We start from the raw sequence: 72,089 nt of genomic DNA on the forward strand, positions 1-72,089 counted from the left end.
GAATTTTGTCAGGAGCTATAATTAAACCAGCATGAGAAATCGAGTTTTGGAAGTGATCATAACATTAGAGTAATATTACTCAGGAGGAGGCAGAACAAAGTATATCATCCATATAATGAATAATGTAACACTGTGAAAATTTTTTACAAGTAGGTTCAATTGCTTGCCCTACATACACCTGGCAAATTGTCGGACAGTTTAATATGCTTTATGGCAACTCTTTCCAATGAAAATGCTTAGCAGGATGCAGGTTGTTTACTTCAGGAATTATAAATGCAAACCGTTGACAGTCTTGCTCAGCTAAGGGGATAGTAAAGAAAGAGTCTTTTAAATCTATGACTATTAAAGGCAAGTTTTTGGAACTTGAGCAGGAGGAGTCAATCCTGTCTGTAATGTACACATGGGTTGTATAATTGAATTAATGACTCTAAGGTCTGTCAACATTCTCCATTTACCTGATATTTTCTTAATTACAAAAACTGGAGAATTCCAGGGGGAAAATGTTGGAGCTATGTGTCCTTTTCCTAATTGTTCAGTAACGAAGTCCTCTAAAGGCTCCAGTTTCTCTTTACTTAGCGGTCATTGTTCTACCCAAATTAGCTTATCTGTTAACCATTTTATTTTATTTTATTTTATTTTATTTTATTTTATTATTATACTTTAAGTTCTAGGGTACATATGCACAACGTGCAGATTTGTTACATATGTACAATGTGCCATGTTGGTGTGCTGTACCCATTAACTCGTCATTTACATTAGGTATATCTCCTAATGCTATCCCTCCCACCAACCCCCTTGCCACAATAGGCCCCGGTGTGTAATGTTCCCCTTCCTGTGTCCAAGTGATCACATTGTTCAATTCCCACCTATGAGTAACAGCAGGTGGTGTTAGGTTTTCTGTTCCTGTGAAAGTTTGCTGAGAAGGATGGTTTCCAGCTGCGTCCACGTCCCTACAAAGGACACGAACGCATCCATTTTATGGTTGCATAGTATTCCATGGTGTACATGTGACACATTTTCTTTTTTTTTTTTTTTTAATTATTATACTTCAAGTTCTAGGGTACATGTGCATAACATGCAGGTTTGTTACATATGTATACTTGTCCCATGTTGTTGTATGCTGCACCTATCAACTCGTCAGCACCTATCAACTCGTCATTTACATAAGGTAACTCCCAATGCAATCCTCCCTCCTCCCCATGATAGGTCTCCCGGTGTGATGTTCCCCTTCCTGAGTCCAAGTGATTCTCATTGTTCAGTTCCCACCTATGAGTAAGAACATGTGGTGTCGGTTTTCTGTTCTGGTGATAGTTTGCTAAGAATGATGGTTTCCAGCTGCATCCATGTCCCTACAAAGGACACAAACTCATCCTTTTATGGCTGCATAGTATTCCATGGTGTATATGTGCTACATTTAATCCAGTCTGCTACCGATGGACATTTGGGTTGATCCCAAGTCTCTTTGCTATTAGAATAGTGCCTAACAAACATACGTGTGCATGTGTTTTATAGCAGCATGATTTATATAATCCTTGGGTATATACCCAGTAATGGGATGGCTGGGTCATATGGTACATCTAGTTCTAGATCCTGAGGAATCGCCATACTGTTTCATAATGGTTGAACTAGGTTTACAATCCCACCAACAGTGTAAAACTGTTCCTATTTCTCCACATCCTCCAGCACCTGTTGTCTCCTCTGACTTTAATGATCACCATTCTAACTGGTGTGTGAGATGGTATCTCATTGTGGTTTTGATTTGCATTTCTCTGATGGCCAGTGATGCATGAGCATTTTTCATGTGTCTGTTGGCTGTATGAATGTTCTCTTTTGAGAATGTCTACCATATGCTTTGGCCCAGACTTTTTGATGGGTTGTTTGTTTTTTCTCTTTGTAAATTTGTTTGAGTTCCTTGTAGGTTCTGGATATTAGCTGCCCTTTGTCAGATAAGTAGACTGCAAAATTTTGTCCCATTCTGTAGGTTGCCTGTTCACTCTGATGGTAGTTTCTTTTGCTGTGCAGAAGCTCTTAGTTTACTGAGATCCCATTTGTCAATTTTGGCTTTGCTGCCGTTGCTTTTTGGTAGTTTTAGACATGAAGTCTCTACCCATGCCTATGTCCTGAATGCTACTACCTAGGTTTTCCTCTAGGTTTCTATGGCATTAGGTCTAACATTTAAGTCTCTAATTCATCTTGAATTAATTTTTGGTATAAGGAGTAAGGAAAAGGATCCAGTTTCAGCTTTCTACTTATGCATAACCAATTTTCCCAGCACCATTTATTAAATAGGAATCCTTTCCCATTTCTTGTTTCTCTCAGGTTTGTCAAAGATCAGATGGCTGTAGATGTGTGGTATTACTTCTGGAGGACTCTGTCTCCTATTCCATTGGTCTATATCTCTGTTTCTTTGGTACCAGTACCATGCTGTTTTGCCATTGTAGCCTTGTAGTATAGTTTGAAGCTTTCAGGTATGTGATGCCTCCAGCTTTGTTCTTTTGACTTAGGATTGTCTTGAGATGCTGGGCTCTTTTTTGGTTCCATATGAACTTTAAAGCAGTTTTTACAATTCTGTGAAGAAACTCATATTGGTAGCTTGATGGGGATGGCATTGAACCTATAAATAACCTGGGGCAGTATGGCTATTTTCACGTGATATTGATTCTTCCTATCCATGGGCATGGTATGTTCTTTCCATTTGTTTGTAGGTCCTCCTCTTTTCTTTCACTAAGCAGTAGGTTTGTAGTTCTTGAAGAGGTCCTTTACATCCTTTTGTAAGTTGGGATTCCTAGGTATTTTATTCTCTTTTAGCCAAATTCAGAATGGAAGTTCATTCCTGATTTGGCTCTCTGTTTGTCTGTTACTGGTGTATAAGAATGCTTGTGATTTTTGCACATTAATTTTGTATCCTGAGACTTTGTTGAAGTTGCTTATCAGCGTAAGGAGATTTTGGGTTGAGACAATGGATTTCTAAATATACAATCATGTCATCTGCAAACAGGGACAATTTGACTTCTTTCCTGTAACTGAATACCCTTGGATTTCTTTCTCTTGCCTGATTGCCCTGAAGCAGAACTTCCAACACTATGTTGAATAGGAGGGTGAGAGAGGGCATCCCTGTCTTGTGCCAGTTTTCAAAGGGAATTTTTTCCAGTTTTGCCCATTCAGTATGATATTGGCTGTGGGTTTGTCATAAATAGCTCTTATGATTTTGAGGTACGTTCCATCAATACCGAATTTATTGAGTTGCTTCTTAGCAATGAAGGGCTGTTGAATTTTGTCAAAAGCCTTTCTGCATCTATTGAGATAATCATGTGGTTCTTTGTCTTTGGTCTCTGTTTAGATGCTGGATTATGCTTATTGATTTGCGAATGTTGAACCAGCCTTGCATCCCAGGGATGAAGCCCACTTGATCATGGTGGATAAGCTTTTTTAATGTGCTGCTGAATCCGGTTTGCCAGTATTTTATTGAGGATTTTTGCATCATGTTCATCAGGATATTGGTCTAAAAATTCTCTTTTTGTTGTGTCTCTGCCAGGCTTTGGTATCAGGGATGTGATGTTGGTCTCATAAATGAGTTAGGAGGATTCTTTTCTATTGATTGGAATAGTTTCAGAAGGAATGGTACCAGCTCCTCCTTGTACCTCTTGGTAGAATTCAGCTGTGAATCCATCTGGTCCTGTACTTTTTTTTAGTTCGTGTGGCTAATTATTGCCAATTTCAGAGCCTGCTATTGGTCTGTCTAGGATTCAACTTCTTCCTGGTTTAGTCTTGGAAGAGTGTAAGTGTCCAGGAAATCATCCATTTCTTCTCTAGATTTTCTAGGCTTCTATTTGCATAGAGGTGTTTATAGTATTCTCTGATGGTAGTTTCATTTCTGTATGTCGGTGGTGATATCCCCTTTATCATTTTTATTAAGGGCCTTCCATTTGATTTCTTTCTATTTTCTTTCTTTTATTATTAGTCTTGCTAGCAGTCTGTCATCAATTTTGTTGATCTTTTTCCAAAACCAACTCCCTGGATCTACTGGATTTTTGGAGGGTTTTTGTTGTCTCTCTATCTCCCTTCAATTCTGCTCTGATCTTAGTTATTTCTTTGCCTTCTGCTAGCTTTGAATGTGTTTGCTCTTGCTTCTAGTTCTTTTAATTGTGATGTTAGAGGTGACACATTTTCTTAATCCAGTTCCGTCACTGATGGACATTTGGTTGATTCCAAGTCTTTGTTATTAGAACAGTACCGCAATAAACAAACATGTACATGTGTCTTTATAGCAGCATGATTTATAATCCTTTGCTAATATACCCAGTAATGGGATGGCTGGGTCAAATGGTATTTCTAGTTCTAGATCCTTGAGAAATCGCCACACTGTCTCCACAAATGGTTGAACTAATTTACAGTACCACCAACAGTGTGTGCAGTTCTTATTTCTCCACATCCTCCAGCACCTGTTGTTTCCGACTTTTAATGATTGTCATTCTTAACTGGAGTGAGATGGTATCGCGATTCTGGTTTTGGATTTGTACTTCTCTGATGGCCAGTGGTGATGAGCATTTTTCATGTGTCTGTTGGCTGTATGAATGTCTTCTTTTGAGAAGTGTCTGTTCATATCCATTGCCCACATTTTGATGGGGTTGTTGGGTTTTTTTCTTGTGAATTTGTTTGAATTCTTTGTACGTTCTGGATATTAGTCCTTTGTCAGATGAGTGGATTGCATAAATTTTGTCCCATTCTGTAGGTTGCCTGTTCACTGATGGTAGTTTCTTTTGCTGTGCAGAAGCTCTTTTTAGTTTAATTCAGATCCCATTAGTCAATTTTGACTTTTGTTGGCTATTGCATTTAGTGTTTTATTACGAAGTCCTTGCCCATGCTTCATGACCTGAATGGTATTACTTTTAGATTTTCTTTCTAGGATTTTTTATGGTTTTAACTCTAACATTTAAGTCTCTAATCCATTGTGAATTAATTTTCATATAAGGAGTAAGGAAAGGATCCAGTTTCAGCTTTCTACTTATGGCTAGCCAACTTTCCCAGCACCATTTATTAAATAGGGAATCCATTCCCATTTCTTGTTTTGGTTTGTGGTTTTTCAAAGATCAGATGGCTGTAGAAGTATGGTATTATTTCTGAGGACTTGTTCTGTTCCATTGGTCTATATCTCTTGTTTTGGTAGTAGTACCATGCTTTTTTGGTTACTGTAGCCTTGTACATAGCTCTTCTGAAATCAGGTAGTGTGATGCCTCCAGCTTTGTTCTTTGACTTAGATTTTCTTGGCAATGCAGGGTGGGGCCTTTTTGTCCATATGAACTTCTTTAAAGCAGTTTTCCCCCGATTTTGTGAAGAAAGCCACTGGTAGATTAATGGGGATGGTATTGAATCTATAAATTACCCTTGGGCAGTATGGCCATTTTCACAATATTGATTCTTCCTATCCATGAGCATCGGTATGTTCTTCTATTTGCTTGGATCCTCTTTATTTCACTGAGCAATAGTTTGTAGTTCTCCTTGAAGAGGTCCTTTACATCCCTTTGCAAGTTGGATTCCTAGGTATTTCTTTATTCTCTTTAAAGCTATTGTGAATGCAGTTAATCCATGATTTGGCTCTCTGTTTGTTTGTTACTGGTGTAGAAGAATGTTTGTGATTTTTGCACATTAATTTTGTATCCTGAGACTTTGCTGAAGTTAAGTATCAGCTTTTAAGGAGATTTTAGCTGAGACCATGGGGTTTTCTAAAACATACAATCAAGCGTCATCTGCAAACTTGGGACAATTTGACTTCTTTCTTTTTCCTAACTAAATGCCCTTTTACTTTTCTTTCTCTTGCCTGATTGCCTCTAGCCAGAACTTCCAACACTATGTTGAATAGAAGTGGTGAGAGAGGGCATCCCCTGTCTTGTGCCAGTTTTCAAAGGAATGTTCTGCATTTTTGCCCACTCAATATGATATTATTGACTGTGGGTTTGTCATAACTAGCTCTTCTTATTTGGAGATACGATTCATTAATAACGAATTTACTGAGAGCTTTTAGCATGAAGGGCTCTTGAATTTTCACAGCTAGCCTTTTGGCACTCCATTGAGATAATCATGTGGTTTTTTGTCTTTTGTTTCTGCTTCTATATGCTGAATTATGTTTGCTGATTTGCATATGTTGAACCAGCCTTTGCATCCCAGGGATGAAGCTTCTCCACTTTGATCGTGTGGATAAGCTTTGGATATGCTGCCATCTGGCTTGCCAGTATTTTATTGGAGGATTTTTGCATCGATGTTCACCAGGGATATTGGTCTATACCTTTTTGTTGTGTCTCTGCCAGGCCATCAGGATGATGTTGGTCTCATAAATGAGTTAGGAGCATTCCTCTTTTTCATTGATTGGAATAGTTTCAGAAGGAATGGTACCAGCTCCTCCTTGTACCTCTCTGGTAGAATTCGGCTGTGAATCTGTCTGGCCCTGACTTTTTGTTTGGTAGGCCATTAATTATTACCTCACTCTCAGATCCCATTGCTGGTCTATTCAGGGATTCAATTTCTTCCTGGTTTAGTCTTGGGAGAGGGTAAGGGTCCAGGAAATATCCATTCTCTAGGTTATCCAGTTTATTTGCATAGAGGTGTTTATAGTATTCTCTGATGGTAGCTCTGTATTTCTGTGGGCTAGTGGTGATATCTCCTTTATCATTTTTTATTGCATCTGTTTAATTTTTTCTTCTTTTATTAGTCTTGGTAGCAGTCTATCAATTTTGTTGATCTTTTCAAAACCAGCTCCTGATTCACGAATTTTTTTGGAGGATTTTTGTGTCTCCTATCTCCCTCTCAGTCTCTGCCTGGATCTTAATTATTTCTTGTCTCTGCTAGCTTTTGAATGTGTTTTTCCTTGCTTCTAGTTCTTTTAATTGTGATGTTAGGGTGTCAATTTTGATCTTTCCAGCTTTCTTGTGGGTATTTAGCGTTATAAATTTCTACACACTGCTTTTAAATGTGTCCTAGAGATTCTGTATGTTGTATCTTTTGTTCTCATTATTTTCAAAACATCTTTTATTTTACCTTCATTTCAAGTTATAAAATTCAGTAGTCATTCAGGGCGGTTGTCAGTTTCCATGTACTTTTAGCAGTTTTGATTGAGTTTCATGTCCTGAGTTCTAGTTTGATTGCACTGTAGTCTGAAAAACAGTTTGATATAATTTCTGTTCTTTTACATTTGCTGAGGAGTTCTTTGCATTTCCAACTATGTGGTCAATTTTGGAATAAGTGTGATGTGGCACTGAGAAGAATGTATATCTGTTGGATTTGGGTGGAGAGTTCTGTAGATGTCTACTAGGCTGGCTTTCTGGTGCAGAGTCGAGTCTACAATTCCTGATATCCTTGTTAACTTTCTGTCTCCCTCTTGATCTGTCTAATGCTGACAATGTGGTGTTAAAATCTCCCATTATTATTGTATTGGAGTCTAAGTCTCTTTGTAAGTCTCTAAGGACTTGCTTTATGAATCTGGGTGCTCCTGTATTGGGTCCATATATATTTAGATAAGCATCTCTTCCTGATGTATTGATCCCTTTTACCATTATAATGGCTTTGTCTTCTTTTAATCTTTTATTGTTTAAACTGTTTTACCATAGACTAGCATTCCAAACCCTGCTTTTTTGTTTTCTATTTTCTTGATAGATCTTCCTCCATCCCTTTATTTTCAGTCTATGTGTGTCTGTGCATGTGAGATGGGTCTCCTGAATACAGCAAACTGATGCCTTTGACTGTTCATCCAATTTGGCAGTTTCTAGTCTTTAATTGACAATTTATTCCATTTACATCTAAGGTTAATACTGTTATGTGTGAAAATGATCCTGTCATTATTATATTAGCTGGTTATTTTGCTCATTAGTTGATGCAGTTTCTTCCTAACATCGATGGTCTCTTTTACATTTTGGCATGGTTTTGCAATGGCTGGTACTGTTTGTTCCTTTCCCGTGTTTAGTGCTTCCTTTCCAGGATCTCTGTAGGGGAGGCCTGGTGATGACAAAATCTCTGAGCATTTACTTCTTTGTAAAGAATTTTATTTCTCCTTCAATTTCTATGAACTTAGTTTGGCTAGATATGAAATTCTGCTTAAAAATTCTTTTCAAGAATGCTGGAATATTGGCCCCCACTCTCTCTGGCTTGTAGAGTTTCTGCTGAGAGATCTGCTGTTAGTTTGATGGCTTCCTTGTGGGTAACCCTGACCTTCTGGCTGCTCCTTGGGTTTTTCCTTCATTTCAACTTTGGTGAATCTGACAATTATGTGTCTTGGAGTTGCTCTTCTTGAGGAGTATCTTTGTGGAATTCTCTGTATATCCTCAATTTGAATGTTTTCCTGCCTTACTAGGTTGGGGAAGTTCTCCTGGATGATATCCTGCAGAGTGTTTTCTAACGTGGTTCCTTTTTCCCCGTCACTTTCAGGCACACCAATCAGATACAGATTTGGTCTTTTCACATAATCCCATATTTCTTGTAGGCTTTGTTCATTTCTTATTACTCTTTTTTTCTCTACACTTCTCTTCTCACTTCGTTTCATTCTTTTGATCTTCAATCACTGATGCTCTTTCTTCTAATTGATCAAGTCGGTTACTGAAGCTTGTGCATCTGTCACGTAGTTCTCGTGTCATTGTTTTCATCTCTATCAGTTCTTTTAAAGTCTTCTCTGCATTGATTATTCTAGTTATCCGTTCATCCATTCTTTCTTCATGGTTTTTAGTTTCTTTGCGCTGCTTACGTAATTCCTCCTTTAGCTCTGAGAAGTTTGATCGACTGAAGCCTTCTTCTCTCAACTCATTAAAGTCATTCTCCATCCAGATTTGTTCCGTTGCTGGCAATGAGCTGCATTCCTTTGGAGGGGGAGATGCGCTCTTATTTTTTGAATTTCCAGCTTTTCAGCACTGCTTTTTCCCCATCTTTGTGGTTTTGTCTTCCTTTGGTCTTTGATGATGGTGACATACAGATGGGGTTTTGGTGTGGGGTTTTGGTCCTTTCTGTTTGTTAGTTTTCCTTCTAAGAGTCAGGACCCTCAGCTGCAGGTCTGTTGGAGTTTGCTTGAGGTCCTCTCCAGACCCTGTTTGCCTGGGTATCAGCAGTGGAGGCTGCAGAAGATAGAATATTGATGACCAGTAAGTGTTGCTGTCTGATTCTTGCTCTGGAAGCTTCACCTCAGTGGTATACCTAGCCATGTGAGGTGTGAGGTGTCCGTCTGTATCTAGTGAGGGATGTCTGCCAGTTAGGCTACTCAGGGGTCACAGACCTACTTGAGCAGGCAATCTGTCTGTTCTCAGATCTCAATCTCCGTGCTTGGAGAACCACTGCTCTCTTCAAAGCTGTCAGAGACTTTTACATCTGCAGAGGTTTCTGCTGCTTTTTCTTTAGCTATGTCCTGTCCTCAGAGGTGGAGTCTACAGAGGCAGGCAGGCCTCCTTGAGCTGTGTTGGGCTCCACCCAATTCGAGCTTCCTGTTGGCTTTGTTTACCTACTTAAGCCTCAGCAATGGTGGGCGCCCCTCCCTCAGCCTCACTGCCGCCTTGCAGTTAGATCTCAGACTGCTGTGCTAGCAATGAGGGAGGCTCCGTGGGCATGGGACCCTCCCAGCCAGGTGTGGGATATAATCTCCTGGTGTGCGATTTGCTAAGACCCTTGGTAAAGCACAGTATTAGGGTGACAGTTACCGGATTTTCCAGGTGTTGTGTGTCTCAATTTCCCTTGACTAGGGAAAGGAATTACCTTCCCCCTTGCCCTTCCCAGGTGAGGTGATGCCTCGCCCTGCTTCAGCTCTTGCTGGTCGGGCTGTACCTGCAGACCAGCATCGACTGTCCAACATGCTCCAGTGAGATGAACTTGGTACATCAGTTGAAAATGCAGAAATCACCCGTCTTCTTTGTCACTCATGCTGGGAGCTGAAGGCTGGAGCTCTTCCTTTTCAGCCATCTTGGGTGCCCCCCAACCATTAAATGTATAGGTTCTGAAGGCTTAACAATGGCCGCCATTGGGAGCAGATCCAAGATGGCTGAATAGGAGCAATTTCAGTCTACAGCTCCCAGGATGAGTGATGCAGAAGGTGGATGATTTCTGCATTTCCAACTGAGGTGCTGGGTTCATCTCACTGGGGTGTTTCGGACAGTGGGTGCAGAACAGTAGGTGTAGCCCAACGAGCGTGAGCCAAACCAAGGCAAGGCATGACCTCACCTGGGAAGTGCAAGGGGTCAGGGAATTCCCTTTCCTAGCCAAGGAAAGCTGTGACAGATGGCATCTGGAAAATCAGGGCACTCCCACCCTAATACTGCACTTTTCCAATGGCCTTAGCAAACTGCACACCAGGAGATTATACCCTGCTCATGGCTCAGAGGGTCCCATGCCCACAGAGTCTCACTCATTGCTAGCACAGCAGTCTGAGATCTAACTGCAAGGTGACAGTGAGGCTGGGGGAGGGGCGCCCACCGTTGCTGAGGCTTGAGTAGGTAAACAAAGCAGCCAGGAAGCTCAAACTGGGTGGAGCCCAACACAGCTCAAGGAGGCCTGCCTGCCTCTGTAGACTCCACCTCTGGGGTCAGGGAAGAGCCAAAAAAAAAAGCAGCAGAAATCTCTGCAGACTTAAATGTCTCTGTCTGACAGCTTTGAAGAGAGTAGTGGTTCTCACAGCACGTAGTTTGAGATCTGAGATCAGAGAGGCTGCCGCCTCAAGTGGGTCCCTGACCCCCACGTAGCCTAACTGGGAGGCACCCCAAGGAGGGGCACACTGACACCTCACACAGCCAGGTACCCCTCTGAGATGAAGCTTCCAGAGAAACAATCAGGCAGCAGCACTTGCTGTTCAGCAATATTCTATCTTCTGCAGCCTCCGCTGCTGATACCCAGGCAAACAAGGTCTGAAGTGGACCTCCAGCAAACTCCAACAGACCTGCAGCTGAGGGTCCTGGCTGTTAGAAGGAAAACTAACAAACAGAAAGGACATCCACACCAAAACCCCATCTGTATGTCACCATCATCAAAGACCAAAGGTGGATAAAACCACAAAGAAGGGGAAAAAACAGAGCAGAAAAGCTGGAAATTCAAAAAAATCAGAGCACCCCTCCCCCTCCAAAGGAATGCGGATCCTTGCCAGCAATGGAACAAAACTAGATGGAGAATGACTTTGATGAGTTGAGAGAAGAAGACTTCAGTTGATCAAACTTCTCAGAGCTAAAGGAGGAAGTTCGAACCCATTGGAAAGAAGCTGAAAACCTAGAAAAGAGATTAGAAGAATGGCTGACTAGAATAACCAGTGTAGAGAAGTCCTTAAATGACCTGAAGGAGCTGAAACCATGGCACAAGAACTACATGACGAATGCACAAGATTTAGTAGCTGATTTGATCAAGTGAAAGAAAGGACATCAGTGATTGAAGATCAAATGAATGAAATGAAGCAAGAAAAATAGTTCAGAAAAAAAAGAGTTAAGAGAAACAAACAAAGCTTCCAAGAAATGTGGGACTATGTGAGAAGACCAAATCTATATCTGTTTGGTGTACCTGAAAGTGACAGGGAAAATGGAACAAAGTTGGAAAACGCTCTTCAGGATATGATCCAGGAGAGCTTCCCCAACCTAGGGAGGCAGGACAACATTCAAAATCAGGAAATACAGAGAACGCCAGAGATACTCCTCGAGAAGAGCAACTCCAAGACATATAATTGTCAGATTCACCAAAGCTGAAATGAAGGAAAAAATGTTAAGGGCAGCCAGAGAGAAAGGTCGGGTTACCAACAAAGAGAAGCTCATTAGACTAACAGCAGATCTCTCAGCAGCATCTCTGCAAGCCAGAAGAGAGTAGGGACCAATATTCAACATTCTTAAAGAAAAGAATTTTAAACCCAGAATTTCATATCCAATCAAACTAAGATTCATAAGTGAAGGAGAAATAAAATCCTTTACAGACAAGCAAATGCTTAGAGATTTTATCAACACCGGGCCTGCCCTACAAGAGATCCTGGTGGAGGACTAAACATGGAAAGGAACAACCGGTACCAGCCACTACAAAAGTATGCCAAATTGTAAAGACCATTGATGCTAGAAAGAAGCTGCATCAACTAATGAGCAAAATAACCAACTAACATCATAATGACAGCATCAAATTCACACATAAAAATATTAACCTTAAATGTAAATGGATTAAATTCTCCAATTAAAAGACACAGACTGGCAAATTGAATAGAGTCAAGACCCACGAGTGTGCTGTATTCAGGAGACACAACTCACATGCAGAGACACACATAGACTCAAAATAAAGGGATGGAGGAAGATCTACCAAGAAAATGGAGAACAAAAAAAGCAGGGAGTGCAATCATAGTCTCTGATAAAACAGACTTTAAACTATCAAAGATCATAGGAGACAAAGAAGGTCATTACATAATGGTAAAGGGATCAATTCATCAGGAAGAGATAACTATCCTAAATATATATGGACCCAATACGGGAGCACCCAGATTCATAAAGCAAGTCCTTAGAGACCTACAAAGAGACTTAGACTCCCACACAATAATAAGGGGAAACTTTAACACCACATTGTCAGTATTAGACAGATCAAGGAGACAGAAGTTTAACAAGGATATCCAGGAATTGAACTCAGCTCTGCACCAAGTGGACATAATAGACATCTACAGAACTCTCCACCCCAAATCAACAGAATATACATTCTTCTCAGCACCACATCGCACTTATTCCAAAATTGACCACATAGTTGGAAGTAAAGCACTCCTCAGCAAATGTACAAGAACAGAAATTATAACAAACTGTCTCTCAGACCACAATGCAATCAAACTAGAACTCAGGATCAAGAAACTCAGTCAAAACCACTCAACTATATGGAAACTGAACAACCTACTCCTGAATGACTACTGGGTACATAACGAAATGAAGGTAGGAATAAAGATGTTCTTTGAAACCAATGAGAACAAAGATACAACATACCAGAATCTCTGGGACACATTTAAAGCAGTGTGTAGAGGGAAATTTATAGCACTGAATGCCCACAAGAGAAGGCAGGAAAGATCTAAAATTGACACCCTAACATCACAATTAAAGGAACTAGAGAAGCAAGAGCAAACACATTCAAAAGCTAGCAGAAGACAAGAAATAATTAAGATCAGAGCAGAACTGAAGGTGATAGAGACACAAAAAAAACCTTCAAAAAATCAATGAATCCAGGAGCTGGTTTTTCTAAAAGATCAACAAAATTGATAGACTGCTAGCAAGATGAATAAAGAAGAAAAGAGAGAAGAATAAAATAGATGCAATAAAAAATGATAAATGGGTTGTCACCACTGATACTACAGAAATACAAACTACCATTAGAGAATACTATAAACATCCCTTTGCAAGTAAACCAGAAAATCTAGAAAAAATGAATACATTCCTAGACACATACACCCTCCCAAGACTAAACCAGGAAGAAATTGAATCCCTGAATAGACCAGTAACAGGCTCTGAAATTGAGGCAATAATTAACGGCCTACCAACCAAAAAAAGTCCAGGACCAGACGGATTCACAGCCGAATTCTACCAGAGGTACAAGGAGGAGCTGGTACCATTCCTTCTGAAACTATTCCAATCAATAGAAAAAGAGGGAATCCTCCCTAACTCATTTTATGAGACCAACATCATCCTGATACCAAAGCCTGGCAGAGACACAACAAAAAAAAGCGAATTTTAGACCAATATCCCTGATGAACATCGACGCAAAAATCCTCAATAAAATACTGGCAAACTGAATCCAGCAGCACATCAAAAAGCTTATCCGCCATGATCAAGTGGACTTCATCCCTGGGATGCAAGACTGGTTCAACATATGCAAATCCATAAATGTAATCCAGCATATAAACAGAACTAAAGACAAAAACCACATGATTATCTCAATAGATGCAGAAAAGGCCTTGGACAAAATTCAACAGCCTTCATGCCAAAATCTCTCAATAAATTAGATATTGATGAGATGTATCTCAAAATAATAAGAGCTATTTATGACAAACCCACAGCCAATATCATACTGAATGGGCAAAAACTGGAAGCGTTCCCTTTGAAAACCGGCACAAGACAGGGATGCCATTTATTCAGTTAGGAAAAGAGGAAGTCAAATTGTCCCTGTTTGCAGATGACATGATTGTACATTTAAAAAACCCCATCATCTCAGCCCAAAATCTCCTTAAGCTCATAAGCTGTTTCAGCAATGTCTCAGGATACAAAATCAATGTGCAAAAATCACAAGCATTCTTCTACACCAATAACAGACAAAAAGACAGCCAAATCATGAGTGAACTCCCATTCACAGTTGCTTTAAAGAGGATAAAATACCTAGAAATCCAACTTACAAGCTATGTGAAGGACCTCTTCAAGGAGAACTACAAAGCACTGCTCAATGAAATAAAAGAGGACACAAGCAAATGGAGAACATTCCATGCTTATGGATAGAAAGAATCAATATCATGAAAATGGCCATATTGCCCAAGGTAATTTATAGATTCAATGCCATCCCCATCAAGCTACCAATGAATTTCTTCACAGAATTGGAAAAAACTGCTCTAAAGTTCATATGGAACCAAAAAAAGACCCCGCATCTCCAAGACAATCCTAAGCCAAAAGAACAAAGCTGGAGGTATCATGCTACCTGACTTCAAACTATACTACAAGACTACAGTAATCAAAATAGCATGGTACTGGTACCAAAACAGAGATGTAGGCCAATGGAAGAGAACAGAGTCCTCAGAAATAATGGCACACATCTACAGCCATCTGTTCTTTGACAAACCTGACAAAAACAAGAAATGGGGAAAGGATTCCCTATTTAATAAATGGTGCTGGGAAAACTGTCTAGCCATATGTAGAAAGATGAAACTGGATCCCTTCCTTACACCTTATACAAAAATTAATTCAAGATGGATTAAAGACTTAAATGTGAGACCTAAAACCATAGAAGACCTAGTAGAAAACCTAGCCAATACCATTCAGGACATAGGCATGGGCAAGGACTTCATGTCTAAAACACCAAAAGCAATGGTAACAAAGCTAAAATTGACAAATGGAATCTAATTAAACTAAAGAGCTTCTGCACTGCAAAAGAAACTACCATCAGAGTAAACAGGCAACCTACAGAATGGGAGAAAATTTTTGCAATATGCTCATCTGACAAAGAGCTAATATCCGAAATCTACAAAGAACTCAAACAAATTTACAAGAAAAAAACAAACAACCCCATCAAAAAGTGGGCAAAGGATATGAAGAGACACTTCTCAAAAGAAGACATTTATGTGGCCAACAGACACATGAAAAAATGCTCATCATCACTGGCCATTAGAGAAATGCAAATCAAAACCACAATGAGATACCATCTCACACCAGTTTGAAGGGTAATCATTAAAAAATCAGGAAACAACAGGTGCTGGAGAGGATGTGGAGAAATAGGAACACTTTTACACTGTTGGTGGTACTGTAAACTAGTTCAACCATTGTGGAAGACAGTGTGGCGATTCCTCAAGGATCTAGAACTAGAAATACCATTTGATCCATCTATCCCATTACTGGGCATATACCCAAAGGATTATAAATCATGCTGGTATAAAGACACATGCACACCTATGTTTATTGTGGCACTTTTCACAATAGCAAAGACTTAGATCCAACCCAAATGTCCATCAATGTTAGACTGGATTAAGAAAATGTGGCACATGTGCACCATGGAATACTATGCAGCCATAAAAAAGGATGTGTTCGTGTCCTTTGTAGGGACATGAATGAAGCTGGAAAGCATCATTCTCAGCAAACTATCTCAAGGACAAAATACAAACACTGCATGTTCTCACTCATAGGTGGAAATTGAACAATGAGAACACTGGACACAGGAAGGGAAACATCACACACCGGGGCCTGTCATGTGGTTGGGGCAGGGGAGGGATAGCATTAGATGTACCTAATGTAAATGATGAGTTAATGGGTGCAGCACACCAACATGGCACATATATACATATAGAAAAAACCTGCATGTTGTGTACATGTATCCTAGAACTTAAAGTATGATAAAAATATATATACATAATTTTAAAAAGAAAAAAAAAAAAAAAAAACAATGGCCAACATCAAAAATGATATCCTAAACCTTGGTAGGAACTTTGTCGTTCCACTTCAAGTGATTCCTTCAAACCGTGCAAATTTTTTCCTAGTCCCATACCAGGGATATACCCCATTTCATGCATCATATATTGACTTTGAGGGCTTATATAATTGCTCAGGAATTAGAACTTGCACTCCCCTTTGTTGTAATAAATCTCCCCTCCCATAAATTTATAGGTACAGAAGTTATAATTGGTTTAATAGTCCTAGGTTGTCCATCGGGCCCTTCACAATGCAAAATATAACTATTTTGATATACTTCAGGGGCTTTACCAACTCCAACCATGTTAAATTGAGCTGGTTGAATTTGCCATCCAGACGGCCAGGGCTGTAGAGAAAAGATTGAAATGTTTGCTCCTGTGTCTACTAAACCTTTTAATTTCTTTTCCTGAAAAGTTATTTCACAGGCAGGACATTTATCAGTAATTTGATTCACCCAATAAGCTGCTTTGTCTTGTTTATTTGTGCTTCTAAATCCTCCTGTTTGTTTAGTTTCACTTTTCTCCATTTTCACATACGGCACAATAAGGATTTGTGCTATATTCTCTCCTGGCTTTCCTTTCCAGGGAACATAAGTAGATATAACAATTTTAATTTTCCCATTGTAATCTGAATCAATGACTCCTGTATGTACTTCCACTCCTTTAAAATTAAATTAGATCTACTTAGAAGTAACCCTACCATCACCACTGGCATCATCTGACTGGAAACAGCAACATTCTTTAACAGTCCCATTACAAAAGGAGAACCTGGTCTATATTGATTAATAGCTTGCTTAAATTCTTTGAGTAATTTCAAAGGAAAGGCTCAAATGTAGCTATAATATTTCCCTGTTGATCTGGGGGGTGTATCCTAACAAGAAACTGCCAAGCCTTTTTATTACCCTCTCACCTAGCTTGCTGGATTCCTGCCTGAATAGAACTGAGAGTGGTCACTTGAGGTGCTGCCCGAACAGTCACTAACACAACTACTTTTTGCCCAGTGTCTTCTGGAAAAGAAAGATCTGGAGTGTGAGGCCACTCTTTTTCTTCAAAATAATGAGGGGGTGTAGAAGGGTGGGGATGAACCTCTCCCTCCTTTGCCACTTTAACTTTCCCTGGCAAACAAACCTGCTCTGTCACCTCTTCTGTTACTTCGTTATACTCTCCTTCCTCCTCATCATCAATGTGAAAAGGTTCCAAGGTGGAACAAACCAGAGCCCACACTTGTCCCATTGTTACCCTGATGCTTCCAAGCTCCCCTTCTTACTCACTATGGGGATTGCCTGAGAGTACTCGGGTGTCCTGCAGCTTAGTTCCATGTTCTCCAACCATCACTTCAATGTCCCTTCAACCCGGGTTCGACCCCCCCATATATGGGCACCACCTGCTGAGACCAGCTTGGTCGTGAAGACTCTAACCCAGTGGTTCTAGGAGAATTAAAGACACACACACAGAGAAATATAGAGTGTGGAGTGGGAAATCAGGGGGCTGACAGCCTTCAGAGCTGAGAGCCACGAACAGAGTTTTACCCACATATTTATTTACAGTAAGCCAGTGATAAGTATTGTTTCTATAGACTATAGATTAACTAAAATGAGAAACAAAGGGATGGGCTTAAAGAGAGGGATGGGCTCTAGCTAGTTGTCTGCAACAAGAACATGTTCTTAAGGCATAGATCACTCATGCTATTGTTTGTGGCTTAGGAATGCCTTAAGCAGTTTGCCACCCTGGGTGGGCCAGGTTTTCCTTGCCCTCATTCTGGTAAACCCACAACCTTCAGCGTGGGTGTCATGGCCATCACGAACATGTCACAGTGCTGCAGAGATTTTGTTTATAGCCTGTTTTGGGGCCTGCTCCCAACACTTCCCACCCTTTCCCCCTGAGTCCCAAAACTCCATTGTGTCATTCCTATGCCTTTGCATCCTCATTCTTTAGTTCCAACACATGAGTGAGAACATACAAAGTGTGATTTTCTATTCTTGAGTTACTTCACTTAGAATAATGGTCTTCAATCTCATCCAGGTTGCTGCTAATGTCATTAATTCATTTCTTTTTGTGGCTGAGTAATATTCCATTGTGTATATATACCACAGTCTCTTTATACATTGGTTGATGGGCATTTGGAATAGTTCCACATGTCTGCAACTGCAAATTGTGCTGTTATAAATACGCAGGTTCAAGTATGTTTTTCATGTGACTTCCTTTCCTCTGGGTAGATACCCAGTAGTGGTATTGCTGGATCAAATGGTAGTTCTACTTTTAGTTATTTAAGGAATCTTCACACTGCTTTCCATAATGGTTTTACTAGTTTACATTTCCACCAGCAGTGTAAAAGTGTTCCCTGTTCACCACATCCACATCAAGATCTTTTTTTTTTTTTTTTAATTTAGTTTTTCACTGTGGCCATTCTTGCAGGAGTGAGGTAGTATTGCATTGTGATTTGGATTTGCATTGCTCTGATTATTAGTGATGTTGGGCACTTTTTCATATGTTTTTTGGCCATTTGTACATCTTTTTTTGAGAATTTTCTATTCATGTCCTTATCCCACTTTTTGATGGGATTGTTTGTTTCTTTCTTACTAATTTATTTGAGTTAATTGTAGATTCTGGATATTAGTCCTTTGTTAGATGTATAGATTATGAAAATTTTTATCCTACTCTATGGGTTTTCTTTTTACTCTGCTGACTGTTCCTTTGGACATGCAAAAGCTCTTTAATTTAATTAAGTTTCAGCTATTTATCTTTGTTTTTATTGCATTTGCTTTTTGGGTTTTTGGTCATGAAATCCTTGCCTAAGCTGATGTCTAGAAAACATTTTTCCAATGTTATCTTCTAGAATTTTTATAGTTTCAGGTCTTGGATAAAAGTCCTTGATACATCTTGACTTGATTTTTTTTATAAGGTGAGAGAAGAGGATCCAGTTTCATCCTCCTACATGTGGCTTGCTAATTATCTCAGCAACATTTGTTGAATAGGGTGTCATTTCCCCACTTTATGTTTTGGTTTGCTTTGTCGAAGATCAGTTGGCTGTAAATATTTGGGTTTATTTCTGGGTTCTCTATTCTGATCCCTTAGTCTATGTGCCTATTTTTATACCAGTAGCATGCTGTTTTGGTGACTATAGCCTTATAGGATAGTTTGAAATCAGGTAATGTGATGTCTCCAGATTTGTTCTTTTTGCTTCTTCTTGCTTTAGCTATGCAGGCTCTTTTTTGGTTCCACGTGAATTTTATAATTGTTTTTCTAACTCTGTGAAGAATTAGAAAAGGTGGTATTTTAATGGGGATTGCATTGAATTTGTAGATTCATTTTGGCAGTATGGTGATTTTTTACAATATTGATTCTACCCATCCATGAGCATGGGATGTGTTTCCATTTGTTCGTGTCATCTATGATTTCTTTCAGCAGTGTTTTGCAGTATTTCTTGTAGAGATTTTTCGCCTCCTTTTTTAGGTATATTCCTAAGGGTTTTTTTTTTTTTTTCTTGCAGCCATTGTAAAACAAATTGAGTTCTTGATTTGATTCTCTGCTTGGTCATTTTTGGTGTATAGGAGAGCTACTGATTTGTGTACATTAACTTTCTTTTTTATTACACTTTAAGTTCTAGGGTACAGGTGCACAATGTGCAGGTTTGTTACCTATGTATACATGTGCCATGTTGGTGTGTTGCACCCATTAACTCATCATTTACACTACATATATCTCTTAATGCTATCCCTTCCCCCTCCCCCCACCCCATGACAGGCCCCGGTGTGTGACGTTCCCCACCCTGTGTCCAAGTGCTCTCATTGTTCAATTCCCACCTATGAGTGAGAACATGTGGTGTTTGCTTTTCTGTCCTTGTGATAGTTTGCTCAGAATGATGGTTTTCAGCTTCATCCATGTCCCTACAAAGGACATGAACTCATCCTTTTTTATGGCTGCATAGTATTCCATGGTGTATATGTGCCACATTTTCTTAATCCCATCTATCATTGATGGACATTTGGGTTGGTTCCAAGTCTTTGCTATTGGGAATAGTGCCACAATAACACTTCTCAAAAGAAGAGATTTATGCAGCCAACAGACACATGAAAAAATGCTCATTATCACTGGCCATCAGAGAAATGCAAATCAAAACCACAATGAGATACCATCTCACACCAGTTAGAAGGGCAATCATTAAAAAGTCAGGAAACAACAGGTGCTGGAGAGGATGTGGAGAAATAGGAACACTTTTACACTGTTGGTGGGAGTGTAAACTAGTTCAGCCATTGTGGAAGACAGTATGGTGATTCCTCAAGGATCTAGAACTAGAAATACCACTTGATCCAGCCATCCCATTACCATGTATATACCAAAGGATTATGAATCATGCTGCTTTAAAGACACATGCACACGTATGTTTATTGTGGCACTATTCACAATAGCAAAGACTTGGAACCAACCCAAATGTCCATCAATGATAGATGGGATTAAGAAAATGCGGCACATATACACCATGGAATACTATGCAGCCATAAAAAAGGATGAGTTCGTGTCCTTTGTAGGGACATGGATGAAGCTGAAAACCATCATTCTGAGCAAATTATTACAAGGACAGAAAACCAAACACCGCATATTCTCACTCATAGGTGGAAAGTGAACAATGAGAACACTTGGACACAGGGTGGGGAACATCACACACTGGGGCCTGTCCAGGGGTAGAGGTGGTAGAATTAGGAGATATACCTAATGTAAATGATGAGTTAATGGGTGCAGCACATCAACATGGCACATGTATACATATATAACAAACCTGCACATTGTGTACATGTACCCTATAACTTAAAGTATAATTTTAAAAATAAATAAATAAAAGTTGTTGTAGTTATTATTTACAATTCCTCTATCATGTATCCTTTCTACTTAAAAAAATGAGTAGTTTACACACCACAGTTACAGTGCTATTATATTCTATGTTTTTCTTTTTACTTACTATTATCAGTGAGTTTCGTACCTTGAGATGATTTCTTACTGCTCATTAACGTCCTTTTCTTTCTTATTGAAGTACTCCTTTTAGCATTTCTTGTAGAATAGATCTGGTGTTGATGAAATCCCTCAGCATCTGTTTGTCTGGGAAAGCCTTTATTTCTCCCTTATGTTTGAAAGATATTTTCATTGGATATATTATTCTAGGGTAAAAGTTTCTTTCCTTCAGTACTTTAAATATGACATGCCACTCTCTCCTGGCCTGTAAAGTTTCCACTGAAAAGTCTACTGCCACATGAACTGGAGCTCCATTGTATGTTATTTGTTTCTTTTCTCTTGCTGCTTTTTGGATCCTTTCTTTATCTTTGACCTTTGGAAGTTTGATGACTAAGTGCCTTGAGATAGTCTTCTTTGGGTTAAATCTGCTTGATGTTCTATACTTCTTGTACTTGGATATTGACAAATTTCTCTAGGTTCAGGAACTTCTCTGTTATTATCCTTTGAATAAACTTTCTACCCCTATCTCTTTCTCTACTTCCTCTTTATGGCTAATAACTGATTTAACATTTTAATGCTATTTTCTAGATCCTTTAGGCATGCTTGCTGGTTTTTCACTCTTTTTTTTTTGTACCCACTGACTGTGGATTTTCAAATAGCCTTTCTTAAAGCTCACTAAATATTTTTCTGCTTAATAAAATCTGCTATTAAATAACTCTAATTCAGTTATGAATTAAACTATATGATTCTTCAGTATGTCAATTGTATCTTTCACCTGCAGAATTTTTGTTTGATTATTTTTAATTGTTTCAGTATCTGTTAAATTTATCTGATAGAATTCTGAATTCTTCCTCTGTGTTTTCTTGAATTCATTTCAGTTTCCTCAAAATAGCTATTTGAGGAATATCCTTCTGAACTTTCACATATGTCTGTTTCTCCAAAATTGCTCCCTGGTGCCTTATTCAGTCCATTTTGTAAGTTCATGTTTTTCTGTGTGATGCTGATGCTAGCAGATGTTCTTTGGTGTCTGCGAATTGAAGCATTAGGTATTGATTTTAGTGTTAACTATCTGAGCTTATTTGTAGCAGTCCTTCTTAGGAAATCTTTCCAGATACTTGAAAGAACATGAGTGTTGTGATCTAAGCTCTATCTGCTTTAAGGAGCACCCCAAGCCCAATAATGCTGTGGTTCTTACAGACTCATAGAGGCACTGCCTTGATGATCTTGGGCAAGATCTGGGAGAAATCTTTGGATTACCAGGCAAAGACTCTTGTTCTCTTTCCTTACTTTCCTCCAAACATACAGAGCCTCTCTATCTATTCTGAGCCACCTAAATCTGGGGATGCAGTTACACAAGCACCCCTGTGGCCACCACCACTATGACTGTGCTGGCTTAGGCCTGAACCCAGCACAGCACTGGGTCCTACCCAAGGACTGCTGTAACTACTCCCTGGCTACTGCCTATGTTTTCTCAAGTGCCTAGAGGCTCTACAATCAGCAAGTACAAAAGCTAACCAGAACTGTGTCCTTCTCTTCAGGTCAGTTAGATCCCAAGGCTCCCTGTGGGTCCAGGGGTGTCATCTGGGAGTCAGCAATGAGAGTCAAAAACCTTAGAATTCTACCTGGTATTCTGTTAGACTGCAGCTGAGCTGGCATTCAAACCACAAGATGCCATCCTTTCCGTTCTTTCCTCCCCTTTCTAAGGGCAGAGGAGCCTCACCCCATACTCACCACCACTCCAGGCCATGAGTACTTCCAGACTACTGGTGATGTTTCCTTAAGGCTCAAGGGCTCTTCAGTCAGTTTGTGGTAAATGCTGCCTGGACTGGAACTCACCCTTCATGGAAGTGGGGTTCCCTTTGGTCAAGACCAAGTTACAGAAATGCCATCCAAAAATCAAGTCCTGGAATATCAGGTACCACCAAAAGCTCAGTTGGTTCTCTACCCACCTGTGGCTGTGCTGGTACCTAAGGTGTAAGACATAGTTCCTTTTACTTTTTTTCTGCTTTTCTTAAGCAGAAGTTTTGCCCCATAGTCACCACAGTTGGTAATGTGCTGAGTCTCATCTGAAGTCGGCAAGTCACAGATTCTCTCCCAAAGCCTTCAATGTAGTACCTGGGTATCACTGATGGTCATTCAGGTCCCAGGAGCTCTTGAGTTAGCACGTGAGAAATGTTGCCAAAACTGGATCCTTTTCTTCAAGGCCCAGGGTATGTCTAGAAATATAATCTGGTAGCTAGGGCCTGGAAAGAAGACCTCGTAACTCTAACTGGTTGTGGCTGAATTGGTATCCATAATGCAAGACAACATCCTCCCCACTCTTCCCTCTTCTCTCCTCAAGTGGAAGGAAGGGTTTTCTTTTGGAGCTGTGAGCTGTGCAGCCTGGGATTAGATGATGGAGTGATGCCAGCAGTCTTTTTGCTGCCCCTGCTGGTGTCCCATTATGTCACATTCCCCTCCAGTCACTGTCTTTGGGCCTAATTCCGCACTAGGTTGTGCCTAATAGTTGCAGTCCTCATGGCCTAGACTGCCTTTCAAGTTTACTTGGAGACAGAGAGCACCATAATCCTTGATGGTGAGGTTTGCAGAAACTCTAGTTCAGACTGCTGAGATCTATGGTTCCCCTCTGGCTAGGGCTAGTTTAAATGCTCCCTATATGGGTAAGCATTATCTGAGTTTGGTCTGGTTTTCCTTTCTGTTCTCACAGGACAATACTGAGTTAAATGCCTTACAATTGTGTTCTCCCTCCCCCAGTGCCCAGAGGTGTTCTCTGCAGCACACTGCTGCTGCCAGGGGAGTTGGGGGGGGGTGTGGTTCTTATTAATTCACAACTATGTTTTCTATCTCTTCAGTGCATTCTTCAGTGATATAAAGTTAAAACCAAGTACTATGCATGCTCACCTGATTTTCGGTTTTTAGATTGATCAATAGAAATTATCCAGCCTGAACAGTAGAGGAGGACAAAAGCAAGAGGCCTAACATTTGTGTCTCTTAAGTTAAAGAAGAAGATAAAGGATGTAGTCCTAGTAAAATAGGTGAAGGAATAATGACTGAAAATTTCCCGAAGTTGACCAAATAAATTGAATTTATTATTAAACATCTTCTGAAATTAAAAAAAAAAAAAGTTTTGTTTTTGTTTTTGTTTTTTTCTTCTGTATTGATAGTTTTTAACATGGTGTCATTGTGGGTGGTCAATCAGTAGAGCATTCTACTCCAACATCTTGCTCTGCCTCCAAAGCACAGAATTGTATGTTAATTTTATTTTATTCTCTTGTTCTGTTTTTTTCCAAATTTTCTACAGTGAATATGTATTAACTTTCCAAAGAGAAACTAACATGTTAGTTCTAAAAAATCAATTTCACCTAGAAGAAGGAGAACAGGGAAAACAAAAAAGGCTTGAAAATATTCATATTATTTTACCCAATAGTTCATGTAAGAATGTGGCCCAATCAGAATTTCCATTCTGTTTATCTAATCAGAGATAACCACAATGAGTTATGTACAAGGTTAATTGTTATAGCAGAGTGTATTACAGGAAAATTTATAACTTAAGGTCTAAAAGTACAGTAGTAAATAAATTAATTATCGTTTATCTTCTTGATACGTACCAAGGAATTTTTATTTTTTTGAGACAGAGTCTCACTCTGTCACCTTGACTGGAGTGCAGTGTGTGTTCTTAGCTCACTGTAAACTTCATCTCCTATGTGGAAGTGATTCTCCTGCCTCAACCTCTTGAGTAGCCCCCTGGTGTAGAAAACATTTTTTGTTATTAAAAAATATTCACCTCATATTATTAAGTGAAAAACTAGGTTTTAAACAACACGTAGAGAACAAAACTATCCTTGTTTTAAAAAAAGTTTATATTCAATAAAGTTAGGTGGCTAAGTACATATAATTGTGGAATGTCTTCAATGTAAAACCACATTGGGTTGCAAAAAAAGGAAAAAGTCCATTTTACTTGCAGACATGTCTGGCACACAATAAGCAGTGCATAACATTTGATGTTTTTGTCCATTTGTGCTGCTATAACAAAATAACTAAGACTGGGTTCTTTGTTATCAAAAAAAAGAGAGAAATTTATTTCCCACAGTTCTGATGGCTAGAAAGTTCAAAATCAAGGTGCTGACAGGTGTAGTGTCTGGTAAGGGCCTGGTGTCTGCTTCCAAGATGGCACTTTGTTGTTGCATGTTGCATCCTCTGGAGAAGATAAATGCTGTGTCTTCACATGTGGAAAGTATGGAAAGGAGCAAACCCACGCTCTCAAATTATTTTATGAATACCCAAATCCTATCCATAATGGCTTCAGTCTTGATTTAATCACCTCCTTAAGTCCTATTTAATATTATCACATTGGTGATTAAATATCAACATATTAATTTTGAAAGACAATTTAGACCATAGCTTTTTAAAATTAGATTTTCTTTCATTTTTCTCTTTTATCCTTATATGCTATTCCTTAGAGACAATTATTGTTTAAAGTTTCTTGTCTACTTCTTCAGTAGATTTAAGGCCAAGAGTTAGGAGCATTACTGCTTGAAAAGGATTAACATGGAAAAAATTCATTCATCAGGGGATAAGAATTTCAGAGAGCCAGTTTAAAAAAGATTGTAGTGAGGTCAGCAATGAAAAGTAGAATGCAGGGATAAAAAGGCAGCATAATGAGAAGAGAGCTTGAAATTTATTTGCATTTGGAATAATGGTGAATAATGACAAGGATGAAACTCAAGGCTGGGCTGATCCATCTAAGGTGTAAGTCTCACCAGGATGAGGGCTATAAGAGACCTGATGAGGTTGATATATTGTCATCTTTGAACACCTTTTAAATAAAATGTTGCAAACATTCTGGGTTTTTCTCATGGTTAGGTGGCAGGCAGGATCAGCTAATTCCATGAGATGATAAATTTAATGGCAACTTTAGTATATAGGAAGCCACATTTATGACCTAGTGGAACTGTAGATTCTTAGAACACTTGAAAAAGAGACTGAAGGTGAGATAAAGAAACATGAGAAGATAAATAAAAGAAGATAGTTTCACAAAGAACAAGGAAGAAGAATTTTAGAAAGAGTGGTCAGTTTTGGCAAAAACTACAGTACTTAAATTTAGTCTTAAAATAGGCCAGTGAAATAAAGACAACAAACTACGTAGGTATATCAAACAAAAATTTACATCTCTCTTTAAAAACCCATTGCATTCATAAATCTGCTAAAATGGTACAACAAATGAAGTTAGAAAGCTGTGTTGTGTGTTGTTTTATGATTATCCTATCTTACTGAACTAAAATCCTATCCAAAAAAAAAAATACTATTGTCAACCATTTTTAGAATTTTGAAATCATTTGTATTTTTAAGTATCTTTTTTTCACTGAAGGTCAAACAAATAAAAATCAGGCACTGACAAGGTTGAATTGTCCCATCTTGTAAGCAAATCTTTTACTGGAATTTTGCTTTGGCAGGCCAGGTCTTTTATTTTTCAGTACTTAGTGCTCTTTCTGAAGAAGAGAGGGTCATCCTGAGCATGTTCCTCCCACGGTCATTTATTTTCTCTCAAGCCAACTGGATGCTTCTCTGTCAGAAGGCTTCATATTTCTATCCAAAGAAATTATAAACACATTTTAGGGGTAACACAGATGTTTCTTTGCATAAATGCAGATGTTACATAAATCAATGTGCTTGTAATAATTACTTTAATCTTAATTCTTAAATTCTGCATTACAATTATTGAGTTTCATCAGATATTAATTTTTATCATCCCCTATCTTTTACTATTAATTTGAATATACCTTATCAAATACTAAAATTTGAACTAATAGAGTTTTTAAAGGAAAAAAGTATAACTCTTTAATCTTTGGCTAACAAAGTTTAGTGTTAAGTGCACAAGGATATTAAGGGTATAAATTAAACCTTAGTCCTCACACTTCTTATATTATTTCCAAAGAGATCAATTTTTGATTCTTCAACAACTCCAATAATTTTTGCATGACATAAAATGTCTATCTTGATATAGCCATTTAGTCTTTATCTTACTCTACAGTCTCATCCTGGCCTCTACTGCTCTAGCATCATTGTCCCTATCAAATCAAGCTACTTAAAGCTATCTAAATCTCCTTAAATGTGATATTTCTCTCATGCCTCCAACTTTCAATAAACTATTTTCCCTACCACGATGCCCTTTCCTTAGATCCTCAACTGACTAAACTGACTAATCCCTAATGTTTTATTAAATGTTAGTCAAGAAATCATTTTCCAAAAAATTTCTCTATCTCTCTCTCATCTCTTTCTCCCTAAGATTGAGTTATGTGTCTCTAACTTGTGTCCTCGTGTCTCCATGTGCTCCTATTGCAAGTATCATCTTAAATTAGAATTTTTTAACTAACCTTATTGAGATACACTTTACAGAAAATAAAATACACACTTTAAATATACAGATTGGTGTGTTTTGGCAAGTGTATATATTTGTGTAATAACCACCCCACTTAAGGTGTAAAGTATTTCTATTACCAACATGAAAAAAAAAAATCTTCCATACACATGCTCCTTGGAGTCAGTCACACCCACATAGGGAGACACTAATCTTATTTCTACAAATATAAATTAGTTTTTCTTATTCTAAAACTTCATTTAAATAAATCACACAACATGTGCTTTTTTGAGGTCAGCTTCTTTTGCTTAACACAACGCTTTTCACACATCTGTGTTATTGCATGTATCTACAGTTTACTCCTTATTACTGAGGGGTATTCCATTGTATGGATATACCACATTTTGTTTAACCACATACCTGTTGAAGGAAATTTGAGTGGTTTCCAGTTTGTCACTATTATGGAAAAAAATGCTATTGACATTTGTATGCATATCTTTGTGTGGACATATGTTTTTATTTCTCTGAGTGATATGGTTTGGTTGTGTTCCCACCCAAATCTCATTTTGAATTGTAGCTTCCATAATTCCCAAGTGTTGTGGGAGGGACCCAGTCAGAGATACATGGCACGTGGTGGCAGTTTCCCCCATACTGTTTTCATGGTAGTGAATATGTCTCACAAGACCTGATGGTTTTATAAGGGGTTTCCCCTTTTGCTTGGCTCTCATCCTCTCTTGTCTGCCACCTGTAAGACATTCCTTTCACATTCCACCATGAATGTGAGGCATCCACAGCCACGTGTAACTGTGAGTCCATTAAATATCTTTTTCTTTATAAATTATCCAGTCTCAGGTATGTCTTTATCAGCAGTGTAAAAATGAACTAATACATGTAAATGAAATCACACAGCACGTGCTTTTTTGAGGTTAGCTTCTTTTGCTTAACACAATGCTTTTCATGTATCTGTGTTGTTGCTTGTATCTACATTTCACTCCTTCTTATTGCTGAGGGGTATTCCATTGTATGGATATGCCACATTTTGTTTAACCACATACCTGTTGAAAAAAATGTAAGTGGTTTCCAGTTTGGCACTATTATGGAAAAAAATGCTATCAACATTTGTATGTACATCTTTGTGTGGACATGTATTTTATTTATCCTGGGTAAATAACTCAGAGTAGAATTCCTAGGTTATATGGTAAGTGTATTTTTAATTTTGTAAGAAACTACCAAACTGTTTTTACAAAATGGTAGTGACATTGTACACATTTACCAGTAGTATATGAGTGCTCCAATTGCTCCAAAACTCCAAAGATACTTGGTATGGTCAGGTTTTTAATTTTTGCCATTCTAATGAGTCTGAAGTATTATGTCTTAGTCCATTTTGTGCTTCTAAAACACAATACTTGAGACAGTGTCTAAAGAAAATAAATGTGTTTCTTACAGTTCTAGAAGCTGAGGAGTCCAATGTCAAAGCATAGTCAGGTTTGGTGTTTAAATAAGAGCCTGGTATCCACTTCTAAAATGGTGCCTTGAGCATTGCATCCTCCAGTAGGGAGGAACACTGTTTCTCACATGGAAGTAGAAGAACTAAGACAGGGTGAGAGGGGGCAAGACTCACTCTTTTATACCATCACCAATTGTACTCATGAGGATGGAGCCCTCATGACTTGATCACCTCTTAAAGGTCCAACCTCTTAATACTGTTAAAATAGCCATTAAATTTCAACATGAGTTTTGGAGGGGACAAACATTCAAACCATAGCAAGTTATCTCATTGTGATTTTTATTTTCATTTATTTGATGACTAAAGTGTTCAGTATATTTTCACCTGCGTTGGAATTTATTTATTTACATGTTTTTTGAGTCATCACATCATTTCTAAAATAATCTGATTTTGAAGTAAAAATCCATGTTTGAATCCCATATCTGCCATTTGCAGCTGATTGATCTAGAGCCACTATTCAGCCAGTCTGAGCCATAGTTAATTTATCTGTAAAATTGAAATAATACATTTTCACAGGTAGATCTCACAGATAGATCATGTATGTGAGATACCTAGCAAAATGCCTCCTACATATAGATCTTAATAAATGGTAACTATGATTATTACTGTTGAAACTCATTTGTAATCCTTGCCAGTTTTCCTTCCAAGGACATAGTCAAAGAAGCATGACCTATAAGCCTTATCTGTAATCATAGCGCTGTTAACTCAAGTATTTGCTTTACACTTTCTCACCTACTGCTTTCCTCTATGCTTTTCAAGCTTCAAATGTTTAATGATTTTCCCAGTTTCTGTCTCACTCTCTCACAAAAGTGTAAGTACATGAAGTAAGCAACTATATCTGTATTATATACCTCTGTATCCTCTGCAACTAGACAAGTGTGATAAATATTTACCGAGTAAAAGAAGAAATACTTGTATCCTCTCTCTATCTCATTCTATGCATTGATGCACACACTGGTTGGCCTACCTGTTTTTCAGTTTTAATTTCTCCAGGAGATATAATGTGCTTTCTTTTGTAATTGTCCATGGATAAATCCTGCCTCACCCCCACTCGACCTAGACACTCAAAACACTACCGTAGACTCATTCACCCTTCTAGGATTATGCTTGTCTAGAAAGAGGCAAGATTTGGAGCCACAATTTTTAAATCAAACAATTCACAGTGACTTTGATCATTCTTATCACTAGGATCCTGACCTAGAGAATTCCATACACAAGCTGTTGTAAACTCATAAGTGTAATTGACTCTGGTGCAATGTAGCATTCTCAAATATTCTCAGAATAAGCAGATGTTATTGTTGTTTTGCCCTGCAGAAAGTCAACAAGCAAAATGCCTTAAGCATCCCAAAAAAACTGTTTTCATAATCTTTGCTCTTGACCGATCCACTTTTGCTTTGAATGAATCCCTTCCACCTTTTGGTAGCTATCACTTTGATTGTGTTTTGTCTTCAGGATTATACTGGCAAAAGCCATGCTTTATCTCCTGTTATAATTCTTTGAATTCTGCTTCAGGATATTGACCCCACTTTAAAATTTTCACTAAAAGCTTTGCTCTTATGTGAAGCTGATCTAGTCACAATGGTTTTGACATCCATCAAGTAGAAAGATTACTCAATTTTAATCTTTCTGTCAGAATTGTGTGAGCTGAATCAATTGTGATGCTTATGGTATTGGCCATTTTTTCTGCTGTTAATTGTCAGTTCTTCAACAAGGGCAGGAATAAAATGAATTTTTTCTTCACAAATTGAAGTGGATGGTCTATGTGGTGTACTTCATTTTCAACGTTGTCTTGTCCCTTTTTAAAACAAGTTATCCATTTGTAATGTACTGATTTCCTTGAGACATTGTCTCCATAAACTTTTTGTGAAGCATCAATGACTTCACCATTTATTCACCAAGATTCACTATAAATTTGATGTTTGTTCTTGCTTTAATTTTCACAGAATTCGTGGTACTCTGATAAGAGCTGTTTTCAAACTGATGTCTTAGGCTTCTTAGTGCCTCAAACTAAATCTTGTTCAGACATGATGCAATAAGATAGTATGAGTTTATGTTGGTGCAAAAAAAATTGAAATCAATGTGTAGTTTTTTCCTAATATGCATTTTCCATGAAAGTTTTGAAGACCCCTCATATACCACCTACTGTGTGCTAAATGTTGAGTATAAGAAGTGAACAAAACAGATATAATTCCTCTCTCCATGGCACTTTCAGTTTAGTTAGTTGTCCTATCTGATGAAGAAAAACATTGAACAACCAAATACATAATTATCAAATTGTATCAATTATGCCATCTATTTAGAAATTAACTTTTAATTTTTCTAGAATCAGCTCAAGCATTACTTCACCCGATAAAACATTTCTGACCTCCAGGGTAGAAGGGACCACTCTTGACCTTGATACCCTACCCTATACAGTCTTCTCTCATAGCTTCAACATTTTACTTATTTATGTACTTGTCAATTTCCCATTAGTACATAAAAGCATGTTTCTCAATCAGTAATCAAACAATATCAATTGAAGTCCTTCTATATAGTAGGGACTATGTAAGACATTGGACATACACTGATTAGTAAAACATTGATGAACAAAATCTACTGTTTTATAAATTAAAATCTAATAGATGAGTCACATAATTAAAGGAACAAATATATTACTACAAAATTCAATGCATTCTATAAAGAAAAGGAACAGGATTATAAAAACAATAATGAGAGACATAAGTTTGATTGAGGAATCAGGAAGGATTTCTCTGAAAAATAAATGCTTGAGCCAAGATTTGAAAGATCACAGCTGAGTGTGGTCACTCATGCCTGTAATCCTAGCACTTTGGAAGGCCAAAGCGGCTGGATCACTTGGGCTCAGGAGTTTAAGACCAGCCTGGGAAACATGCTGAAACTCTGTTTCTACAAAAAAATACAAAAATTAGCCAGGCATGGTGGTGCATATCTGTAGTCCCAGCTACTTGGGAGGCTGTGGTAGGAAATCACCTAAGCCTAGGGTGTTCAAGGCTGCAGTGGGCCATGACAGTGCCACTCCAGCCTGGATGACCAAACAAGACCCTGTCTCAAAAAAAAAAAAAAAGAAAGAAGAAAGAAAGAAAGAAGGGAAGAAAGGAAGGAAGGAAGGAAGGAAGGAAGGAAGGAAGGAAGGAAGGAAGGAAGGAAGGAAGGAAGGATCAGTAGGAGTTAGTCAAAAAAATGAGTGAGGAAGAGAACGACCGGCAGAGATTGCAGTATGTGCAACAGTGAATTTGGGCTTGCTCCTAACCAACATCACCTTCTACTAGTGCAAAGTAATTTTTGACAGTAGGTGATCATATTATATGTCTGCTATAGAATGAATGTTTGTGCCCTTCTCCAAGTTTTTATGTTGAAATCTTAACCCGCAGTGTGATGGTATTAAGAGGTGGGGCCTTTGGGAAGTGACTGATAGGACTAGTACACATATAAAAGAGATGACAAAGAGGTCTTTTGCCCCTCTGCTATTTGAGGATGCAGGTAGAAGCTTCCATCTATGAACCAGGAAGTGGGCCATCACCAAACACCAAATCTCTAATGCCTTGATCTTGAACTTCTCAGTCTCCAGAACTGTGAGAGATAAATTTCTGTTGTTTATAAGCCATCTTGTCTATGACATTCTGTTACAGTATCCCAGACAGACTCATATAATACCCTAGTAGAATTTCTTCAAATTGAAATAATAATAGTCATAGAGGTATCTGGCAACTTTGTGTAATAAGCACTAATACAGCACACCTGAACCCATCCAACTGTGAGTGTTAGACACTGACAGCAATGTCAGTGAAAACCAGTCTCATGAGAACACCACAAGAGAGCCCTCCTTGGTAGTACTTTAAAGAAGCTAAAGCTATTTGTTGCAAATTGCTTTTATTTCCTCTTCAGTCTTAGCATCACTTGGCCAGAGGCTCACAATTTTATTCTAAAAAACCCACGCTCTCTGCTTTACATCAGAAATCTGGTACTAGCACAAATAATATCTCCCAGTAGACCCCAACATTTTGCCACCTCTGGGCCAGGGTTCCTGGGATCTTGGTAATATATTATTACATGTAAATGCAGAAGAGTTTATCTAAATCCATGTATGACCACAACATTAGTCTGATGACAGAGCCCACATGTTTGAAAAGTAGGCCTACTTCAGAGGGCTAATTCCATGGTCAGGGCCCCTCACTCGTATATACACACCAACAATTCATAAGAACATTTACCATCCCATTAGAAGGTCATCTTCTTCCAATATTATCCAGATCATAATGAAGCTACAATTTAAGAATGATAGCACTTGAGTTGACTGTTTACCTCTTGCATAGCATTTTTAGTGTTATTCATAAAATTAGACCTTTAAAGTGTCTACAACTTTGCCAGTATCTAGAAAGGCGGCAAGTGAAAAATTGTCTTCTACATATACCTTTGTAATTTGAATGTCCTATGTTGCTGTTTGACCTGTGCAATGTCCTAATCTTCCAGAAATTAATCAAAATCTTTCTTGTTCAAAATCTTGCTCTGAGCAAGAATTCCACTAAACGAAGGGGACCCTAGAAGTTTTTACAGAGTTTAACACCATAGATGGGAAATACTTGCTGAGTGCTCAACATGGGTTTGCAAAATGAATTAGTGAACACATGAATGAATGAATACAAATATATAGATAGATAGATAGATAAATGAATGGAAACAAAGGAAAAATAATCAGGCTATAACATAGAACTTTTAAGGTATCTATAAATTATATGTTAAGCTATTTTTCAGCACATGGTATATGAAGGCACTATTGCAAGTAATTTATATGTGTTATCTCACTTAATCCTCACAAACTCCAAATGAACTACATTCTAGCACTAGTTATGTAATTAAGAAAACTGAAGTTCAGAGAGTGATGTAGTTTGGATGCGTGTCCCCTCCAAACTTCACGTTGAAATGTGATCCCCAATGTTGCAGGTGGGACCTAGTAGGAGATGTTTGGATCATGTGGCAGATCCCTCATGAATGGCTTGCTACCCTCCCCACGATTATGAGTTCATGTGTAATCTGACTGTTTAAAAGTGTTTGGGACCCCCCCCCTCACTCTCTCATTCCCTCTCTTGCCATGTGACATGCCTGCTTCCACTTTACCTTTCACCATGATTGTAAGCTTCCTGAGGCTTCACCAGAAGCAGATACTGGCACCATGCTACTTGTACAGCCTGCAGAATCATTAGCCAAATAAACCTATTTTCTTTATATATTACCCAGTCTCTGCTATTCCTTTATAGGAATCCAAAATTAACTAATACAGAGAGAAAAAGTAATTTTTGAAAGTCACAGAAAATAAGTGGCAGAATTAAAATATGATCCCAGGCATTTTGGTTCAATATGTTACTATTTAAACCTCTAGTGCAACCTCCTCTAATAAGTAATACATTTGCATGAATGTATTATTTTAGTAAGAAGAGATAGTATATCTAAATATGACTACATGACATTGTAAAAGAGGTATTTAAATTTGAAAGGAAGTGTAGAAGAAAAGAACAGATTTTAAACATAAATTATTGCTATGAGAAATGGTGCTCATTGATGCTCAGAGGCTCAGACTTTGGGATGCCTACAAACCTGGGCTCAAATTTCAGCTATGGTATTAATTTAGCTTTGTGGCCTTGAACACATTACCAAATTTCTGTGCATTTCAGTTTTCCCCGCTGTAAAATGTGGGTAACATTAGAACCCATTAAATGGCGGTTGACGGAATTAGATAGTACAAATAAAGCCCTTAGTGCAATTTCCAGCACATAGCAAAAGCTCAATCATATTGACAACTATTATTATATTATTATTACTATACTAATTTCCCAGATGTATAATAAAAATTTAAATGGTAAATTATTTTCACATTTCAAGATATATATAATACTTGGCATAGTGAGAACATATTCTAAAGATCAGATCAAATGAGAATGAATTCAACTTCAAGGAAGACAAAAAGCAAATTAATCAAGATGATCTAATGAGAGTGGTAATATTTTAATTCTTAGACTAATACACAATAACATGTGTCACTTCGGGAAACAAAAATATGACAGATTAAAATTAAGAAGCATGTTTATTCAATTTGTTAAGTAGTCATTATTCCTTAAAAATTTTTTTTTTCCACCAGCCTGGATGGCAATGGTGCAATCTCGGCTCACTGCAACCTCCGCCTCCCAGGTTCAAGCGATTCTCCCACCTCAGGCTCCCAAGTAGCTGGGATTACAGATGTGAGCCACCATGCCCTGCTAATTTTTGTATTTTTAGTAGAAACTGGGTTTTACCATGTTGACCAGGCTGGTCTCAAACTCCTGACCTCAGGTGATCTGTCTGCCTCAGACTCCCAAAGTGCTGGGATTACAGGTATGAGCCACCGTGCCCAGCCTAAAGATCAATTTTTTCATCATAAAATCCCAATTCAGAAGGCTAGAATGCAAGATATTATCTATGGCAACACACATACATACATACCTACATACATACATACTACTTCCAACCTAGTAAATGGCTTCTCATGTGGAAATCATCATAAACAAGATTGGCCACTATGTCTAGGCAAGTGTTACTGTATTGTAACTTTTACTGATCTTAACCCTGACTCTGACATTTAGCTAAAGTACCGGTTGCTCAGTGCTATGTACCCAGCAACCTGTGTCAAGTGCGTCCATGTGAAGAGACCAACAAACAGGCTTTGTGTGAGCAATAAAGCTATTTATTCACTTTGGTGCAAGTGGGCTGAGTCCTAAAAGAGAGTCAGTGAAGGGAGATGGGGAAGGCATTGCTTTATAGGAGTTGGGTAGGTAATGGAAAATTACAGTAAAAGGTGATTACCTATTGTTAGCAGAGGAGGAGGTCACAAGCTACATGGTGGGGAGATCATAAGACTCATTGTCTAGAAGACGAATGTCACAAAGTTGATTGATCAACTAAGGTAGGGCAAGCTCAAGTCACAATGGTAAAATGTTGTAATTTTGGTTAATCAGTTAAGGCAGGAACTGGCTCTTCTACTTCTTTGTGGTTTTTTGGCTGCTCCAGACTTCTTGGCTCCTGCAGGCCACCTGGATGTGTATGTGCAGGTCACAGAAGTTATAATGGCTGAGTTTCGGCTCAGAGTCCTGACATTCCTGTCTTTTTATTTATAAAATATAAAGTTATAAGAAAATTTAAAGAAAATGTAACTTTTTACTGAGGGTTATTGGGGTAGGGTCAGTGTTTCTCAGGACTGCTTCAAGTGTGACCAGGAACTGTGTGGACACCTTAAAGAAAATTCAAGGGTAGAGGGCAGCATAAGAATGGGAATGAGGTTAAAAGTAAGTAAAAATGTAAAGAATAGGACTTCATCAAGGTGAAAGTATTGGAGTGTGCCCTGCCAGCAAAGATCATCTATCCACTCCAAGAGGAAGTCAAGAGTGGTGGTTTGGGGATATCTCACTCCAGGAGATATCAGTTGTGATGGTTTGGAGAAAAAGTGTAAACCAGCAATGTAAACAAGAGTGGGGCATTTATGAGTAGATGAGAAAGGTGAATAGGAAAATAGCAGGAATGAAAAAGTTTGTGAGGTGCAGTGCAAAAAGGAGGGGGTGACTGCATAAGGCCCTGTTGTAAAAAGTAGAGTAAGGAAGAAGAGACTTAATAAAAATGCACAACAGGATGGATGGGAAGGACAATCTGATTTATGAGGTGAAGGTCTTGAATTAGCCTGTAGGACTTGTCTCGTTTCTGGAAGGGTAGGATAGTGGAGTCGTAAGGAGAATTTGTAGGCTTTTAAAGGCCATGGTGTACCAGGCAAGTGATAACAGGCGTCAGTTCTTTTAAAGCCTGCTGTGAGATGGGATATTGGCATTGAGTGGGGTAAGCGTGATTAGGTTATAATGGGATAGTAATGGGCATGTGATCAGTTGCCAGGGAGGGAGTAGAAGTGTCCCATACCTGGGGGTTAAGGTGGGGGATACAAAAGGAAGACACAAAGGAGGCTTTGGGTTAGGAATAAGGGCGGCAATGAGATGTAGCTGTAGTCCATGAATAGTCAGGGAAGCAGATAATTTGGTTAAAATGTCTCAACCTAATATGAGAACTGGGCATGTGGGGATAACTAAAAAGGAATGCATAAAAGAATGTTGTCCAAGTTGGCACCAAAGTTGGGGAGTTTTAAAAGGTTTAGAGGCCTAGCCATCAATACCCACAACAGTTATGGGGACAAGGGAAACAGGCCCTTGAAAAGAAGGTAATGTGGAGTCGGTAGCCCTCATATCTATTAAAAAGGGGACTTACCCTCCAACGTGAGAGTTACCTGAAGCTCGGCATCTATGATAGTCCAGGGGGCTTCCGAGGCAATTGGGCAGTGTCAGTCTTCAGCCGCTAAGCTGAGCTGATCTGGAAAGGAGTCAGTCAGAGAGCCTTGGGCCAGAGCTTTAGGGTCTCTGGGAGTAGTTGCCCAGCGAGCTTGGCAGTCTGATTTCCAGTGGGTCCCTGCACAGATGGGACACAGCTTGGGAGGAATCCCGGGCTTCAAGCATTCCTTGGCCCAGTGGCCAGATTTCTGGCACTTGAAGCAAGATCCTGAGGGAGGAGGTCCTGTAGGAATGCCTGACCGCTGCGGCTCAGGCGTTTTGAAGTTCTTGTGTGCTGGAGATGTGGCTGGGTTTTGTCTCACAGCAGAGGCAAGTAATTGTAACTCAGAAATGCGATGTCACTTGGCTGCTTCATCTCTATTATTGTACTACTTGAAGGAAGGTTGATTAATTCCTGTTGTGGGGTTTGAGTGCTGGATTCCAATTTTTGAAGCTTTTTTCTAATGTCAGGAGTTGACTGGGTGATAAAATGCATATTGAGAATAAGACAGCCTTCAGGCCCTTCAGCGTCTAAGGCTGTAAAGTGTCTCAGGGTTACTGCCAAACGAGCCATGAGCTGGGCTGGATTTTCATCTTTACCTTGGGTAGTTTCTTTAATTTTGTCATAATTAACAACTTTGTATGCTGCCTTTTTAAGCCCTTCAACTAGGCAGGAAATCATGTAATCTCATCTAGCTATATCTGGGGAACCTTCCTGATATTCCATCGGGGATCCTCTCGGGGAACTGCCGTGATACCTTCTTGAAGGACCTTTGTGAAGGTCTGGCTCATGACTCCGGCAGGTGGGCTAGAGAAAAAACTCTTTCTCATTCATCTGGGGAGAGGGTAGAAATTAGGATGACATTTAAGTCCCTCCAGGTTAAATTGTAGGACTGAGTTAAATGTTGGAATTCCTGTATGTATTTGGTGGGGTCTGATGAGAAGGAGTCTAAGCATTGATTAATTTGAGAAAGGTCAATAGAGAAAATGGTACATGCACTCTGACAATGCCTTCAGCCCCAGCCACCTCTTGAAGAGGAAATTTTTGGGCAGGTGGGGGAATATTTGCCACAGAATGAAATTGTAAACCAGACCGGGTATGGGGAGGAGAGGTGACAGAAGGGTTATAAGGTGGAGGAGCAGAGGCTGAGGAAGAATTGGGACTTGATTCAGCCTATTGAGGAGTGGCCTGGGGAAGGGGAGAGAGGTCAGAGGGGTCTGCAAAAAAGGAGGATTCAGAAGACTCAGTGCACTTGGGATTGGGACTGAAGGGACAGGCAGGAGGGAAAGAAGAAAGATTTGGGATGAGTTGCATTAGGAACAGAGATTAGGGAAGGAAAAAAGTGTAAAACATGCCTGGACATAAGGTACCTCAGACCATTTGCCCATTTTATGACAAAAATTATCTAGATATTGTAGGATGGAGAAATCAAAACTGCTTTTTTCTGGCCATTTAGAGCCACTATCAAGTTTGTATTGGGGCCAAGTGGTGTTGCAGAAGAAAATAAGATGCTAGGTTTTAGGTCAGGTGAGAGTTGAAGAGGTATTAAGTTTTTAAGAATACAGGCTAATGGGGAAGAAGGAGGAATGGAGGGCAGAAGGTTGCCCATAGTAAAAAGGTAAATTTAGAGAAAATAGGGGTAGAGACACGGAGAAAAAAGGGGGGGTAGCACTTGCCACTGAGGTGGAGGATCAAGGCAGGCATCCCTGCAGTGATCAAACACCTCTGGAATGTGGGTGAATAATCAGGCAGGCATCTCCACAGTGATTAGACACCAAAGGAAAACTGTCCTCCTGAGTCCGTGACCAGCACCAGAGTTTTGGATCCATGGAAAAAACGAATTTCCACTGTCTCTACCACAAAGGAAAAGGAAATGAAAGGAAGGGAGGGATTGAAGGGGGGTGCCAAAATTGAAAGAAGAAAGAGGTTGAGAGACAGCGAGAGAGACTGGAGAAGAGAATAAAAAGAGGCTGCTTACCCGATTTAAAATTGGTGAGGTGTTTCTTGGGCTGGTGTGAGAACCCAAACTCATAGGTGGATTTTCTCACAGCAAAGAGCAGGAGGACAGGGGATTAATCTCCCCAATGCGAGTCATGGCACCAAATGTCAAGTACGTCCATGTGAAGAGACCAACAAACAGGCTTTGTGTGAGCAATAAAGCTATTTATTCACTTGGGTGCAAGTGAGCTGAGTCCTAAAAGAGAGTCAGAGAAGGGAGATGGGGAAGGCGTTGCTTTATAGGAGTTGGGTAGGTAATGGAAAATTACAGTAAAAGGTGATTACCTATTGTTAGCAGAGAAGGGGGTCACAAGACACATGATAGGGAGATCATAAGACTCATTGTCCAGAAGACGAATGTCACAAAGTTGATTGATCAGCTAAGGTAGTGCAGGGACAAGTCACAATGGTAAAATGTTATAATTTTGGTTAATCACTTAAGGCAGGAACTGGCCGTTTTACTTCTTTGTGGTGTTTTGGCTGCTCCAGACTTCTTGGCTCCTGGAGGCCACCTGGATGTGTATGTACAGGTCACAGAAGTTATAATGATTGAGCTTCAGCTCAGAGACCTGACACCTGTACTTAAGTTAAAGAGTTTAGTTTCAGAGTTTTGATCATGTAATGTCTAATAAGGAAACTGGGAAGAAGCACAGTTAAACAGAAGTCATGGATTTTTCAGCTTCTATTGTTTCAGGTGCCACAGCAAATCAGCAGATCCATGACACACCACAGGCAGCAAGGCAGTTTGTGTTAGGCAGGTAACTAGAGACAGACAACAGGACCCAGAGCCAGAGACAGGAATAGGTAGAGAGCAAGCAGCTCACGAGAAGAGCCAGAGGCATTTTAGAAGCAAGTGTGAGCATGACGGGGAGAAACAGTACATCATGACAAAATAGGCAAATTGGAAGCCCTGCAGGGTCAAACAAATAGTCTATTTTTCAGAAACCTAAAAGGGGAAAGGGTGGGTAGAGGCTGGAGTGTGAGGGGATAGTGGCAGAGACTGAAAACCAAAAGCAGAACAGGAACAAATTAAAAACGGAGAATGCAGTTGCATTGCGTCAGCATCAAGTGGACTTTGGCAGCTAAGGCAGCTCGCTGCTCCAGCTTCAGCTGTTCTTCCCCTCCTGCCACGTGAATCAGCCCGGGGGCTTACAGTATTGGCCATGGAAACAGCTGGCTAAGTGCAGAGTTTTGAGAGGTCGGGGCGGGGCTGAAAACAGTTCCTGCAAAGAGAGTATATTTTGCTTTTAAAGGAAATGAGAAATGTGTTAAATGAGGTATTTGAATATGAATGAGTTATTTGAGTATTTAAATACCGAAAAGAAAAATCACTCAATAGCAAACATGCCTAAGCATAAAAAGATTTAATAGAAATCAAGCACACACTTCAGCAAATGAGTTAATAAACCATATAGCTAAACATGCATGATATTTTCAATTTATGCCTCAGTCTAGAAGCCTCCCAATCATCTCCCACTCTTTTTAAAAGGCAGAGAGCTGTTTAACAACCCTTCAGTGTTCCAGGCGGCAAACAGGCTCTCAACTATTAATGGCAAAGCTGCCAGAAGCCAGACATACCTGGGAACAGATGAAAGGTTTTGTTTGTTCACCTTGAACGTTACACTAGTTCCCACTCAGGACCTCTGAGCACATTACTGGAAATTTTTAAGACACAGTTACTGGTGTGAAGAGGTTTCTGAAAACATACAAAGCACACATTCAACAAGAAAGCCCACCTGAAAATCCTGCGAGGGCAAAACTGAATTGAAACATTACAGCATGCCTGTTCTTTTCCAAAGACCAACAAAAGTTCAAAGATTCAGAAACTTTCTTGAAAATTATAGAAACATTATGGCAAATAAGGTTTCACCTTGTGTGCCAAATACAACTGATTCGTACTTGCCTCCTGAAGCTCTGCATACCTGATCAAATTAGTGATGTCTGCCATAGCCTAGAGAAGAAAGAGTGAAGATACTATTGTTTAAGTCTTTCCTGCTTTGTGTCTCAGGCCATTTGGGCATACTACTTTTTATCCTAGAGGTTGCAAACTGGCACCTCATGAGCTTCATTCACACTTAAGAGATGCCTTATTTGGTCCTCACAGTATTTTTAAAAATCAATTACCAATATTTCAAAATGAAAAAATTCACATATTTAAAAGGCATTTGCCATTTATCTTAAAAGTGTAAATTTCTAGCAATTTTAGACTCATCTTTCCAAATAGTAATTGTCATTTGAAGCTGAGTGGTGGTTGCCTCCATTAGGTGGGGTATCTTCTCTTAAATTTGACTTCTTTCCCTCACCTGTAGGCTTCTGTAGGATTTGCATTTGTGAACCCCTGCTCTATTCCTCCTTGTTACTGTTACCCAAACAGTAACAGTCCCTTGTTACTGTTACTTCCCGCTCCTCTGCATTAATAAGGACATTGAGCTTCACTGTTTTTCAATATCAATTCTGTCATTAACCAGAATGACTTTGACTCCTTAGCCTTACAGTTGCTGGATATGGTCCACTTCAATAATGTCTCACATCCACTTTGGCAACCCACTCTTCAGCAACAAAAATGTTCTACCTTCAAAATTGTAAATTCCACTATCCTAGTTTTATGTTTTTGTTTTGTTTCGTCATATTAATACAGCTGTCTCTACCTTTATTGACAATAAATCTACTATTACTTCTCAACAAAGTGTTTAGTCTCTTTTCCTTTTCCATACTTTCTGAATTTATCAGCCCCTTTTGGGGTCTACTTTGTTCTTATGGCTCATTATGCGCTTCCTCCCTTGAAATGATTTTTATTTATTTTGTTCCTTTGTCCTTCCTTCACACCTGCTCACCAAACCTCATTCCTGGATCAATCCAATCATTCAGCTTCTCCAGGGTGATGGACACTGCTGGTTAAGATTATGCTACAAATTCATCAACTCTAGTTTCACTGAGCCTGACATCCCTAAATATCACCCTCTCCTATTCCTCCAGTGGTTACTTCAAAGAATTATCACTTTCTTCAAACAATACAATGTACCTTTTCTTGCCTTACTTTCAGGGGCAATGTTCCTTTCTAATCTATGAAAAACATCAAGGCCATGAGATGAGAGAAGTTCCTCAGCCTGCTCCTATACCACTAACAAACTTACTTAAATTTCCATGCATTCTTGCTTAATCTTTTGGTGGGACAAATGTCCCTTCTCCAGCCAAGACTAAGTCTTCCCACCTAAGCACACTTGATATTGCCCAGCCCATCCTCCTATCCCTGAGCCTTGAATTTGTTTCATCACCCATATCCCATCTCTCATATCTCCAATATTTTTCTCTGCTTACTTGCTTTTTCCTCTCAAAATATGAACATGCTCAAGTCTCTTCCATAGAAAATCAATCTTCCCTCAACCTCAAGTACTGGCTACAATCTTATTTACTGCCACTCTCACTGATAAATTGCTTGAAGAGCAGTCTACACTCCCCCTGTCCACTTCCCTGCATTCCAGTGACTCCTCTGTCTACTGATTTGTAACGTATATCATTACCTCTTTATTGAAACTTTTTGTAAGGTTATGACCCCCACATTTCTAAATTCAGCAAGCATTGTTTACCCTTATCTCGCTTGATGGCTGTAACATTTGCCCAATGTTAAAAGTTTCCTATGACTCCAAACTCTCTTCCCTAGCCACCCTGATTTATATCCTATCCTTATGGCTGTCTTTTTCTGACACAAGTGTCTCAGCATGTTGCTCAGGCTGGTCTTGAATGCCTGGACTCAAGCAATCCTCCCACCTCAACCTCCTATGCAGCTAGGATTACAAGCATGTGCCACAGCACCTGGCTATGGCTGTGTCTTTAGCCACTTTTCAAAACATTGCTTTTAAGCCACTTTTCAAAACATTGATTTTGCCTATCAACTAAATGTTATTATTACCCAGGACTCCAAACTCAGCTGTATACTCTTCTCATATTATACATTCTCCCTTGTAATCCCATGCACTTACATAAAACTTCAACTACAGACAGTCCTTGACTTACAATGGTTCAACTTTACAATGGTGCCAAAATGATACGCATTCAGTAGAAACCATACTTTGAGTACCCATACAACCATTCTGTTTTTCACTTCCAGAACAATATTCAATACATTACATGAGATACTCAACACTTCATTAGAAAATAGGCTTTATGTTAGATGATTTTGCCCAACTGTAGGCTAATCTAAGTGTTCTGAGCACATTTCAGGTAGGCTAAGCTAAGCTATGATATTTGGTAGATTAGAAGTATTAAATGTATTTTTGACTTATGATATTTTCAACTTACGATGCATTGACTTAGACATAACCCCATCATAAGTCAGGGAGCATCTGCATTACCCCCAGGCCTCTCTCTCAAGCTTAAAACCCTCATATCCAAGAGTGTACAGGATGTGCCTATTTGGGTAATTTAAAGACAATGTGAATTCCGCACATCTCAGACTGAATTCACCCTCCCAATTCTATGATTTCCCACTTCATTAATAACATTAACATCTACCCTGACTCTCAAGCCAGAGATTTATGAGATATTCTGAGGTCCATCTCCCTCTTCCTCAGCCAAGTCCTATAATTCCAGATCTTAAATGTAAGAAGTACAAAAAAGAAAAGATTGAAGACATTACCTTTTCAATAAAATAAACAAGATCACTTCACCAGATCATGTCACAGTTTGGCCCTGGGCAATCCATTCTCCCACAGAGATCCCACTTAAAATTTCTGAAGTGCAAATCTGACCATATCACTTCTCTTCAATGACTATCTATTGATTTCACAATAAAAGTAAAAGATAAATTTAGCATACAAGTCCTTAACAACATTGCCAGGCTCATTTCCTGCTTCTCCGCTATTTGCCTTCTATATGCCCTACAAAATGAACTGCTTGCATTTTCCTGAATGTGTCACACCATTTCATTCTGTACTTTTATTCATGCTGCTTCTTCTACCTGGAATTATTCCACATTTTTGATCTTTTTTCATTTCCTTAACTGCTTAGCTCTTAACCTTTAAGACTTAACTTAAACATGAACTCTTCCAGGAAGCTTTCCCTGACTCTCCTTTTTCTGTACCCCCAGTAATCTACATATATCTTTATCATAATGCTAATCACACTAACTTATGAATATTAATATATTTGTATGACTCTTCTATCAGGGCAAAGTTCCAAAGGCCAAACTTGATTGATTGATATTTCTTTCTGTATTCCTAATGCCTAATACATTTTTAGTACATGGCAGATGCTTAATTAATATTTGATAAATCAAATAATGAAAAAACAAATTAATGAAAAGTGAATTAGGGAATAAGAAAGACAAAAATTCAAGTTACTGTCATTTCTTTTTCATGCTAACCTAACTCATGTTTTAGAGGCTTTATTTCATGTATGTGCCTAGGGGAGGTAATTGAGGATTTATAAGAATTCATACCACTAGTCACCTTTGTGCTATTTTATCATGAATAAGTTAGACTATAATTTGCATAATTGACGTGCTACCTTAATAGATGCTGGTGAGTCCTTGTAGGACAACTAGACTCCATTGTGTCACCAAGGATTTCTCTTTCATTTGTCACATCTCTACCATCTTAAAAAGTATGTCTATACAAGCTGCCCCAGCCACGATGTCTCTGGGACTCTGTCTTCTACCACAGCTCTGCCTGCCTTGCCTCATCTTGCCCATACATGCTGCTCTTTACAACTGCTACTTTAGTAAAATCAGCCAACCGGGCTCCTTTAGCAAGGCGAGAAAAGTTTCCCAGAAGAGCAAAATAATTGTTAAATCACAAGCTTTGCACATTAAAACTGCTTCTAACCTCACTCAAAGCTTCCTTTTGTGCCTGAAACAAATTTTAATAGTTGTGATTCTGCTCCTTTTGCTACACACTCCCACCATACCCCACCTCCAAAATCAACACCTTCTTGCCAATGAATAGCCTGATTCAGACTTCTCCTTTCCTTTTCAATGGATGGGTCTGGAAGTACACTCTGCTGCCTTCCTGCCTATTCCAAGGCTGACATGCCCTGCCCAATTATGCTATATCTCTTACCACCTTCCCCATATGAGAATGTGGTGTGTGTTTAGGGAGGGAAACTTGCCAGTATTATCCAGCCAGTAATGCTTGTATAAAAGGGGCCCTAGACCATCCATCTAAGCTATTCCTTGCAGCACAGGTGAGCCTCACAGGCCCACAGCAGGCACAAGCTATATGTTGCACACTGACAAAAATGTAGTCTAAAGGAAGGGGTGGAGGACAGGGTAACTAGAGGGTGGTTAACAGATACAAAAGTACAGCTAGATAGGACAAATACATTCTAGTGCTCTATAGCACTATAGGGTGACTATAATAAACAACAATGTATTGTAGACTTTCAAATATCTAGAAAAGTGGATTTTTAATACGCTCAACACAAAGAAATGCCCTTCAGATGTTCTAGCTTATCATTTCTGCATTGTCTTGGATACGGCCGGTCTCCTTCCTTTACTTATTTATGTGTTCCTAAATGTAACACAAGTGATGTTCAGAAGGTGTTGCTCTCTGTTTAAAAAAAAAAGTTGGCATCCTGATGCCAAAATAGTAATATCTACTATTTCCATACCTCACATGAACACTTTTGCCAGTATGTTTTAACACTAGTATGTTCCACCTGACTTCCCTTCACAATCTTTGGTTAGACCACATTGTGTTGATGTACTTTTACTCTGGATTATTTAATGCCTCAAGATTTCAAGAGTTGCATCTTAGCAAAAATTTCCTCTTAACATATCATTATTAATATAAATATACTTTGGTCTTTTTTTATATATAACAGGGTATCACTCTATTGCCCTGGCTAGTCTTAAACTCCTGGCCTTAAGCACTCCTCTTATCTTGACCTCCCAAACTGCTAGGATTACAGGCATATGCCACCACACCTGGCCTATTTTCATCTTTTTAAACACATCAAATTAATTACTCTAGTGATCATGAAATTTTTCTTTTTTGCATTTTCATATCTCTTTTCTTCCAAAAAAATTTTTTAATTATTTTTTATTATTATTATACTTTAAGTTCTAGGGTACATGTGCATAACGTGCAGGTTTGTTACATATGTATACTTGTGCCATGTTGCTGTGCTGCACCCATCAACTCGTCAGCACCCATCAACTCGTCATTTACATCAGGTATAACTCCCAATGCAATCCCTCCCCCCCCCCCCCTCCCCCCCCTCCCCCCTCCCTATGATAGGCCCCGGTGTGTGATGTTCCCCTTCCCGAGTCCAAGTGATCTCATTGTTCAGTTCCCACCTATGAGTGAGAACATGCGGTGTTTGGTTTTCTGTTCTTGTGATAGTTTGCTAAGAATGATGGTTTCCAGCTGCATCCATGTCCCTACAAAGGACAAAAACTCATCCTTTTTTAATCTCTTCTCAGATATTATATATCCCCATGAGTCTTCAGAATTCTCAAATATCACCAGTTTCTTCACAAAGCCAATCAATTACACTGATGTTATAGGGGAAAATAAGTATTTGTAAATATTTTCTCAAATGTTCCTAAAAATCTTTAGATCTAGGTAACTCCATGCAACCTATGAAAGCCTAATGTTTTTCATGTTAAATTTAGGCTAGGCTACAAACAAATCACCAAGCTTGCTAATGAAATTTTCTGTGACTGGATCAAGCAAGAGAGTTTAAATCTTAATATGAAGGAAATTATCAGAATTAGTTCCTTTTTTAACAATTTGATGTGATAAGTTTAAATCTAAACAGAAAAAAATAAAATGAGTTCTGAAACTCTCCCATTTTCTGTTTCTTCATCTAATAAAAATCACATCTCCTCTTCAGGCATAAATAACTGACATAGCTTCCTAAGTCATCTGGCCCCCAGGTCTACCTAAGCAGAGGTATGTGCTTTTCACAGTTCCAGTTCCTGGAACTGTGTCTGTGCATTGGCTGAACTGTGTCAACAGAGGAAAGGTATAGGATAGGGATACTCCTAAGCTGTTCTACATCAACCAACACCACTGGATGTTGCTCAGGACTTCATCAGTACCTTGTTGCCTTTCTGAGTGGCAAATTAAAATGAATAGAAGGACATCCCCACAGCCATGGTCTCCATTCTATCTGCTGCTGCTGAGAGATGATTATTGCCTTTATCTGGCATGTTTGGCATGAGGACTGAGGTTCGACAAGCTATTTCCTGAGTGCTGATGACCAACTTCAGTTGAGTGTGTCAAATGTTTTATGAGTTATCTGTTGTCTATTTATTTCAAGAATCACTAAGAAAATAAAATACTCTCCCTCTCATTTCTTTTATGATAATAAGATGCTTGACTGGGTGAGCAAATTTAAATTATTTAAAAACAATGAAAGAGTAATTTAGCCACTCTTAATAAATGTTGGCTTCCAAGACTCAGTCACATCATACAGAATCAATCTGGAGCAGGATACATTTGAATGGATCCAAAGAAAATGGTGTATAATTTAACCCTGAGTTCATTTCTGTGGTGCTAAAAACCAAGAATTGCATAAAGCATTAATCAAGAGAGATATTTCTCTCTAGACAATTATTAATACAAGCACTTCTAGAGAAGCACTAAGAACACGTGCCACTCCAGATGCAGGTCCAAAGGCCATGTTTTAAGTAGCATTACCCCAGAGTATAATAAAACCATCATAATAATAGAACCCAAGAGCTGGAAGGCCCCAAGAAACTAAGTCACTTTCAGCAGCCAAAGCCATACAAAAAATGATAAGGGCCACTGTGAGGAAGTAGTAAACTACTTACTTATCACTGAAGGTAGGTCAGCAAAAACTCAGTAACTACTTATCAGGAATATTATAGCAGAATTCCATATAGCACATAGAGAGATTAAACTAGGTGATCTTTAAGAAAATTTCAAGTCCAACATTATATTATCTCTGTATCTGGAAATGAACAGAAACCTCATTTGTGACAAATGTTTTATCTTGAAGGAATTTTTCATAACTGTTCATCTTTATAGAAAGATAATCCCAATATCAAGAATATTTATCCCTGTTTATTATATCAAAGCTATCCTAGAATATTTAGTCTTACTAAGAGAACCAGGAATTAAAATAATATGGTTCTCTCTCTTCAAAAGTCACATTTGAATACTGGTCTCTTTAGGTATGGTGCTTTAATTGTTGAAAACAATTAAAATAGCTGTAGTTGCTTGTTTCTATGTATAATCCAGTATCATTATAAAATTTAAATGGAAATAAGAATATAAAAAAAGAAAATCACCAGAAGTTTTACATGAAATACCAGTGTTATTATTATACTAATGATTTAAATGAATTTTAGATATATGTATATATACAATTTTATGCAAATCAAACTATGTTATACATCGCATCTTTGCTTGGAACAACTTTCCTTTTTTTATGTTTTTAGAGGTGGATTGGTGAAAATATACCCTGTTTTCTCCATTCCTAACCACTACCACCAAAACAAGGAAAAATAATTAGTGAACTACTGGTCATTCTTTCATAAATTTCTCCTGGTTCACGTTATCATAGGCAAATGAACATACACATATATATATTTGTGTTTACAAAATGTTCTATAAATATGTTATCATTTTATAATCTATTCTCTATTTTTAAAACTCTCATGACTTCCTCTTGGAAATATGTCTAAGTAAACTGCTATAAATTTAGATTGCTGTTTTTATAACAGCTTTATATCTCATATGTATGAATGTGCCATACTTTTTTCAATAATTCTCCTGTTAAAGAGATTTAAGGATGTTTCCAATATTTTGTCATTACAAACTATAAAATAATTTGCATACTTTTCAATCTACTATTTGTTACTCAAATTTTTTCTATTTGATGCATTTCCAGAAGTATGTTTAACAAGTTAAATTACATTATTTTAACAGAATTGTTATACTAGAGAGTTTAGAAAATAGTATTTCCACCAGCAATGTATAAATCCATGTCTATCTCTGACAGCAGTAAAAGTTAACTTAATTTTATTATTTTCTAAAGTGTAAGATTAGAAGTATTATTTTACTTCATTTTGCATTTCCTGGACAACTAAAGTAGCTTAGCATCTTTGCATTGATTTGTTGACCATTTTGATTTCCTATTTCATTATTTGCTTATTCATATCCTTTTTTCTTTTATTTATTGTACTTTCTTGTTATCATTTTAAAAATGTATAGCAAATTAGAGCTATTAATAATTTTTTCATAAACATTGCAACATTTTCCTATTTAATATAAGCCCTCTAATTTTGATCTAACTTTAGATTAATTTTAATCTAACTTTAGGTTTAGATTACTCCCCGGTTTTAACTTTTTTTAAAAGTTCTCTATGTAACACACAGAAAGAGGTGATGAAATATTACACAGGCAACTTCAATTACTTAAATAACTTTGTTTCCCCTGAATTGTTCAGCACTCTTAGTTACTGAACCTTGAGCACCACATGAAGCCAATAGCCTCATAGTCAACAAAAAAATATTTTCCACCATGAACATATTTTCCCTTGTTCCTTTCCACTGTGGCTGTATATTACATCTATCTTTTTTTTCTTACATGCCCTCATGCAAACACACATTCTCTCATTCTAAAGATCACAATTTGTTTCCAGCCTTCAACTCCCCAAAACAAGAAACAACCCAAATGCCACTCAACAATACAATGGATAAATTAGTCGTAATACATTTAAACAATGGAATGCTATATATGAGTAAAAATGAGCAAACTGTAGCTACACATAAAAACATGGATGAAACTGATAACCCAATAATGACTGAGAGAATCCGGACACAAAAGATGTATAGAATGTAAGATTCAACTCATTGAACATTAAAATCTGAGCAAAATAAAGTAAAAAGGAAGAAAAGGAGAAAGAAAAAAATCTCATTCCCAGAAGTAGAAATATAATATTAAGATATGTTCCAACTTATCAGATCATGGATGTGATGTTAAAAAGGAAAAAACATGATTTAATGTGAACTAAAGTAATACCAAATGTTCTGAGAAACAAAATCACGTGCTGAGAGTCTGGAGAGAGGCCAGAGGGAAGAAATTACTATGTGACTCAGTGTAAGGCAAAGGAAGCTGTAAGAAGTTAGAGAAAATGAAGAGAGTCAAAGATATACTTCTATAAGCACCAGCTAATATAACTAGAGAGAGCAAGAGAAGAAAAGCTACTATGGAATACTTATGACCTACATGTGACAGTTTTTAAGTTCTTGATACCTGTCCTCCCCAGCATTTATCATGAAAAGGAAGTTAGAAAACAGGATGGCAACGATATACAGAACGAATAGAGATGGAAGGAGGTGGGAATAACACTGGCCCACAGTGGGAATCACTAATGAAGATAATCCATATACAATATTTGTTAGGAGACAGACTGCAGTACAACACTCAAATTTAACCATTCAGTAAATTATGTATGCATAAAAATAGATGTAACTTAGCACAAGATTCCTGGGTGCCATGACTGTTGCCACAGTGGTTAATCTCTACCTATTGCCTACAGTGGTGGAATAAAGGAAAGTGGTTGAAAACTAGCATTTACAGAACACTACCTGTATTCTGGGGCTTCTACTTTGATAGGCAATTTAATCCACCCAACAGCCCAATGAAATAAAGTAGTATCCTTATCACATTTTTATCTGTGAGAAAACTGTCTCAGAGACACAAAATTAGTAAGTAGCAGAGACATAATCTGAACCCACAATGCTTATTCTAAAACCAATCAATGTTCCTTCCACCATATTATGTGGTGTCTCTCACATTTAATGTGCACATTAATATCATTTGAGTTTTTGAAAATTATCATTACCCAAGCCCCACTCCCAGAGATTCTGATTCAACTATCTAGTTTCAGGGGGATGGAAAAAATGAGATAGACATAAATATATGTTTAATAATATACAGTGAAAAATTTACAAAACAATTACGTAGTTGTATGAATCTGTGGTCTACTTCTTTTTCTTGCTGCATAGTATTTTAATTGTGTAAATAGACCCCAATATATTTAAACATTCACCAGTTGTTGCAGAGTTGGGTGGTTTTCACTCAGAAACAAATATGAATATAACTCCCAATAAAATTCATATACATAGTCTTTTGATGGACAGAGGCTTTCATTTCTCGGCTTTAAATAATGCATTATCAAGGAGGGCAATAAAGCCCTCAGGGGTATAAAAATTGGTACTTGAGAAATAAAAAAAAACTTAGATGTCACAATGATTCGTGTTCCTCCAAATGGCTACAATACATAAACAGCATAAAGAGGTATATAGTACAGTATAATTGAAGTATTTAAATTTCATGAGGGGCAGACATAATAAGGAAAACATGTATAGAAAGGATCTGGATGCTGGGGTTGGGGAGTAGGGTGATACTAAAAAAGAAACAATGCTGAAAAATACTGTTTTATAACTAGGAGTAAAATTGCAGTTTTTATATATGTTCATCTTTAATATGTACTGCAAAAAAATCTTCCAGAATGCTTATGTTTTAAATGAACCAGAGACGATTCTAATGTATATCAAGAATGAGGACTACAGCACTCTACCATGCTGTTCACAATAAGCAGAACAAGTAAGCATCACCAGTTTGTGGGTTGACAAGGTCCTGTCTTCCTGCCTCCCATATTTCTTGCTCAGCACCACAACCTCTAACCAGCAGTCTCTTCTCCAGGCTTTGGAATTAATTCTGCCAAGAGAATATAAAGAGCTCTAGGTGATTTCATCAAGAAATCAATATCAGGTCATCCTAAACACAAATTTTAACTCTGACTCTGTGCCCCAGTTTTTAACAGCAGCTCCAAGTTTTTCTATAGTTTTTCTCTATTCATCTTTGGTACACATATTGCTGAATCCAAGTTTTTCATGTCAACAACCTGCCTTTACTATACTTTGTTTTCTATCACTGCCTGTAATGAATACCACACTCATAGAAGCTTAGCTAAGGAAAGAACAAAATAAAAACATCCTCCAAAAATGTGCATATCTTTAAGGATAAACATAACAAGTAATAATATTTTTTCTTTTTTTATATTTTTAATTTTTGTGTATACATAGTAGTTGTATATATTTATGGGATAATGCATGAGATTTTTGATACAGGCATGCAAAGTGAAATAAGCACATCATGAAAAATGTGGTATTCATCCCCTCAAACTTTTATCTTTTGAGTTACAAACAATTTAATTACACTCAAGTTCTTTTTAAATGTACAATTAAATTATTATTGACAACAGTCACCCTGTTGCACATAAACTAGAAAATCTAGAAGAAATGGATACATTCCTGCACACATACAACCTCCCAAGACTGAACCAGGAAAAAATTGAATGCCTGAACAGAACAATAACAAGTTATAAAATTGAGGCAGTAATAAATAGCCTACAAACCAATCAAAAACATAAAAGCCAAGGACCAAACAGATTCACAGCTGAATTATACCATATGTACAAGGAAGATCTTGTACCTTTCCTACTGAAACTATTCCAAAGAAATGAGGAGGAGGGACTCCTCCCAAACTCATTCTGTGAGGCCAGCCTCGTCCGGATACCAAAACCTGGAAGAGAGAAAACAATTAAAGAAAACTTCAGGCCAATATCCTTGATGAACATCAATGGAAAAATTCTCAACAAAATACTGGCAAACTGAATCCAACAACACATCCAAAAGCTTATCCACCAAGATAAAGTAGGCTTCATCCCCAGGATGCAAGTTTGGTCCAACATACACAAATTAATAAATGTGATTCATCACAAACAAAACTAAATACAAAAACCACATGATTATCTCAATAGATGCAGAAAAGGCTTCAATAAAATTCAACATCCCTTCATGTTAAAAACTCTCAATAAACTAGGTGTTGAAGGAATATACCTCAAAATAACAAAAGCCATCTGTGTCAAACCCACTGCCAACATCATAATGAATGGGCAAAAGCTGGAAGAATTCTCCTTGAAAACTTGCACAATATAAGGATGCCTTCTCTCACCACTCCTATTCAACATAGTATTGGAAGTCCTGGCCAGGGTAATCAGGCAAGAGAGAGAAAGAAAGGCACTCAAATAGACATTCAAATGGGAAGACAGGATGTCAAACTATTCCTGTTGGCAAATGACATGATCCTATATCTAGAAAGCCCCATCATCTCAGCCCAAAAGCTTCTTAAGCTGATAAGCAACTTCAGCAATGTCTCAGGATACAAAATCAATATATAAAACTCACTAGCATTCCTACACACCAACAACAGTCAAGTCAAGGCCAAATCACAAAACAACACCCATTCACAATTGCCACAAAAAGAATAAAATACCTGCGAATACAGCTAAATAGCAAGGTGAGAGATCTTTACAAAGATAACTACAAATCACTACTCAAAGAAATCAGAGATGACACAAACAAATGGAAAAACATTCCATGCTCATGGATAGGAAGAATCAATATTGTGAAAGTGTCCATAGTGTCCAGAGTAATTTACAGATTCAGTGCTACTCCCATCATACAATTGCTGACATTCTTCACAGAACTAGAAAAAAAAAAAACTTTTAAAATTCATGTGGAACCCAAAAAGAGTTATTTTAAAATCATATGGAACCAAAAAACAGCTTGAATAGCCAAGACAATCCTAAGCAAAAAGAACAAAGTTCTACCCGACTTCAAACTATTTTACAAAAAATAACAAATGCTGAAGAGGTTGTAAAGAAAAAGGAATGCTAATACACTGTTGGTGGGAGAGTAAATTAGTTCAACTATTGTGGAAGACAGTGTTGCAATTCATCAAAGACCTAAAGTCAGAAATACTATTCAACCCAGCAATCTCACTACTGGGTATATAGCCAAAAGAATTTAAATCATTCTGCTATAAAGATACATGCATGTGTATTCACAATAGCAAAGACATGGAGTAAACCTAATTGCCCATCAATAATAGACCAGATAAAGAAAATGTGATAGATATACACCATGGAATACTATGCAGCCATAAAATATGAGATTATATCCTTTGCAGGGACATGGATGGAGCTGGAGGCTATTATCATTAGCAAACTAACACAGAAACAGAAAACCAAATACCGCATGTTCTCACTTATAAGTGGGAACCAAATGATGAGAACATATGAACACATAAAGGTGAACAACACACACACTGGGGCCTATGAGAGGGTGGAGAATGAGAATGGGGAGAAGATCAGGAAAAATAACTAATGGGTAATAGGCTTAATACCTGGGTGATGAAATAATCTGCACAACAAAACCCCATGACTCACGTTTACCTATGTAACAAACTTGTACGTGTACCCCTGAACTTAAAAGTTAAAAAAAATAATAATAATGTTGAATGTTGACCCCAATGTCTTCTGGCTTGAAGGGTTTCCACTGAGAGATCTGCTGTTAGTCTGATAGCCGTCCCTCTGTAGGTGACCTGGCCGTTTTGTCTAGCTGCATTTAATATTTTATCTTTCATTTTGACCTTGGAGAATCTCATGATTATGTGTTTTGGGGATAGTCTTTCTGTGAAGTATTTTGTGTGGGTTCTTTGCATTTCCTGAATGTGAATGTTGGCCTCTCTAGCTAGGTTGGGGAAGTTCTCATGGATGATATCCTGAAACATTTTTTCCAAGTTGCTTATACTTTCCCCATCTCTTTCAGAGACACCAAGGAGTTGTAGATTTGATCTCTTTACATAATCACATATTTCTCTGAGGTTTTGTTTATTTCTTTTTGTTCTTTTTTCTCTACTTTTGTCTGACCATCTTATTTCAGAAAGCCAGTCTTCAAGGTCTGAGATTCTTCTGCTTGGTCTATTCAGCTATTCATACTTGTGATTGCATTATAAAATTCTTGTAGTGTGTTTTTCAGCTCTATCAGGTTGGTTACATTCATTTCTATAATAGCTATTTTGTCTGTCAGTTCCTGCATCATTTATTGTGATTCTTAACTTCCTTGGGTTGAGTTTCAACATACTTCTGCATCTCAATGATCTTTATTCCTTTCCATATTCTGAATTCTATTTCTGTCATTTTAGTCACCTCAGCCAGGTTTAGAACCCTTGCTAGAGAGGTGGTGTAGTCATTTGGAGGAAAGAAGGCACTCTGGCTTTTTGAGTCATCAGATTTCTGGCACTAGTTTTTGTCATCTTTGTGGATGTATGCTACTTCAATCTTTGAAGTTGCTTACCTTTGGGCATTTTTTTTTCTTTTATTCTATTTGATGACTTTGAGGGTTTGGTTGTAGTATAAAGTGGATTCAGTCAACTGGCTTCGTTTCTTAGGGGGTTCAATGCTCAGCTCTCAATTTCTGGACTGACTGCTGTAACTCTGAGGGGCTTGTATTGGGCTCTGACTTCATTCTCTGTCTCCTCAAGGTTAAGAATCCACTCCATTTGGAGGACCAAGGTGCTCTCGAACCACTACACTTCAGTGAGTAGTGTCAGGAAAAACATTTTGTAGTGAGATGACAACAGTAACTGTCTTCGTTCACTCATGCCAGCAGCAGCAACAACACAGCAGGTTCCACGTTCCTCAGTTGCCACAGGGTGCTATCAGGTGCCTGCCTGCCTGCCTCCATGCAGGCATTCACCACAGTGGTAGAGGTAAGCCAGTTCAAGGGGGCAGGGATAAGGGGCCTGCTGGAGACTGTGCCTGTGGTCACACTGGAGGTTGTGCTGACAAAGGGGGCAGGGAACTGGTGGGTGCTGGTCTTTGTGCATTCTCTGTGTGCTGCAGGCAGGGGTGGTCGCTCAGGGTGGGTAAGGGTCCGCTGTTTTCTGTTCCTAGTTTCACTCCTGCAGCAGTGTTGGTGCAGGAGTGGGGTGCTGTGAGATGTGGGGCTGGTTGGCTCTGTTCTCACCAAACTCTGACTGCAATGGTAGTTAGCAGGGGGAGGCAGAATAAACAGCACACCTGACACAGCAGTGGCAAAGTAATGTGGGGGGTTGCCATGGGCCTTGGGGAAGCTCCAGTGTGGGAAGGGAAGGAGTGGGCTGGCGTGTGGCTCTGAGGGCCACCCCACTGGAGCTCTCTACCAGCAAAACATGGTTCACCAATCCAGAAGCCATGATGCGGGCTCCCAGGGCACTTGAGTCTGCCCTGCAAGCAGGTGCTGCCAGGCTTGGGCCCTGGGAGAGGCCAGTAGACCAAGGTTTGCTCATGTAAAATCAGCTCCTTCTGATGAGCAAGACAACCCTGCAGAGTTCAGGCCCTAAAGGTTCCCTAGGGCTAAATCTCCTATGGCAGCAAGTCAAGTCTAAGAGGATGGCCATCCCTGGCAATGCTCCACTACAGATACTCCTGCACCAAACCATTTATGTTCCACATCAGCTGGCTTTCTACTCCTACCACTTCCCTAAGCAGCTCTCCTTGCAAACTCAAGTGTCCATGGTGGTAAAGGGGTTTCCCTCAGCAGGGATTCCAGAGGCCAGTGGCGAGGGCGAGTTGTCCCTTGCCAGTTCAACTCACCCATTCGCCCATAGTCATTGAGGGCCAGGAATGAGTCCTGGTGTGCAGTAGCCCTGTGCAGGGTTCCCAGATTTCTCCCTCTTCAGCCCACCTTCCGCATCTTCCCTTTGTCCACTCTAGGCACTTTCCTTCTAAAGATATGTTAGAAATGCACCAGTCTTCTCTGTCCTTCATAGCAACTGTTCCACCTGGTTGTGTCTAGTTGGCCATCTCGCTCGATCCTCTTTAACCTTTTCAGTAAACTTTCTACCCCTAGCTTTTTCTCTCCCTCCTCTTTAAAACCAATAACTTTTAGACTTGACCTTTTGAGGCTGTTTTCTACATTCTGTAGGTGTGCTTTATTGCTTTTCATTCCCTTTTCTCTTGTTTCCTCTGACCGTGTATTTCCAAATAGCATGTCTTCAAGCTCACTAATTCTTTCTTCTGCTTGATTAATTCTGCAATTAAAGGGCTCATGCATGGGGCGCAGTGGTGCATGCCTGTAGTCTCAGCTACTTGGGAGGCTGAGGCAGAAGGATTGCTTGAGACCAAGAGTTCTAGGCTATAGTGTACTATGCTGATCAGGTGTATGTGCTAAGCTCGGCATCAGTATGGTGACCTCCCAGGAGTGGGGGGCCACCAGCTTGCCTAATGATGGGTGAACTGGTCCAGGTCAGAAATGGAACAAGTCAAAACTACCATGCTAATCAGCAGTGGAATCATGCCTGTAAATAGCCACTGCAATCCTGCCTGGGCAAATGTAGTGAGACCCCACCTCTAAAAAATAAAGGACTCTGATGCATTCTTCAGTATGCCAATTATATTTTTCACCTTCAGAACTTTCACTTGATTCTAACTTTTTCAATCTCTTTGTTAAATTATTCTGATAGAATTCTGAATTCTGTTATCTTGAATTTCTCTGAGTTTGTTGAACACAGTTATTTGGAGTTCTCTGTCTGAACATTCCCATATCTGTGTTTCTCCAGGATTGGTCCCTGGTGCATTATTTAGTTCATCTGATGACGTCATGTTTTCCTGGATGGTATTGATGCTAGTTGATATTCTTTGGTGTCTGAGTATGAGAGAATTATTTATTTATTTCAGTATTCACTGTCTGGGCTTATTTGTACCTGTCCTTCTTAGCAAGACTTTCCAGATATTTGAAAGGACCTGAGTGTTGTGATCTAAGCTCTACCGTCTTTAGGGAGTACCCCAAGCTCAGTAACACTGTGGTTCTTGCAGATTCGTGGAGGTACCGCCTTGATGGTCATGGACCAAATCAAGGAGAATTATCTGGATTACCAGGCAGCGACTCTTGTTTTCTCTCTTTCCTTTCTCCCAAACAAACAGAATTTCTCTCTCTGTTCTGAGCCACCTAAAGCTGGAGGCAGTGTTATACAAGCACCTCTATAGCCACCACCACTATGACTATGCTGGGTCAGACCTGAAGTCAGCACAGCGCTGAGTCTTGCCCAAGGCCTGCTGTAACCACTCCCTGGCTACTGCCTATATTTTCTCAAGGCCCTGGGGCCCCACAATCAACAGGTGGTAAAGCCAGTCAGGCCTGTGTCCTTCCCTTTGGGGAAGAGAGATCCACCAGACCCTAGGTGGGTCCAGAGGTGCTGTTCATGAGTCAGAAGCTAGAGTCAAAACCTTAAAAGTCTAATTGGTGTTCTATTAAATTGTATTATATTGCAGCTGACCTGACACTTAAACCACAAGATGCAGCCTTTTCCACTCTTCCCTTCCCTTTCCAGTGACAGACGATCCTCAACCATAGCCTTCACCAGCCCAGGTCACATGGAGTACTGCCAGACAAGCAGCCAATGTTCCCTTAAAACCCAAAGGCTTTTAAGTCAGCGTGTGGTGACTGCTGCCTGTCCTGGGACTCAGCTTTCAGGTCAGTAGGCTCCCTTCTGGTCCAGATCATGTCCAAAAATGCCATTGAAGAATCATGTCCTGGAATCAGGGACCCCCAAGAACTAACTTCGTACTCTGCCCACCTTTGGCCATGCTAGTACCTAAGCTGCAAGACAAGGTCCCCTTTACTTTTCCATCTGCTTTTCTCAAGAAAAATGAGTTTTGCTCCATAGCCACCTCAGCTGGTAATGTGTTGAGTCTCACCTCTAGCCAGTAAGTCTCAGAGGGTCACCAGGGCCCACAATGGAGTACCCGAATATAGTTGCTGGTTTTTCAGGGTCCAGGGACTCCTTAGTTAGCAGGTGATGAATGCTGCCAGTACTGGGTCCTTTTCTTTAAGGCAGTAGGCTCCCTTCTCGTTCAGATGTGCCTAGAAATGTCATCTGGAAGCTGTGGCCTAGAGTGGGAGCCTCGTAACTTTGTCCAGTGCCCTATTCTACCGTGGCTAAGCTGGTATCCAAGATGCAAGACAGAGTCTTCCCCCAGTCTTCCCTCTCTTTTAGTCATGTGGAAGAAAGAGGTCTGTTTTGGAGCTATGAAGCTGTGTGGCCTGAAGTTAGAGGAGGTGTGATGGCCAGTACTTCCTTGGCTGCCCCAGCTGGTGCCTCAGTGTGTCAAATGCCCTATCGAGTTCGCTGTCTCTGAGTCCAATTTAGCACTAGGTCTCACCTAAGAGTTGCAGTTTTTATAGCCTAGACTGCCTTTCAAATCTACTTGAGGACACAGAGCACTGTAGCCCTCTATGGTTAGGTTTGCAGGCACTCAAATTCAGACCACCGGGATCTGTGATTCCCCTCTGGCTATGACTGGTTTAAATACTCCCTCCATTAACAGATTTCAGCTGAGTTTGGTTTGGTTTTCCTTTCTGCTCTAACAGGACAGCACCAAATTCAATGCCACACAATTGCTGTGTTTTCTCTCCCCCAGAACTCAGAGATGCTTTATATACCACGCCGCTGCTGCTGGGGGTGGCGGGTGGGGAAGGGTAGCCTCAGAGATTGAGGACTGTTTTTTCTATCTCTTCAGTGCATGTTTTAGTGATATAAAATTAAAACCAGGTACTATGAGTGCTCACCTGATATTTGGGTTTTATGCAGGTGTTTTTTCTGTGTAGATGGTTGTTAATTTGGTGTCGTTGCTGGTGGTGGAGTAATATAATTGCCAGAGCCTTCTATTCTACCATCTTGCTCCACCTCCTGAGAACTCAAATATATTTTTAAGATGATATGTTGACATAATTATTTTGGCTGAGACACAGAGAAGCTAGTCAACGTAGTCAAAGAGTTTTGTCTTATTTTTTAACCTGCTTACCTCCCTACGAGCCAATACCATGCCCACTCATATACCAGTCCACCCTTTTGTACCCTCACTCTGTACTTTCTGCCTTTCGAGCTGGGCTTATTTTTATCACTGGAAGCTGAGTCTCTCCTCTAGTATGGCCCCATTACAGATATCTCACCTAACTGCAGTTAAACTTTTATGGGCCCCAAGGTGACTTATCAGTAAAAGGAGCAAAGGCTCCTTGTACCTTCCTGAGAGCAGTTTTATTGTATGAAGTGATATACCCAAACTGAATTATAATTTATATTTTTAATTTGAAAGTTATGAATGTTTCTTTTTGGCTTTCTGATGTTCTTTATTTTCTACACATGGCTACATTTAGATGATCAAATTATACACTCAATTAGGGATAAAATCATTTTACAATTATAAAATCCTTATTTAAATAAAAAGAATTATTCATTGCTTTTCTGGTTTTTTTTGAATATTGCTAAAATCAGACAGGTGTTGGTGAAACAGCATATTTTGGGCAGTAACTGGGAAAACCAAATCTTCATTTACTACTTGGCTGTCTCACTAAATCCAGGCTCAACAACCAACAGCAATAATTTTGTACGTTTGTGTTTGTGTGTGTGTATGTGTGTCTGCATTTATGTGTGTCTCTGTGTGTGTAAATCTGTATTTATACATGTGTGTGCCTGTCTGGGTGTATGCGGGTACTGAGTAGGTGGTCTGTGTAGCTCAAGTAGTCAGATAGCACTTCCATTGCTATAAGTTTAGCAGGACTATAGCTAGAGTATAGTAATTTAGCATCTCTGGTGCCTAATCAACATATGAAAAAATGTTACCTTTGTTAGCTTCTATTATATCCTCAGACACAGATTAATCCTCTCAACCATACCTAGACTTTCAGAGCCTCTGAACTAAGTAAAAGGACAGCAATTCCTTTGAAGGAAAATATTGGTTCAGAGTTTGAAGAACGGAAAATAAGTGTACTATTTTTTAAAATTGCACTTATTTTCAGTTGAGTAAAAGTGAATCATGGTCTCCCTCTGGTGTCCAAAACGGGGGTAGCTGAAAGATTATCTTAAGGCTTTTTTTTCTTTCTTTTCAGCAAGCTGACTTTAAGTATTAAAATTCTATTCATCTTTGTTAAGTCCACAAACAAACACACAAAACATGGCATATGTATATATCTCTTTGTGTATATATGACCAGACCATAACACACTGCTTGGAGCAGGATCAAAATACAGACAAATTATGGGTGCTATAATTTGGATACCAGCTGATTATACACTAAAATTGTTTTATTGCAGAGCACAAAGGGTTCAAAAAAATATTAAGCTCTTGGTATTGAACAATTCTGCGTATGGTAAACTAGTGTCTGAAAGAAGAGGTAATTTAATTTTTTTGGAGTTGGACAAAATCTAATAAATTTACACTGATGGATGAGCATCTGCGAAATGTCTAAAATCAGATTATACTATAGATTTTCTTTGATTTTTACTGTCTCCATTTTCCTCTCTATATTGTTTTAAAAGTTATAATTCTTTTAATGTTCTATAGTTTTTTTACCTTAATAATTATTCTCATGTTTATTTGCTCTTTTTTGGATCTTAAAGATATTCATATTTATAATTTCTCCAGAATAAAAGAAGTTCAGCATGCTCTATAGTTAATTTAGTCTCCTCTCATCTCCATTATGTTAATGTAGGCTATAAGCTTAGTTATGGGTTATGATGAATATAATTTAACTTTTTATTTCCTTTATTCCTAAAATTATATTTAATTTTACTGTGAAGACATCAATACATTTAGGAAAGAAACTTGATCATTTGAGCTTGCTATATTCTTAGCATCCTTGTTTGGATTTGCTTCTCTTCTAATTTGAGTACTCCTTGTTGAGTTTTCAATGTAGATTCTTATGTAGCAAACCCCCTAAGGCCTAATATTTTGGAAAATATTTTTATCATTCCCTCATATTTGAATAAAAAGTTGGCTAAAAATTCTAGGTTCAAAGTTCTTTTTAGTATTATTATTATACATTAAGCTCTGGGATACATGTACAGAATGTGCAGGTTTGTTACAAAGGTATACAGGTGCCATGATGGTTTGCTGCACCGATCAACCCATCATCTACATTAGGTATTTCTCTTAATGCTATCCCTCCCCCAGCCCCTCACCCCCTAACAGGCCCTAGTCAGTTCTGCTCTGATCTTAGTTATTTCTTGTCTTCTGCTAGACTTTCAATTTAATTGCTCTTACTTCCCTAGTTCTTTCAACCGTGATGTTAGGGTATTGATTTTAGATCTTTCCCACTTTCTCCTGTGGGCATTTAGTGCTATAAATTTCCCTCTAAACACTGCTTTAGCTGTGTCTCAGAGATTCTGGTACATTGTGTCTTTGTTCTCGTTGGTTTCTAAGAACTTATTTATTTCTGCCTTAATTCATTATGTACCAGTAGTCATTCAGGAGCAGGTTGTTCAGTTTCCATGTAGTTGTGTGGTTTTGAGTGAGTTCCTTAATCCTGAGTTTCAATTTGATTTTACTGTAGTCTGAGAGACCATTTGTTATGATTTCTGTTCCTTTGCATTCGCTGAGGAGTGTTTTACTTCCAATTATGTGGTGTTAAGAAGAATGTATATTCTGTTGATTTGGGGTGGAGAGTTCTGTAAATGTCTATTAGGTCCACTTGGTGCAGAGCTGAGTTCAAGTCCTGAATATTCTTGTTAATTTTCTGTCTCATTGATCTAATGTTGACAGTGGGGTGTTAAAGTCTCCCACTATTATTGTGTGGGAGTCTACGTCTCATTGTAGGTCTCTAAGAACTTGCTTTATGAATCTGGGTGCTCCTGTACTGGATGCATATATTTTTGGGATAATTAGCTCTTCTTGTTGCATTGATCCCTTCACCATTATGTAATGCCCTTGTCTTTTTTTATCTTTGTTGGTTTAAAGTCTGTTTTATCAGAGACTAGGATTGCAACCTGTACTTTCTTTTGTTTTGTTTTCCATTTCCTTGGTGTATATTCCTCCATCCTCTTATTTTGAGCCTATGTGTGTCTTTACACATAAGATGGGTCTCCTGAATACAGCACACCAATGGGTCTTGACTCTTTATCTAATTTGCCAGTCTGTGTCTTTTAATTGGGGCATTTAGCCCATTGACATTTAAGGTTAATATTGTTATGAGTGAATTTGATCCTGTCATTATGATGCTAGCTGGTTATTTTGACCCATTAGTTGATGCAGTTTCTTCACAGTGTCGATGGTCTCTACAATTTGATATGTTTTTGCAGTGACTGCTACTGGTTTTTCCTTTCCATGTTTAGTGTTTCCTTCAGGAGCTCTTATAAAACAGGCCTGGTGGTGACAAAAATTCTCAGCATTTGCTTCTCTGTAAAAGATATTATTTTTCCTTCGCTTATGAAGCTTAGTTTGGCTGAATATGAAATTCTTGGTTGAAAATTATTTTAAGAATGCTGAATATTGGCCCACCCTCTCTTCTGGCTCGTAGGGTTTCTGCAGAGAGATCTGCTGTTAGTCTGATGGGATTCCCTTTGTGGGTAACCTGACCTTTCTCTCTGGCTGCCCTTAACATTTTTTCCTTCATTTCAACCTTGGCGAATCTGAAGACTATGTGTCTTGGGGTTGCTCTTCTCGAGGAGTATCTTTGTGGTGTTCTCTGTACTTCCTGAATTTGAATGTTGGCCTGTCTTGCTAAGTTGGGGAAGTTCTCCTGGATAATATCCTGAAGAGTGTTTTCCAACTTGATTCCATTCTCCCCATCACTTTCAGGTACACCTATCAAATGTAGGTTTAGTCTTTTCACATAGTCCCATATTTCTTGGAGGCTTTGTTCATTTCTTTTCATTCTTTTTTCTCTAATCTTGTTTTCTCACTTTATTTCATTAATTTGATCTTCTATCTCTGATATCCTTCTTTCTGCTTGATTGATTCGGCTATTGATGCTTGTGTATGCTTCAGAAAGTTTTCATGCTGTGTTTTTCAGCTCCATCAGGTCATTTATGTTCTTCTCTAAATTGGTTATTCTAGCTAGCAGTTCCTGAAACCTGTTTTCAAGGATCCTAGCTTCCTTGCATTGGGTTAGGACATGCTCCTTTAGCTTGAAGGAATTTGTTATTACCCACCTTCTGAAGCCTACTTCTGTCAATTCATAAAACTCTTTCTCCATCCAGTTTTGTTCTCTTGCTGGAGAGGAGTTGTGATCCTTTGAAGAGAAGAGGCATTCTGGTTTTTGAAATTTTAAGCCTTTTTGCACTGGTTTTTCCTCGTCTTCATGGATTTATCTATCTTTGATCTTTGATATTGGTGACCTTCAGACAGGTTTTCTGTGTGTATGTCCTTTTAGTTGATGTTGATGTTATTGTCTTCTGTTTGTTAGTTTTCCTTCTAACAGTCAGGCCCCTCTGCGGTAAGTCTACTGGAGTTTGCTGGAGGTCCACTCCACACCCTGTTTGCCTGGGTATCACCAGTGGAGGCTGCAGAACAGCAAAGATTGCTGCCTGTTGCTTCCTCTGGAAGCTTTGTCCCAGAGGGGCACCTGCCAGATGCCAGCCAGAGCTCTCCTGTATGGGATGTCTGTCAACCCCTGCTGGGAGGTGTCTCCCAATCAGGAGGCATGGGGGTCAGGGACCCACTTGAGGAGGTAGTCTGTCCCTTATCAGAGCTCAAGCACTGTGCTGGGAGATCTGTTGCTCTCTTCAGAGCCAGCAGGCAGGGAATTAAAAGTCTGCTGAAGCTGAGCCCTCAGCTGCCCCTTCCCCCAGGTGCTTTGTAGCAGGGACATGGGAGTTTTATCTATAAGCCCCTGAGTGGGGCTGCGGCCTTTCTTTCAGAGATACCCTGCCCAGAGAGGAGGAATCTAGAGAGGCAGTCTGGCTAAAGTGGATTGCCAAGCTGCTGTGGGCTCCACCCAGTTCAAACTTTCTGGTGGCTTTGTTTATACACTGAGGGGAAAACCCCCTACTCGAGCCTCAGTAATGGTGGATGCTCCTCTCTCCACCAAGCTCAAGCATCTTAGGTCAACTTCAGACTGCTGTGCTGGCAGCGAGAATTTCAAGCCAGTACATCTTAGCTTGCTGGGCTCTGTGGGGGGTGGGATCTACTGAGCTAGACGACTTGACTCCCTGGCTTCGGCCCCCTTTTCAGAGGAGTGAACAGTTCTGTCTCGCTGGTGTTCCAGGCACCACTAGGGTAAAAAATGAAAAAATGAAAAAACTCCTGCAGCCAGCTTGGTGTTTGCCCAAACAGCCACCCAGTTTTGTGCTTGAAATCCAGGGCCCTGGTAGTTAGGCACCCAAGGGAATCTTATGGTTTGCGGGTTGCAAAGACCATGGGAAAACTGTAGTATCTGGGTTGGAGTTCACTGTTCCACACGGCAAAGTCCCTCAAGGCTTCCTTTGGCTAGGGGAGGGAGTTCTCCAACCCCTTGAGCTTCCTTGGTAAGGCAATGCCCCACCCTTCTTTGACTTGCTCTCCATGGGCTGCACCCACTGTCTAACCAGTCCCAATGAGATGAACCATGTATGTTAGTTGGAAATGCAGAAATCACAAACCTTCTGTGTTGATCTTGCTGGGAGCTGCAGATCAGAGCTGTTCCTATTTGGTCATCTTTCCAGCCACACCTACTTGTTCTCTTTGTTTATACATGAGTCCCTAGAAAATGTGTCACTATGGCTGATATAAGTATTTTCTACTCTCTGTAAATTTCAAACCTACCCCAGAACCTTTACAGTCAGTCAATAACCTTGTTTCCCAGTTCACTGAGAAGATGAAAGTCCTCCAATGTGAGCTTGACTTCACTAATATCCATGTTAAGATTTCTCTGAATCCACACTCCCAGTGCCCCTCCCAAAGTTAGTTTCTTATGTACTTTTAGAGTTTGGCGCCTACACTAGAACACTGTCCACAATCTCCTTCCATAAATGGTTCCTTTGTACATCTACAAATAGACATGCAATCCTTTTGCTTGTATTTTAAAATTAGCTAAACAATATGTAACCACATATAGAATCAGAATTACATGTCTGAAGTATATTAACTGGAAAAGGCCTTCTTAGAAGTCCTGCACTCTTATCTCCCCTTATAATGATGAATAATCTATGATATGCAAGGGGTTGTAAGTGACTGACTTAAGGCCACAGTCAACTAGCAGCAAGGCTGAGATCAGATCTCATAATGAGTGTCTATCATTCTATGACCTGTTTTTACTACTTTGTATGCCTCTTTAAATGACCAGGAAAAGAGAAGACATGCTTTCATTCTAAGTGTTGGTGATGAGAAAAAGCATTAAATACTGAAATCTGTCTATTACTTTTAGGGCTACTTTTCCCAAAATACATGCTTGCAGAAATCTTTGGCAGATAAATAATTAAAATTTTCTCCACATTGCCAGCCCCAAATTAAGTGGATTCTAATATCCTGAAATAAAGTTTTGGATATGCTACTTAAGAACATTAAATACATAAAGGCCTATTAAAAAGACACTTTTCCCACCAATAAAACTGACAGCAAATTTACACATTTTTTGTTCAAGCTCTTATAATCTATTCTAGAAGCAGAAAGACCTAAGACATTTCTTCAGAAGTCCTCAAGTAACTTATGTGATATTATAAAACTTCTGGAAAGTAATCTGATCTCCAATAAAGGTCAATATTAATGAGACAGCAACATATAAGCACTTTAGTTTCCTGTCAGAGTTTTTGCCTTGTTCTTCAATTCTTCTTGCTTCCACCAGTAGGAGAGAAATACTATCCTAAGGTTTCATACAGCCTGGAAGAAAAATAAAGAAAACTTTGGATAGAGCCTAATATAATTGCAGATATGCTTTCATAAAATAAGACAGTGTATATACATATAACATTAAAATATTCATAAAGCTGTCATTAGCTCAAAGTCATTTATATAAATTATTAACACGAAAAAGGCAACCTCAAATTTCACCAAACCTCTATGCAGTAGTAGTATCATTTTAAAATTATAAAGTAGAAAATTCCAAGAAGTTAATGGGCTCACTCTAAGCAAAGAAGGTGGGGATTACTGTTTGTTATTTGTTGCTATCAACAAGACTGACCTTAAAGACTATAGCTGATAGAACTAGATAACTATTCCCACGGTTCTACAAAGGAACTATCTATAATAAAGAAGTGAAAGCTGAAGGAATGCAATGGAGATTTATTTACGTTGATTGTTTCTAAAGATAAATTTCAGCAACCTAATATTATTTCATATCATTTCCCACTTTAATATAATAAGACAAGTGTTTTTCTTTCATATCTATTAAAGGTGATCCAAAAAGAAATATTAGATTACCATATGCTGACCTTATCAGGACAAGCAAATCAATATGTGGTGATTATGTTTTAGGTCTAGAAATATAAAATACTCTATGTTAAAACAATATCTACAAGGTCTTGCAAAAGAGAAGGGAAAGGATGTATGACACAATTAAATAAATAAAACAACTATATCAAATACTCAATAATCTTACATTTTTGGAATTTTCTACTGCTTTTTTTTTTAACTTTTTCAACTTTTGCCTAGTCCCCAAAAAATCTATTAAGATTGAACAAAAGCAATAATTAGAAATTATCAGATCCCTCAGGCATAAGGTGGCTTCCAGCCTCTAATTCTATGCAGATTATTACTTTCATTGGGCTGGGCATGGTGACTCATGCCTGTAATCATAGCACTTTGGGAGGCTGACACAGGTAGATCATGAGCTCAGGAGCTCGAGGCCAGCCTGGCCAATATGGTGAAATCCCGTCTCTACTAAAACTATAAAAATTAGCTGGGCGTGGTGGCACACACCTGTAATCTCAGCTACTCGGGAGGCTGAGGCAGGAGAATCGCTGGAACCGAGTTTGCAGTGAGCTGAGTTTTCACCACTGCACTCCAGCCTGGGCTACAGACCGAGACTCTGTCAAAAAAATACTTTAAAAATACAGAGCATGGGGCGGAGCAAGATGGCCGAATAGGAACAGCTCCAGTCTCCAACTCCCAGCACGAGCGACACAGAAGACAGGTGATTTCTGCATTTTCAACTGAGGTACTGGGTTCATCTCACTAGGGAGTGTGGGATAATCGGTGCTGGTCAGCTGCTGCAGCCCGTCCAGCGAGAGCTGAAGCAGGGCAAGGCATCGCCTCACCAGGGAAGCACAAGGGAGAAGGGAATCCCTTTTCCTAGCCAGGGGAACTGAGACACACAACACCTGGAAAATCGGGTAACTCCCACCCCAATACTGTGCTTTACCAAGGATCTTAGCAAACGGGCACACCAGGAGATTATATCCCACACCTGGCCTGGAGGGTCCCACTCCCACAGAGCCTCCCTCATTGCTAGCACAGCAGTCTGCAATCTACCGGCAAGGCAGCAGTGAGGGTGGGGGAGGGGTGCCCACCATTGCTGAGGCTTAAGTAGGCAAACAAAGTGGCTGGGAAGCTCGAACTGGGTGGAGTTCACAGCAGCTCACACAGCAGCTCAAGGAGGCCTGCCTGTCTCTGTAGACTCCACCTCTGGGGACAGGGCACAGCTAAACAACAACAATTAAAAAAAAGCAGCTGAAACCTCTGCAGATGCAAACGACTCTGTCTGACAGCTTTGAAGAGAGCAGTGGATCTCTCAACATGGAGGTTGAGATCTGAGAATGGACAGACTGCCTGCTCAAGTGGGTCCCTGACCCCTGAGTAGCCTAACTGGGAGACATCCCCCACTAGGGGCAGACCAACACCCCACACCTCACACGGTGGAGTACACCCCTGAGAGGAAGCTTCCAAAGCAAGAATCAGACAGGTACACTCGCTGTTCAGCAATATTCTATCTTCTGCAGCCTCCACTGCTGATACCCAGGCAAACAGGGTCTGGAGTGGACCTCAAGCAATCTCCAACAGACCTACAGCTGAGGGTCCTGACTGGTAGAAGGAAAACTAGCAAACAGGAAGGACACCCACACCAAAAGCCCATCAGTACGTCACCATCATCAAAGACCAGAGGCAGATAAAACCACAAAGATGGGGAAGAAGCAGAGCAGAAAAGCTGGAAATTCAAAAAATAAGAGCACATCTCCCTCTGCAAAGGAACGCAGCAAATCGCCAGCAACGGATCAAAGCTGGACAGAGAATGAAATTGACGAGATGAGAGAAGAAGCCTCCAGTCCATCAAATTTCTCAGAGCTAAAGGAGGAATTACATACCCAGAGCAAAGAAACTAAAAATCTTGAAAAAAGAGTGGAAGAATTGATAACTAGAATAATTAATGCAGAGAAGGCCATAAACGAACTGACAGAGATGAAAACCATGACACGAGAAATACGTGACAAATGCACAAGCTTCAGTAACCGACTCAATCAACTGGAAGAAAGAGTATCAGCAATTGAGGATCAAATGAATGAAATGAAGTGAGAAGAGAAATCTAAAGAAAAAAGAAGAAAAAGAAATGAACAAAGCCTGCAAGAAGTATGGGATTATGTAAAAAGACCAAATTACATCTGATTGGGGTACCTGAAAGTGAGAGGGAAAATGGAACCACGTTGCAAAACATTCTTCAGGATATCATCCAGGAGAACTTCCCCAACCTAGTAGGGCAGGCCATCATTCAAATTCAGGAAATACAGAGAATGCCACAAAGATACTCCTCAAGAAGAGCAACTCCAAGACACATAATTGCCAGATTCACCAAAGTTGAAATGAAGGAAAAAATCTTAAGGGCAGCCAGAGAGAAAGGTTGGGTTACACACAAAGGGAAGCCCATCAGACTAACAGCAGATCTCTCAGCAGAAACCCTACAAACCAGAGAGAGTGGGGGCCAATATTCAACATTCTTAAAGAAAAGAATTTTAAACCCAGAATTTCATATCCAGCCAAACTGAGTTTCATAAGTGAAGGAGAAATAAAATCCTTTACAGATAAGCAAATGCTTAGAGATTTTGTCACCACTAGGCCTGCCTTACAAGAGACCCTGAAGGAAGCACTCAACATGGAAAGGAACAACCGGTCCCAGCCATTGCAAAAACATGCCAAAATGTAAAGACCATCGAGGCTAGGAAGAAACTGCATCAACTAATGAGCAAAATAACCAGTTAATATGATAATGGCAGGATTAAGTTCACACATAACAATCTTAACCTTAAATGTAAATGGACTAAATGCTCCAAAGAAAAGACACAGACTGGCAAACTGGATAAAGAGTCAAGACCCATCAGTTTGCTGTATTCAGGAGACCCATCTCACATGCAGAGACATACATAGGCTCCAAATAAAGGGATGGAGGAAGATCTACCAAGCAAATGGAGAACAAAAAAAAGCAGGGGTTGCAATACTAGTCTCTGATAAAACAGACTTTAAACCATCAAAGATCAAAAGAGACAAAGAAGGCCATTACATAATGGTAAAGGGATCAATTCAACAGGAAGAGCTAACTATCCTAAATATATATGCACCCAATACAGGAGCACCCAGATTCATAAAGCAAGTCCTTAGAGACTTACAAAGAGACTTAGACTCCCATACAATAATAATGGGAGACTTCAACATCCCACTGTCAACATTAGACAGATCAACGAGACAAAAAGTTAACAAGGATATCCAGGAATTGAACTCATCTCTGCAGCAAGCAGACCTAATAGACATCTACAGAACTCTCCACCCCAAATCAACAGAATATACATTCTACTCAGCACCACATCACACTTATTCCAAAATTGACCACATAATTGGAAGTAAAGCACTCCTCAGCAAATGTACAAGAACAGAAATTATAACAAACTGTCTCTCAGACCACAGTGCAATCAAACTAGAACTCAGGACTAAGAAACTCAATCAAAACCGCTCAACTCCATGGAAACTGAATAACCTGCTCCTGAATGACTACTGGGTACATAACGAACTGAAGGCAGAAATAAAGACGTTCTTTGAAACCAATGAGAACAAAGATACAACATACCACAATCTATGGGACACATTTAAAGCAGTGTGTAGAGGGAAATTTAGAGCACTAAATGCCCACAAGAGAAAGCTGGAAAGCTCTAAAATTGACACTCTAACATCACAATTAAAAGAACTAGAGAAGCAAGAGCAAACACATTCCAAAGCTAGCAGAAGGCAAGAAATAACTAAGATCAGAGCAGAACTGAAGGAGATAGAGACACAAAAAACCCTCCAAAAAATCAATGAATCCAGGAGTTGGTTTTTTGAAAAGATCAACAAAATTGACAGACCACTAGCAAGACTAATAAAGAAGAAAAGAGAGAAGAATCAAATCGACGCAATTAAAAATGATAAAGGGGATATCACCACCGACCCCACAGAAATACAAACTACCATCAGAGAATACTATAAACACCTCTACGCAAATAAACTGGAAAATCTAGAAGAAATGGATAATTTCCTGGACACTTACACTCTTCCAAGACTAAACCAGGAAGAAGTTGAATCCCTGAATAGACCAATAGCAGGCTCTGAAATTGAGGCAACAATTAATAGCCTACCAACCAAAAAAAGTCCAGGACCAGATGGATTCACAGCTGAATTCTACCAGAGGTACAAGGAGGAGTTGGTACCATTCCTTCTGAAACTATTCCAATCAATAGAAAAAGAGGGAATCCTCCCTAACTCATTTTATGAGGCCAACATCATCCTGATACCAAAGCCTGGCAGAGATACAACAAAAAAAGAGAATTTTAGACCAATATCCCTGATGAACATCGATGCAAAAATCCTCAATAAAATACTGGCAAACCGGATTCAGCAACACATCAAAAAGCTTATCCACCATGATCAAGTGGGCTTCATCCCTGGGATGCAAGGCTGGTTCAACATTCGCAAATCAATAAACATAATCCAGCATATAAACAGAACCAAAGACAAGAACCACATGATTATCTCAATAGATGCAGAAAAGGCTTTTGACAAAATTCAACAGCCCTTCATGCTAAAAATGCTCAATAAATTCGGTATTGATGGAACGTACCTCAAAATAATAACAGCTATTTATGACAAACCCACAGCCAATATCATACTGAATGGGCAAAAACTGGAAAAATTCCCTTTGAAAACTGGCACAAGACAGGGATGCCCTCTCTCACCACTCCTATTCAACATAGTGTTGGAAGTTCTGGCTAGGGCAATTAGGCAAGAGAAAGAAATCAGGGG

The sequence above is a fragment of the Papio anubis genome, chromosome X, assembly GCF_008728515.1.
Source record: "Papio anubis isolate 15944 chromosome X, Panubis1.0, whole genome shotgun sequence".
Classification (NCBI taxonomy): domain Eukaryota; kingdom Metazoa; phylum Chordata; class Mammalia; order Primates; family Cercopithecidae; genus Papio; species Papio anubis.